The 72,089-nt window shown below is 42.5% G+C and overlaps 5 protein-coding genes across 5 annotated transcripts; all 5 read right to left on the reverse strand.

Moving 5' to 3' along the window:
• Window positions 1-5,046: 5,046 nt before the first annotated feature.
• LOC129845601 (dermatan-sulfate epimerase-like protein) lies at window positions 5,047-11,069 on the reverse strand. Its single transcript, XM_055913461.1, has one exon. It carries the CDS (start codon window positions 10,337-10,339, stop codon window positions 6,761-6,763), a length of 3,579 nt encoding a protein of 1,192 aa, XP_055769436.1. The 5' UTR covers window positions 10,340-11,069; the 3' UTR covers window positions 5,047-6,760.
• A 1,148-nt stretch (window positions 11,070-12,217) lies between these two features.
• On the reverse strand, window positions 12,218-32,219 carry LOC129845599 (protein disulfide-isomerase TMX3-like). Its single transcript, XM_055913458.1, has 16 exons — window positions 32,117-32,219; window positions 31,858-31,909; window positions 31,495-31,537; window positions 28,615-28,738; window positions 26,290-26,335; window positions 26,076-26,156; window positions 21,523-21,622; window positions 21,292-21,369; window positions 20,616-20,682; window positions 18,508-18,606; window positions 18,065-18,122; window positions 17,782-17,835; window positions 17,587-17,643; window positions 17,210-17,339; window positions 16,839-16,907; window positions 12,218-16,192 (listed from the first exon to the last, which is right to left on the reverse strand). Exons 1-16 carry the CDS (start codon window positions 32,151-32,153, stop codon window positions 15,965-15,967), a joined length of 1,323 nt encoding a protein of 440 aa, XP_055769433.1. The 5' UTR covers window positions 32,154-32,219; the 3' UTR covers window positions 12,218-15,964.
• A 486-nt stretch (window positions 32,220-32,705) lies between these two features.
• On the reverse strand, window positions 32,706-37,423 carry LOC129845600 (melanopsin-like). Its single transcript, XM_055913460.1, is given in 4 exon segments — window positions 32,706-35,138; window positions 35,140-35,453; window positions 36,402-37,334; window positions 37,337-37,423. Coding segments are annotated over 4 exon segments (1,530 nt in total). The 3' UTR covers window positions 32,706-34,942.
• A 7,570-nt stretch (window positions 37,424-44,993) lies between these two features.
• LOC129845597 (uncharacterized) lies at window positions 44,994-49,108 on the reverse strand. The gene is made up of 2 exons (XM_055913456.1): window positions 49,102-49,108; window positions 44,994-45,871 (listed from the first exon to the last, which is right to left on the reverse strand). Exons 1-2 carry the CDS (start codon window positions 49,106-49,108, stop codon window positions 44,994-44,996), a joined length of 885 nt encoding a protein of 294 aa, XP_055769431.1.
• Window positions 49,109-49,430: 322 nt separating this feature from the next.
• LOC129845598 (PX domain-containing protein 1-like) lies at window positions 49,431-56,087 on the reverse strand. Its single transcript, XM_055913457.1, has 5 exons — window positions 55,293-56,087; window positions 54,775-54,875; window positions 53,882-53,999; window positions 51,392-51,515; window positions 49,431-50,386 (listed from the first exon to the last, which is right to left on the reverse strand). Exons 1-5 carry the CDS (start codon window positions 55,540-55,542, stop codon window positions 50,242-50,244), a joined length of 738 nt encoding a protein of 245 aa, XP_055769432.1. The 5' UTR covers window positions 55,543-56,087; the 3' UTR covers window positions 49,431-50,241.
• Between the last annotated feature and the right edge of the window lie 16,002 nt (window positions 56,088-72,089).

A 72,089-nucleotide genomic window follows, 5' to 3' on the forward strand; every position in this document is an offset into this window, starting at 1 on the left:
CCCTTTACTCAGTACTTTGTTGAAGCACCTTTGGCAGCGATTACACCATCGAGTCTTCTTGGGCATGTTGCTACAAGCTTGGCACACCTGTATTTGTGGAGTTTCTCCCATTCTTCTCTGCAGATCCACTCAAGATCTGTCAGGTTGGATGGGGAGAGTTGCTGCACAGCTATTTTCAGGTCTCTCCAGAGATGTTCGATCGGGTTCAAGTCTGGACAGTGGGTGGGCCACTCAAGGGCATTTAGAGAATTTTCCTGCTTTGTCTTGGCTGTGTGCTTAGGGTCGTTGTCCTGTTGGAAGGTGAACCTTCGCCCCAGTCTGAGGTCCTGAGCAGTCTGAAGCAGGTTTTCATCAAGGATCTCTCTGTACTTTGCTCCGTTCCAAGTAGAACCCTTTTGGGTTCCAGGCAAAACCCTTTCCACAGTGTTCTACATGGATCCTATATGTGGTAGTATATTCAATACCACTGTATTGAATATATTAACACTGTATTGAATAAGCCACGGGATTCAATAGAGCAACATGTCTGTCTGTGCTCAGCCACACAGGGCTAGACATTAGAAAAAAGGGGAATTGAACACAGTTCGCTAGGTAATAGGTAAACTTTATTCATCAAAGTCAGTGGCGTAGGTAAATTAATCAAAGATAAGTTATTCTTTGCATGAATGCGAAAACCACAGCATAGTGGACATTGGACACTGCAAATGCAACACCCGACACAGAGAATACATCACGGGGAAATGGCTTCAGTTGAAACTGCTATTTCACATTTTTAAATTAAATTTTTAGCAGACGCTCTTATCCAGAGTAGTAGTTGCCATTTTCTAGAGAAGTAGTTTACATTTCATTTATCCTTTTGGATTTATATTTATTTTCACATTGGTCTAAATTAGTGATTAGGTCAAATTTGTTGGAACTGTTTCTAGAGTAAAATAGTTAAAAAGGCAGCTCTGAAATGACTATGGTTATTATTTTTCAGAGTAATTTTCAATTAAAGATCATAAAAAGGCACAAAGACAACGTACTGATGTACTGATGTGTGTTGATATTAGTTTTTTGCTTTATCTGTGGGTTCTCTTGTGTTGTGTCGCCATCTACTGGTACATGGAAACAACTGTACATTCAAAGCAGAAACAGTTACGTTATCGTGTACAGTATGTATGTATGTATGTATGTACAGTGCATTAGGAAAGTATTCAGACCCTTTCCTTTTTTCCACATTTTGTTACGTTACAGCCTTATTCAAAAATGTATTAATGTATTGTTTTCCTCATCAATCTACACAAAATGCCCAATAATGACAAAGCTAGAACAGGTTTTTAGAATTGTTTTGCAAATTTATATAAATAAAAAAGAATACCTTATTGACATAAGTATTCAGACCATTTGCTATGAGACTCAAAATTGAGGTCAGATGCATCCTGTTTCCATTGATCATCCTTGAGATGTTTCTACAACTTGATTGGAGTCCACCTGTGGTAAATTCAATTGATTGGACATGATTTGGAATGGCACACATATAAGGTCTCACAGTTGACAGCATGTCAGAGCAAAAACCAAGCCATGAGGTTGAAGCAATTATCCGTAAAGCTCCGAGACAGGATTCTGTCGAGGAACAGATCTGGGGAAGGGTACCAAAACATGTCTGTAGCATTGAAGGTCCCCAAAAACATAGTGGCCTCTATCATTCTTAAATGGAAGAAGTTTGGAACCACCAAGACTTGTCCTAGAGCTGGCCGCCCGACCAAACTGAGCAATTGGGGAGAAGAGCCTTGGTCAGGGGCGTGACCAATAACCTGACGGTCACTCTGACAGAGCTCCAGAGTTCCTCTGTGGAGATGGGAGAAACTTCCAGAAGGACAACCATCTCTGCAGCACTCCACCAATGAGACGTTTATGGTAGAGTGGCCAGACGGAAGCCACTCCTCAGTAAAAGGCACATGACAGCCCGCTTGGAGTTTGCCAAAAGTTACCTAAAGGACTCTCAGACCATGAGAAACAAGATTCTATGGTCTGATGAAACCCAGACTGAACTCTTTGGCCTGAACGCCAAGCGTCACGTCTGGAGGAAACCTGGCACCATCCCTACGGTGAAGCATGGTGGTGGTAGCATCATGCTCTGGGGATGTTTTTCAGCAGCAGGGACTGGGAGACTAGTCAGGATCGAGGGAAAGATGAATGGAGCAAAGTACAGAGAGATCCTTGATGAACACGCCCAAGAAGACTCAATGCTGTAATCGCTGCCACCATCGTGCTTCAACAAAGTACTGAGTAAAGGGTCTGAATACTTATGTAAATGTGAAATTTCCTTGTCTTTAATATATATATATATATATATATATATATATATATATATATATATATATATATATATATATATATATATATATATATAGATTTGCAAAATGTGTCATCATGGGGTATTTTGTGTAGAACGATGAGGTGGAAAAACTATTTATCCCATTTTAGAATAAGGCTGTAACGTAACAAAATGTGGAAAAAGTCAAGGGGTCTGAATACTTTCTGAGTGCACTGTATGCATTCATGCATGCATGTATGTATGTATGTATGTATGTATGTATGTATGTATGTATGTATGTATGTATGTATAGCATGTATGTTTGTGATTGTTATGATTGTTAGGTAGAATAGGGAATCGTGTTAGATTAGATAAGTACAACTCAACTTACATTATCATAAATAAATAAAAAAATAAAAAAACAAGGACATAAAATACTGCAATGTTTGTGAATAAGCATTTATAAATTGATAATAATGTATAAGGCATATTCAGGAGATTTGCTAAACTTGGTGCACTCAAGAGACTTTGTTAATAAACGCTGTATAGCTTCAAATCATGTTTTTGTTTTTCATAAGAAATGTTGCTCTCGTGGTGTCAATACAAATATAGAAGTGTTATTAAGAAATTAATTTGCTCTATCGTTTCCATTGTATTGGGTGCTCATTCACTGATGATATCAAATCATTGCATCCTTCAGCAACATTTACAAAACAATTGAGCATTTCAAGTAGGTGGCATGTGGACTTACGGTTAAGAGTGTTGGGCTAGTAATCAAGAGTGGCTGGTTTTAATCCCCGAGCCGACTTGGTGGGAAATCTGTCAATGTGCCCTTGAGCAAGGTCCTTAAACCTACTTGCTCCTCCTGTAAAGTTCCTCTGGAGAAGAATGACTGAAAATGTGTTTTTTATTTAAATGTGACACATGGAGCTTTGTACATATAGCAATTCATAATGTGTACACTAGATGGACATGTTGCTCTTTTCTAGAGTTATAACGTTTCAAGAATACTATAAGCAGCTGTTAACTTCCTAATACACTTTGCTGTCAATCACCCATTCTTCCAGAAACTCGTATCCAACTGCATGGCTGAATGTCCAGTTGTACCCTATATGTACAGTGTTAATATCATGACAGAGTTACCATACTGGTGACCTCGGAACAGCAAGCTGCAATAAACCACATGCGCAAACCTCCAGATCTTCGCTGGTTTTGTAATAATTTCCAGCTCTAAATTAAAGTGTCTTCCATCACGATTCCTTCTCGATGAGTTTGCTGGCAAACGCTCGACTTCTCCTACCCTCCTCCTGCTACAAGTTCCTGAGGCTTTTTTATTACGAAAACACATATACACTGCTTTATAAATAAGCCACTCCCCTCTTAAAGCTGCAATACATAACTATTTGGGCAAGCCGCAAATATACATAGAAATATGTGTAATAGATCTGTCATTCTCATTGAAAGCAAGTCTAAGAAGTGGCAGATCTGTTTTACGTGTGCTATTTCTATGCTTTCCGTTCTTAAGTTTCATTTTTGCCTCGTTTACTTTCGGTTTTGTACACAAGCTTCAAACAGCTGAAAAGACAAATATTTTGGGATATGGAAAATGTATTTCACAGCGGTTTAGATGGTACAATGATTCTCTACACTATACTTACTTGTTTTGTCACGTAAACTAAAATTAGGCAAACTATTCAAATTTTAGCAACCAGGAAATGGTGCAGAGATTTCTGCATAGTGCACCTTTAAGTTTAATGCTGCAAGATTTTACCTTTAATTGCTTTCTGCATTTGAACCCTTACGAAAAAAGATTGCTGTCAGAGTGAAGTATAACTGCATTTATAGTGCAGTATAACTGCTGTCAGAGTGAAGTATAACTGCAGTTAGAGTGCAGTATAACTGCAGTCAGAGTGAAGTATAACTGCAGTCAGAGTGAAGTATAACTGCAGTCAGAGTGAAGTATAACTGCAGTTAGAGTGAAGTATAACTGCAGTTAGAGTGAAGTATAACTGCAGTTAGAGTGAAGTATAACTGCAGTCAGAGTGAAGTATAACTGCAGTCAGAGTGAAGTATAACTGCAGTCAGAGTGAAGTATAACTGCAGTCAGAGTGAAGTATAACTGCAGTCAGAGTGAAGTATAACTGCAGTCAGAGTGCAGTATAACTGCAGTACGCTACAAATACTGCATCCAAAATAACCTTATTTTTTTTTACTGCAGTACTTTTGAGAGGTCACTGCAGTTATTCTGCAATTACTGCGTCCAGAATACCACAGTCGACTGCAGTTACTGTGCTTTTATTGCAATTTCCGAACTGCAATCATTTTTTTGTAAGGGACGAAGGCAGCAGGTGACGATACCGTAGATGCATTATGCATGTAGTTCCACATCAAGCTGCACTCAAGCTATGAGCCTACAGTACATCTACAGCTTTCAGAAAGACGTCTAAAGCACCTTAACAAACACAATCCAACACATTCTACAAAGTCATCCGCTTTCTGAAGAACTGTATTAGATTACTTTAAAAGTCTTGTTACTTTGTGATTATCCTCTTTTGAATTGTCGTGACATCATAGCATGAAGCACACACACAAATTGTATTGGAATAAAGTGACTTTTAAAATGTCTGATGAAGACAGTCTTCGGGAAAATTATATTTAATGTCCTATGCAGTGTTTCGGACATGACTTACATGACAGTAAAAAAAATATGTATATATATATAATTTCTCAATTTACACGATTGCGTATTTTGCATGTTTCAAAAAGTTTGCTATAACTGTATTCACATCCTGGCTGAGAAAATGTTTTTCTTCGACAAAATGCCCCAGAAGCCTGCTGGGTTGTTGTATACCCCAATGCTCTGACAAAAGTACTGCACTGAATTTACAAGCAGCGTTTTACCCCTTACCACTGGAAAATAAAACTGTTTTGCAATTAACTATAAATAAGAGTGGTGTTTGAAATCAAGTGATTGACAATAGTTTAAAAAAGCTTTATGATATACTGTAACAAAATATGTAAATAACACTGTTAAATCCAATCCACTATTCCAATTACTTTAAAGGGATATTTCACCCCCTAAAAATATACATGTTTTAAATTATTATCGACTGAATGCACTACTATTACAATTGTTAGTGTTTTTCTTGGTATTTTATCAGGATCCCCTTTAGTTGTTGCGATAGCAGCAGCTACTCTTCCTGGGGTCCCACACAAAACATGAAACATGATAGAGAACATTAATAGACAAGAACAGCTCAAGGACAGAACTGCATACATTTACAAGAAAAAATATAACTAGAAGGTTCTGTACTGACTCAATGCTGAGAAAAAATATAACTAAAAGGTTCTGTACTGACTCAATACTGAGAAAAATATAAATTAGAGACCTACTATTCTAAGCCTACATTTATCGTTTCAATGTTGATCATTTAAATGTACAGTCAGTGGCATCTATCAGTACATACACACAACATAATTAGGTCAAATAAGGGAGAGGCGTTCTGTGAGGTGTTGCTTTATCTGGGGGGGTTTCAAGCCAGGTTTGCTGCTCACTTGAGCTATTTGAGATGGAAGCGATCATGGTTCTATATAATAATGTATGTTTCCTTGAATTCGTTCTGGATTTGGGGACTGTGAAAAGACCCCTGGCGTCATGTCTGGTGGGGTAAGTGTGTGTGTCAGTGCTGTGTGTAAGTTGACCTAGCAAACAATTTGTAATTTTCAACACATTAATGTTTCTTAAAAAAAAAAAAAAAGAAGCGATGCAGTCAGTCTCTCCTCTATTTTTAGCCAAGAATGGCATGCAAAATATTGATATTAGCCCTCTGATTACAGTGAAGAGCAAGATGTGTCGCTCTGTTCTGGGCCAGCTGCAGTTTTTATAGGTCCTTAATTGCAGCACTTAACCATATACAATCATCAAGACAATATAAAACTAGAGCCTGCAGGACTTGCTTTGTGGAGTGTGGTGTCAAAAAAGCAGAGCAACTCTAAATGATTTGTACCAAATACAATGCTTTTAGTTTTAGAGATGTTCAGGACCAGTTTATTACTGGCCACCCATTCCAAAAACAAACTGCAACAGTTTGTTTAGGGTTGCAGAGATTTCAATAACTGTGGTTGCTGATTTGTTCCATGTTGAATCAACAATTCGTGTCCCCCTAGCATTGCTACATGCTCCAAAAATGCTAGCCAGGAGATTCTGGGCGTGGCTAAATAACCAGCCAACAAACTATAAAACTGTTTGGATGAAAAGACATTAGTCAGACAAATCATACACTTCAAAAAAGTGTTATGGAGCACATCACTCTGTTCTATTTTATACATCCCAGTCTATAAACAAGGCCTGGACAATTCAAAATAACATAATAGTGGAATGTGCAAAATATAGAACAACAAAGTATACATGTCAACAAACTAAAAGTACGGTGTCCATCGTAAGACATCATACACCAGCTATTAACTTAAGTACCTTGAGTACCCAAGTCTCTCCATAACCGTTAAGCATGTTTCCTCTATCATTCTGATCTCGTGGATGGGCATTTTTTCTCTCCACACATTGATGCTGACTGGCGATATGTCTCCCTCGTACACCAGGTTGTACAGGTTGGTGGAGGTGGCGAACATGAGCTGGTTGAGGGCAGCTGGGGCCACGGGAACCCCGAGAAACATGTGTATCTTTCCTGCTGTCTCCTCAGGATATTGCACAATGTCCTCAAATCTCACATGGAGGTAAGAGGCGGTGAGGTCGCCGTTGACCCGGAGTGCCGTGGTTGTGTGGGCCAGCCACAGATGGGCCAGTAGCAGCACCGGCTCCATCTCTGGATCAGAGAGGACGCTGTGCAATGTCAAGAATTCCTGGGTGAACCCTAGTGTACACTTGCTTCTCCCGCCGTTCCTCTCTTGCTTAAAAATTGCGGCGACATGTTTTTGCACATTCTTGCGAGAATAAAGGCTTGGCTCGCTGTTGTAGAGCATAAGGTAAATCCAAGCACGAGGATCTCGCACAACGTGCACCGCCCGAAATGAGTGACCGACCACCTCTCGGAAAAACGGGAGTTTCAGGGTCCAGCTCCCGCTGCTCAGGCTGAGGACAGGGCGGGCATTAGGGTACCTCTCCATGTGCCGCCTTAGCTCCCGAACATACTCGCCATCTCTATCTGAACTCCCCCTCGGTTTCGTAGACCCTGACTGCTTACGAATTGGCTTCCTCCTCTTGCCAGAAAGCTCCACCCCAATCTCATTCCAGCTGCCCTCGTTGTGCAACTGAATGTTCTGCAGGTGAAGTCTAGGGTTAGAGACCAAGGAATGGAACCAGCCCTGGATGGCCTTGTAGTGACCTCTTTCCGCATCTAGTCTGGACCACACGCAGGCGTCCACCAGGGGGTCAAAGTTGAACTCAGTGTCCGGGATGACTAAGTGCTCTGTGGGGACTTGGAGATAAACAAAGTCAGAGCTGTTATAGAAAAGGGGCTTGAGAACTTCAGCCCCAGACCCTGGCAGGGATGTAACCACAACTGTGGGGAGAGGGTTTGGGGGCAGATTGGACACTGATTGGACACAGACAAGCCAATCACAGCTATTGGAGACAAACAGAAACTCAACGACACACAGCAGGAGAACAAACGTTAAAGTATAGCGCATGATCTTGCGGAAGCAGAAATAAAACGTGCGTTGCAGGATTAAAAACCCAATGGCGAGACACAGTGTCAGCCCTCCCACTATATTAACCATAAACCCAAAGTCATAGACTGGATTCACAGTGTTTTGTTCAGACACTGTTTGAACTCCAAGACCAAAGTGGATTATCTGATGTCTGCTTTGCATCTTTGCATATCCCCCAAAGCCCAAGTAGCTATATCTGGCACCAATGTCATTGTAGTTTGTTACGATGGACACAATGGATTCTGTGCCGTTGACGACAACAGAGAGACGTACTCCATTTTTACTATTGTCGATGAATCTGCAGTTGGAGATTTTGACATTGGGACTGTGCATCAAATAGGCCACTCTGGTGACCGTGCCCTCCATTGGAAAGGTCACGTTGACAAACTGGGTCCATCGTTTCTTAAACTCAGCAGCCTGCTCTGCCTCCTGTATTCTCGCCACTGGACTAGTCCCCTGACTGTCAAACCAGAACATTTGGTAGTGAGCATCCCAAACGTCCATCAGTGCCCCATTGTACCTGTCTAAAGCCCTGTGAGGGACATATTTAAAATCAATGTCCAAGTTGTGAAAGAAAGCACTCAGAGCACTCAACGGAGACTCCTTGCTTTTTTCCACATGGTCGAACACCAGCAGAGTCTGAGAGTTGAGCAAGACAAGGGCACGATATACGCTCTTCAGCCCCATCACAGAGGAGTAGGCTGACACCGCTTCTCCGCTAACGAACAGAGAATCCCCGTGGGATGCAGCTACAATGACCTCACCGGCTGTGTTGCCGACCTCAGGCTCTGCCCACCGCAGCCATTTGCCGCACTCTCCAAGCTGGCCCTCCCAGGGCTGATTGCACTGGCTTGTGGGAGACGGGGCAAACGTCAAGACATTGTTGAGGTAGCTGTATTTGGGGCCATACAGTGCCTCTGAAACAAATACCTGTCCATTAGGGGCAAAGGTGAAGGAGTTTTGGTCTGGGTGCTCGTGGCCCGGATTGAAATTACTCCAGCCCTCCAGCCAGGAGTAGGGCTTGGAATGGACGATATCATACACCGCCCTACCGCCCAGCTTCCCCGATTTGAAGGAGACAAAAGTGCTGCCTTGACCGTATGACAAACCAGCCCCGTAAGTCACCACACCCCAGTTTGAGAACATGTGCAGTACTGCTTTGCCAAACCAGGCTGGTGGTTGCTTGGAGAGCTCACTGTCATACCACAGGAACTCAGTGTGTAAGGTGGCCCAGCGCTGGGCTGCCGACTGCTCCATGGGGCCATCTTTGGGACGATGTTTCCAGATCTGCTGGGCCAGCCAGTTTCCGGTGCCGTCCCGGAGCACAAATGCATCGAGGAACACCAGCTGACTCTCCGGTCCATAGAACCAGTTGTAGTTGGAGTCAGCGATGCCCACTGTCCTCTGGAAACCTGGCAGAAGTGTGGAGTGGTAGAACCAGAAGTGCGCCCGTAACCAGTTGTTCTGGGTGTTGTCGATGTCGAAGTGGCGACGCGCCAGGAAAACATACTGAGTGATGGACTTTGCGGTGTAGCTCCCATAGGCCACACCCTCGTCTAGCGAGCCATCCACTACGTGACTGAGGAGGAACATGGTCTTTTCCATGTAGTTAACGGCCACCTGCTTCCACATCATTGTCTCCGGGTCACTGTGTGCTCCAACCACGAGGGCGCCGGTCAGGATGGCTAAGATGTTGGTAGTCTGATGATTCTGTAAAAACTGCTTCCCCCATCCCCTGTGTTTGGAGAGTTCGTACAGCTCCTCTGTGGCGGCACGTATTTTCTTCATGTAGCGTGCCCTTCGCGGTGTGTCCAGGAGAGGGTAGATGAAGTCATAGGCTGTGGCAAATCCTGTGAGGGAGTGAGCCATGGGAACCTCGTCGTTGGGAGCGTTGGTCACCGTCCAGTTAGGGTACACTGCCATCTGGTCCATGTATCTCATTAGGAATTGATGGGCAGCTGTATCTTTGGGGCAGAGCAAACAGTACAGAGCGAGAGAGGGAAGATTGTTGCCGTAAATTTCATTCCATTTGCTGGAAAATTCCTCATGCTTCACCGGGGGTAGATAGAGTGCAGTATTGGCGAGCATAGTCCCAACAGCAAGCCGGATAACTTTAAAAATATGTCTGTGCGTTGTGGCAGATCTCTGCTGCAGTAAACGTATGTCCACCTGGTGAAAATACAGGTTAGGGTGAAGGTTCACCGGCCAGTTTTCCGGATGCTCGTTGATGCTTCCCTCTCCTTGAAATGTGATTTTCTCCAACTCATCATCAATATTATTTTTGCCTAAAACATCAGTAATTCCTGAGAAGGAAACTACAACGGCCAAGAGTGATATTAAAACCACAGACCGTCCTGCGCATTTTCCAGCCATGATTCAAAAACCAGATGTGTTTTTATTTTATTTTCCTTTTTTTAACTATTTTCTAAGTCTAATCTGAATCACTGTTTGTCTTTTCCAAGTTACTACTCCCCTGCTATCCGTCGCATCTCCGTTGCAGTTCATCTTGGGTTACATTCCATTCCTTCACTCTTTCCCATGTGTTCTGTTACTGGGGGGGAAAAGATAGTTTGTTCTTAGTTTTTGGGGATGAGAAATTCTGTCATAGTAACATCAACCGTAACGTGCGTCAGCTAACTTAGTAGACGAAAAGGGACATGAAGCTGATAGAGAGAAAGAAAGTCCGTTTGACTATTAAATCCACAGGAATGTAAAACAGTGCTTGATATTGCTTGGATGGAGAATCATTTGAACATAACTGCATGTGTCTCTTGAGCTATCAACACAGCTCTGTTACCGTCCTTCCCGTCATCATCAAGAAAGTACTACAGTACGTTATCCAGAGAGCCTTTATAAGAAATGATAAGTACTTCCATGATTGCAGTCCATCTCCAGACAGATTGATAAATCCAAGCTTTTGTTCTTCTTGCTTCAATGAAACACGTCTGCAAACTAAAGGATGTTGAAATGGAACCTGCAGCAGATGTGGCAGCAGATGTGCAATGTAGTCATGTATTGCTTGGAAACGATTCCTTCAACATAACTCCACATTTACGGCAATAATTTGGTCGAGAGAAGAGAACGTTTAAAAAAATGTGAGACAACGTGAGACAACCCTCCTGCACTGTGCTGAGCTCTGCTCTTAATTATTCACACAGATAAGATCACTTCAACTGAGCCAACAATTCTACATTCATCATCCATTAGCTAACTCACAAGATTGGAATGCTGGCATCTTTCCATGCTCCCCCAGACCCCAGAACGTCATGCCTAATGTGGTGTCATATTACAATGCAATGAAACTGCGAGACCTCATATTAACATTTCCCACAGAACTCTGAAGTTCAAAGGTGTACTGTCTGAGAGGTGGCAGGTCTCTGTTCATATCAGTACCCAGAACAGCAATGCTTCATGATAATCTCCAGTGGTGTAAAGTACTTAAGTAAACATACTTGAAACGTACTACTTAAGTCGTTTTTTGGGGGTATCTGTACTTGACTTTACTATTTATATTTTTGCCAACTTTTACTTCACTACATTCCTAAAGAAAATAATGTACTTTTTACTCCATACATTTTCCCTGACACCCAAAAGTACTCGTTACATTTTGAGTGCTTAGCAGGACAGGAAAATGGTCCAATTCACACACTTATCAAAAGAACATCCCTGGTCATCCCTACTGCCTCTGATCTGAAGGACTCTAAACACAAATGCTTCATTTGTAAATTATGTCTGAGTGTTTGAGTGTCCCCTGGCTATCTGTCAATAAAAATACAAAATTAAATTGTGCCATCTGGTTTGCTTAATATAAGGAATTTTAAATGGTTTATACTTTTACTTTTTCTACTTAAGTACATTTTAGCAATTTCAAATATTTTCAAAACCAAATACTTTTAGACTTTTACTCAAGTTGTATTTTACTGGGTGACTTTCCCTTTTACTTGAGTAATTATCTATTAAGGTATCTTTCCTTTTGATATTTCACTCTGATATTTCCTGTGGCCCCTGGTAGTTCGTTTTTGCATATTATCCCACAAGTAGTAGTACATATTTGAATGCAAAAGTACATGTCGTTTCTTAATTGAAAGTGTGACTGTTTTTAGCATCGTGAAGAATAATGTATAGCCATTTTCAGATATTTTGGTGAATTACCTTTTATTGTTTAAAGAAGTGAAGAAAGAGATTGGTGTTTTCACTAAGAAAACCTTTGATAATCTTTAGTGTGAAACGTGAAACAAAAACAGGCATCAGTGTAAAATAATCCCAGGAATCAGTAATGTTTTCTTTAAGTGTTTATTGCAACAAGATACATTCTGAGACATTATAAATTAGATCCCTTAGATCAGAGGAAAACACACTGAGGAGGTCCCTGTACAGTCAGTACATGAAGGGCCACATTCTGACCTGAGATACACAAACCACAACGTTCAATGAAAGAAGATGAAGTGGTTAAATGGAAGGATGAATGAATGTTGGATGGAAGGATGAGTGAATGTTGAATGGAAGGATGAACGAATGTTGGATGGAAAGATGAGTGAATGTTTGATGGAAGGATGAGTGAATGTTGGATGGAAGGATGAGTGAATGTTGGATGGAAGGATGAGTGAATGTTGGATGGAAGGATGAATGAATGTTGGTTGGAAGGATGAGTGAATGTTGGTTGGAAGGATGAGTGAATGTTGAATGGAAGGATGAATGAATGTTGAATGGAAGGATGAGTGAATGTTGAATAGAAGGATGAATGAATGTTGGATGGAAGGATGAGTGAATGTTGGATGGAAGGATGAATGACACTTTTAAAAACAAAAATTGTTTAAAAATTATCAAAGGTTCAATATCTCGTCAAATTCGTGTTCAGGGAATGTCGAGGTATAGAAAGTCAGAAGTGTTACTGCTGTAGATACATTCATACAGTGTTTCACAGCGCTTTAATGATGATCCTAAAACAATAACACCATAGTAGAACCAATAAGAACATTTCAACTGTAAACCCCTCCTGGTTGTAACTCGCTGTGAGGAAAATTCCAGTTTACATAAATACATACATACATCCCTACAAATTCTCTTCTACAAAACTGAATTGATATTAATAATATATATTTTTTTAAGAAAACATTTATAAGATATAAAATGAAACAAATAAAAGAGTTTGTAGTGAAGGGGCAAAACCCCAATAATTTATCAGAAAAGGATCCATGATGTAGAAATTAAAGAAGGGGCGCAACTTTGGTTTTAGAAGTGGGGGGGACATATATATATATAATTTAAAAAAAATATCCAGTCGGATAAACAGACTGGACAGCCTACCCGACCACTTGGAGGCATCCGCATGGTCCTGAAGTACACTGTTGCCTTGTTTTCTATCACATTCAAAATACTTTTTGTTGTAATTGATTTTTTAAATTTAAACAGGCAAGTCAGTTAAGAACACATCCTAATTTACAATGATGTCCTACCCTGGGCCAATTTTGCGCTGCACTATGGGACGTCTAGTCACGACCAGATGTGATGCAGCCTGGAATCAAACCAGGTATTGCAGTGACGCCTTTTGCACTGAGATGCAGTGCCTTAGACCGCTGCGCCACTTGGGTGGCCTGACACATATAGATAAAAAATAATAATAATAAAAAATAATAACAATAATAATAGATATATATACATTACTTGTGAAAAATTACTTGTGTCATGCACAAAGTAGATGTCCTAACCGACTTGCCAAAACTATAGTTTGTTAACAAGACATTTGTGGAGTGGTTTAAAAACTAGTTTTAATGACTCCAACCTAAATGTATGTAAACTTACGACTTCAACTGTATATAATGTTTCATTTCAGAATGTGGGGGGGACATGTCCCCCTGTCCCCAATGAAAGTTGCGCCCCTGAAATAAAGTACCGCTGAACATACTAAGGTAACCACTCAACCTGAATCACGAATTAACCTCCTCCCCTAGGCACTCCCTAGGCACACCACCCAGCCTATCAGAAGGCAATTCAAGTCATTACAATATTGCTTAAACCAGGGATGGGCAACTGGCAGCCCACGTGCCGCCCCTCTTTTGCATGTTACTGGATTTTATTTTTCTATTATTTATTTTTAGGGGGGGGGGGGGGTCTCAGTCAGGGTCTCAACTTCCTGTTGCGAGTTAGAATAGTATAATACACAAGGTGTAATTTCTAAATTTGGTTGTGCATCATCAGTTTTCAATCACTGATAGTCAATCAATTAGATTGCACAGTAAGTTACTTTAGCGGCCAGCTATCTAAAATTGTTACCATGGTTGAAATACCAGCTGTGGAGCCTCCGTTTATTTTGTTAGGATGTCTCACTCAGATATCATATTAAAAACTGAAAATATTTCTCTACACCCTATGGCAAAATGTGTAGAATTGCAGGAAATGAGCTGTAAAAAGCACATGTTCCTCTCCGCACCATGGCAAAATGAGTAGAATTGCATGGGATTTTTTTGAAAATTGCTAAATCTTCTTTCCGCCACATGGCAAAATGTGTAGAATTGTATAAAACTTGCTTTAAACTGCAACATTTTCTCTACACCCCATGGCAAAAGGTGTAGCATTGCTCAAATTGTACTCTAAAACGTAAATACATTATTTCCACTGTCAAGAGGGGGCCACTAAATTGTTTTGCTCGTAATGTGGGGGGTGGTACGCAAACCCGCAACCAACTGCGACCCCTCATGATGAGCTCAGATTTTTTTGTTGCCCCCACCCCCCATCAAAGTTGCCCATCCCTGGCTTAAACCTAGCCAATTCTCTTAGATCTACAAGGGCTATAACAGGGGTTCCTAAACGTTTTTGGGCCACAAACCCCATTTTGATATCTGAAAATTCTCACAACGCCAACCATGTGAAAACAATTCTGAATGAACAGCCAATGTTTACTTTCTTATTTGGAGTTATGACAGTCAATTAGAAAACATTCTAACAGTATTTCTGATTATCTTCTCAACTCACCATCACATCGTAGGCCTACTGTTAATGTGGGGCTATGACAGTCAATTGCAAATGACTCTGACATAATGTATCTTATCTCACCACCACTAATGAGATGGGTGTGTTTGATTGCATGTCTCGTCAGAGTTTCTCAAAGTCAGGGGGCGTGGTCGACAGTGCGCACCTCATCTCTGCTGTCACATCCAACCTGGATCGATATTTGGTTTTAATGTAGACGAGAGCACTGGACCTAGCTTCCCACAGCTATGAGCTGGCGAAAGGTGCCATGAGTTTTATGGTGCTTTCAAGACAACTGGGGAACTCTGAAAAATACGAGGTCAAATCATGACGTTAGTGATCTTTAGGTCGGAAAGTCAGAGCTTTAGAAAGAGGCCCGAGATCCCAAGTTGGAATTCCGAGTTGACTGACCGTTCAAAACTATTTTTTCCCCAGTCGGAGCTAGTTTTTTTTCATAAGTTCCCAGTTATCGTGAACGCACTGAAGTCGGAATTCTGAGATTTACGAGTTCCCAGGTGTTTTGAATGTGGCATTAATGCTCAGATGGAGACAGCAGGGTATTCCCTTTGAGTCAGGAACCAAAACTCCTCCGTAGTGACCTGTGCATGCGTTGTCTGCAGTATTCGGTCACATGACAGCTCGATCAGCTGTTCAATTTCACTTACTGACACGTCAACTGAGCCAGGATCACAGTTAAACAGATTGGGAAGTAGATCCCAAAGTGTTCTTCCAAGCGTTGGAGGTGACCAGTCATCACTCGTATCAGACAATTACTGATGCTATTTTTTGTTGGAAACAAGCACATCTGAGAGAAGGGGGAATAGTTCGCTTTTGAAAGAATTTCCGATAAGAATTCTTTCCTCTGAACCCACTGATTCGGTCACTCATCAGTAGAATACTTATTTAGATGTCATCTTTATTTATCCAGGAAGTCCCTTTCAGGTCAGAATACCTATTTTATTAGGGAAACCTGGCCAAGAGGGCAGCTCAATAGAAAAAGGTCAGAAGGTCAGCTGTCCGTTTTCATACTTAATCTAACTTCTTTTCTGCACTTTTTTTCATTTTCGTCTTCTTGTCTCTCCCGGAACCTTTGAGTTGCTTTGGTTCCTCCCTCTCTCCAGTGATTGGTTCCTCATCCTTCATTCCTGATCTCACCATATGGCAGGTCTTGTACAGGACGTAACAGAAGGTACTCCCCACAAAGCCAAAAACAAAGACGAGGAAGATGCCCAGAAGGGGTGCTTTGGTAAATATAATCTGAGGAGGAAGAGAGAGAGAGTGAGAGAGAGAGAGAGAGCGAGAGAGAGAGCGAGAGAGAGAGCGAGAGAGAGAGCGAGAGAGAGGTGAAATACCACAGTGTGCAATCCCAGCAGCAAGATTTGTGACCTTTTATTTGAACAATTTTTGTATTTTAACTATTTGCACACCGTTACAACACTGTGTATAGACATAATATGACATTTGAAATGTAACGTTTACTATTCATTTTTTATTGTTTATTTCACTTTTGATTATTATCTATTTCACTTGCTTTGGAAATGTAAACATATGTTTCTCATGTGAATAAAGCCCCTTGAATTGATTTGAGAGGGGGAGAGAGAGAGAGAGAGAGAGAGAGAGAGAGAGAGAGAGAGAGAGAGAGAGAGAGAGAGAGAGAGAGAGAGAGGGGGGGAGAGGGAGAGGGGGAGAGAGAGAGAGAGAGAGAGAGAGAGAGGGGGGGGGGGGGGGGGGGGGGGGGGCAAACCGAACATTGAATACTATACATTGGTCAGGGGCGAAGGCAAAGCCGTACTTTGAGATACAAAAAAATAAAAATAAATGCATTCCACAATAATAATGAAAAATAGTATGTTAAAGCAAAAGTGTAAGCATTTCTTGAGTGTCAACATGTTCTGTGACTTACCGTAACAGTCGTTTTGGTGTTGAACGCCATCCTTATAAAGCGGTAATAGAATCCATTCCCCCCCCGGGACTAATGAAACAAGATGAACGTTGGCTATTATAAAGCAAGACACGGACTCTTCAAGTGTTGTTAGGTGAAACACAATGTTTCACTGGACACTTACGCATTGCATCAGACGTATCATATATTTCTCTGGATTTGAAACCTTTGAATGTTTATTTCAGCCTCGCTAAAAAAACAATAACACGGGCCTGCTTTATTTGGAACTATTCCAATGGTTCTATTGTGCCAGGTAAATTATATTAAAAAAATATATTTCAAATACTATTTTAGCTCAGGTCAGAGTTAAGCTCAGGTTTAGTTAGACTGACCTTAATCCGGCCCTTCAACACGCCATCGATGAACTTCAACAGCTGGTCCTTTGTCTCTACTTTGTTGGGCGGCAAGAAATATCCATCGTTAGACAAGTTGAGCACGATGATAAAGGGCATGGACACTTCCCTGGCAACACACACACACACACATTGGGTTCTTAGGGTTAGTTGTCAACACGCCATGCGTACTGAAGGTACTACTAGGCTGGCCAGGTCCTGGAGAACCATATTTTTCGCCAGAAATAAAGATCCTATTTACACTTAACTCAACATTTGCGTATAATATTAATTGTACGCCAATTGCAGATTTGTGCCAAAACCTCTGGCTACTTCTAACAATTAAAGAAGGGGAGAATAGAGAAATGATCACTCACTCCATTATGAGGCCATTGATGTACTCGTTTCCTTCCATATGTCCAAAATGGAATTCTCTTGAGAACACCAGGATCATGTTCATTAGGGTACAACGTAGCAAAACATGTTACAAAAGAAAAAGAAAAATGAGAATTTCTTATTGGACAAGTTCAGATATTACCTGTACCGTTTCACTCTGTTTCAAACCAACTCACTTGCTATAGAAGTCCTTGTATTCACTGGCCACTCTTTTCACCATGGTCTTGTAACTGAGTAGGGTGGAGGATTTGATTAATAAGGATAGACTATTAGTATAATGTTTTGAGGACAATATTTGCCACAGGAACAACAGTTGATTTGTAAGTGTGAACTTGGCCATATACAAACTTGAGATCTACAGTAAATGTGTAACTTAAAATGTAGCACAGATATGAGGTAAATGTGTAATTCAGGTGAACTACCCCTAACATTATATTGGGTTAAAAGAGATACTCCTACCGGATACTCTCCTTAGTAGGGGTTTTCTCCTCCACTACAGCCAGAACCACCAGCTTGTCTATGGTGAGGAACGCACATAAAACACCAAACCATTTCCAGACACGGAGGAACACTCATTTAACATCACTTCATACACCTCATTCACAGACACTTTTATTTCAGCTTGACTCATTAAAGCCACACTCTGTAAGAATGTATTAGCAATGTAATTCACTAGTCATACACTCATACACATATTGGACACTGTTGCCTGCCACCTTGTGGTAGACAAGTAGACACACAGAGACATCTATTCTATAATACTTCTTATTCCTGAAAAGTTATTTACCAGTAAAGCACATCCTCTACCAAGTTCGTAGTGTGTGTGTCTGTGGCATGCGTGCGTGCGTGTGTGCGCGCGTGTCTGTGGCATACGTGCGTGTCCATGAGAGAGTGTAACAAACCTGTATCTCCCATTGCATACAAGGTGTAGCTGTCAATCTGGAGGTAATTGAGGAATCGTTCTCTATTGATCCACGACGTGAGGTCCCCACCCTGTTGTTCTAAAAGACAAGAGAAATAATACACAGTATAACAAAGAGTTTCTAGTCTGAGAAAACTAATTTAACTAGAGAGAGAATAAACAACATGAAAATACACGTTTAAAAAAACGCTATTTATTGATCAAACAACAGCCGAGGTATAGATAGCTTTCGTGACGTTGTCAGTCGAACCTATGTGCGCGCATCCATGGGGCAGAAGTCCATATGTTGTTGTGAATCTGGATGGCCAGATAGATACCAGCAATGACAAGAAACAGCCAGGTGAGGGAATCATGACTCGTTTCAGCTACTTTCATCTTGTTCATCTTGATACCATGTCCTGTTTTGAGGCGTTTTGACTGATTTCATGTCAACGCTAATATGGCAAATCTAGCTAAACAACAACTGTAACGATGTATTTGAGAGACAACAAGTGCTCATAAATATCGGAGACTAAATATAGTTTACATGTTGTCAACAATCTAAGCCAACCCCGTCTGTTTTGCCCTATAGTTGTGCACGTGTCGGTTTTGTTGCTAAGCAACCAACCGGTCTACAATGAACCATTTTATTTGTGAACAATCCCTTCAACAAAGTTGTAGATGACTATGTACTAGGGCTGCGGTCCAATTCTATACCCTTCTTACTCACACACTTTCCTTCATGGATTTAAAATGATTAGATTGAGGTAAGGAATATGGTGAAAACCCTCCGGCCATGGTTGCACCAATCCAATGCTTTTAAATGCATGAGGGGGGAGTGAATGAGTGGTCTGGGTGAAGGGAAAAGAATCACAAGCGAAAAACTAATTAATATATTATAAACTGGGTGGTTCGAGCCCTGAATGCTGATTGGCTGAACGCCGTGGTATACCACGGATATGACAAAATATTTATATTTACTGCTCTAATTACGTTGGTAACCAGCTTATAATAGCAATAAAGCACCTCTGGGGTTTGTGGTATATGGCCAATATACTCCGGGTTGCGTCGTGTGTAAGAACAGCCCTTAGCCGTGGTATATTGGCCATATACCACACCTCCTCGGGCCTTATTGCTTAAATATACTTCAAATACGAGGTGTACTTTTCCAGTATATCTTTAAGTATACTATACATATACTATAATTTCACTTAAATTTCATACGCTTTCACTGTAATCTTGTATATTCGTTCAAAATTAACTTGGAGTGGTTTTTAATTTGAAGCATACTTTTTTTCTGAAATTCTGTTCGTGATCAAGTACACTATAAGTATTCCCTGAGTGTACAAAACATTAAGAACACCTTGCTAATATTGAGTTATTTAATTGCATATTACACATTTTTCTTAAGCTAATTTATCACCGTAATGTAAACAACAAAAGTGTGAAATGACACTGGTGCACAGTTATCAATTATTTTAGTATGAAATTGCCACTCCAGCCACAACTACTTTGTGAGTGGCCTGTTGTAACCGTGGTTATGAGGATGTCTTGTTCAATCAATGTAACCTTAATGTTGCTAATTACAATAGCCAATGTGGTTACTGAATAAAAGTATACTTGTAACACATTAAAACTACACTTTCTTCATAACGAATATAGAAACAATATTTTCAAATACTATTTAATTGATCATGCCAGTATACTAATAATATAATGATGTTGATTGACCATCTACATCAATCTTACATTTATAGTGAATTATCATTTTTGTATATTACTAATTTATGAGAAATATACATAAAACATATCAAAAGTTTATTCAAATAATATTTGTTTTGCTCTGTATCAAATATACTAAGAATGTACTTAAGTACAAAAAAAGTGTCCCAATTGAGATAATTTAAAATACATTTAATATACTCAAATGCTAATAAAACACTTATAAGGTGTACATTAAACATATTAAATATATTTACATTTGTTCCAATTTAGATCATTTTAAATATACAAACAAATATGTATCACTGACATACTTCTATAAATTACAAATATATGAATAGAGTATTTTTTCCCGCTTGGGACTGTAATTCAACTATGGTCTCTTACCATCATAAAGGAAGTAAGTGCCATCCTTGAACACTGCCACAGCCGGGTATTCCTCGAGAGTAACCGTCTGAGAATGACCAGAAAAGAGAAACAATACCTCATTCTCTTTGGGAAGATATGATTAAAGCACAATGTCAAGGCACCTGGAGGCAGCGGTTCAATCCCCCATTCCACCACTCACTTTCTGCCTTGTATTGTTTATCTACCCATATTCTCCTATACCTGTCAATAAAACTACAAAATACCCTAATACAGGGTTTCCCAAACTCGGTCCTGGGGTCACGTATTGGAAACCCTGCCCTCGTGTATATATATATATATATATATATATATATATATACAGTACCAGTCAAAAGTTTGGACACATCTACTCATTCCAGGGTTCTTCTTTATGTTTTCTATTTTCTACATTGTAGAATAATAGTGAAGACATCAAAACTATGAAATAACACATGGAATCACATGGAATCATGTAGCAACCAAAAAAGTCTTAAACAAATCTAAATATATTTTATCTTTCAGATTCTTCAAAGTAGCCAGCCTTTGCCTCGCTGACAGCTTTGCACACTCTTGGCAATGTAGAAAATAGAAAAAATAAAAAGAACCTTGAATGAGTAGGTGTGTCCAAACTTTTGACTGGTACTGTATATGTATATACTTCCTTTCCAAAATGTACCTTGGGTAAAATGTTCCTTGCAGCAGAGAAGAAGTAAGTATGAACAATCATTTCCTTGGCTACAGATATGTACTTCTCCTAGGGGGGGGGGGGGGGGTAGAAAAGGAAGAAACCTCAGACAGGCTATATGACAAAGAAACCACAATAATAATTTGATGTGTGTCCGTGCGTTCGTGCGTGTGCCTGTGTCTGTGTGTGCTTGTGTGTTTAATGCGCAGGTGTACACATTACCTTCAAGTCCGACGGCCCACCAAAGTAGACAAAGAGAACGTCATGTCTACTCATAACATTCTGAAACACCTGCTGGCTTGGCAGTGATCTCACCAGAGGTCTGAAACAAAGCAGGGATAGGGAGAGAGATGGAGGGAGAAACTGATGGGCGCAGACAGTATATCATAAAGTAACTGTTCAGTATTTTTTTTAAAAGCTCATAATCTGTCAACTCATACCCAAATCATGTTTACAAACTTCTGGTCAGATTTACAAACGTTCAAGGGTAAGACGTTCAAGGGTTACACAAAGTGTAAATAAATACAATTTCATGGTGAACATACTTTTGGTTTCATTTCACCCTGAAAAGAATTGGTGCAAACTTTTCACATGCTTACATGCTGACCAGACCGGACACGTCGCGTGCGCGAGCAAAATAAATTTAGAAATCCATGCGAGCGTCTACGTTACCAAGGGCTAAAATAGGTTTATAGAAGCAGGTACCCACGTGCCATCTCCTCATTGGTTATACCCACGTGGGTGATTGAAAGATGAACTGTTTTGCCTGTAGTCGTGGTAATACTACGAAAGTTTAGATGTGATCACCATATAAGTTCAATGATGAAAAAGCCTGGAAGGAGGAGAGATGACTAGAAACGATTCGGTTGACCGTTTTATGTGTGGATTAATTGTCAGAGTAGAGGACATTGTGCAGTTCAGGTAAAATAACAACTCAATGTTTATATCCCAGGACAAATTAGCTAGCAACAGCAAGCTAGCTAAATAGGACAAATTAGCTAGCAAGTGCAAGCTAACTAGCTAAATTGCCATACATGTTTAATGCTTTTCGACCTTTCCCCAAATGAATGTCATTGGTTCAGAGTTTGTTTTGATATTTTAACCTGCGTGTAACGTTTCTCGTAGGCTGAAGGAAGAGTGGACCAAGGTGCAGCGTTTAAAGTGTTCATGATTTAATCCAAAAAAGCAAATCGAACAAAAACAACAAACAGGAGAACGAAAGCGAAACAGTTCTGTCTGGTGCAAACACAAAAACAGAAAACAACTACCCACAAAACACAGGTGGGAAAAGGATACCTAAGTATGGTTCTCAATCAGAGACAACGATAGACAGCTGCCTCTGATTGAGAACCACACCCGGCCAAACACAAAGAAATAGAAAGCATAGAAAAATGAACATAGAATGCCCACCCAAATCCCACCCTGACCAAACCAAAATGCGTGTCGTGATCACGTTTGGTGTAGGGGGACAAAATAAATGTATGCACGATAGCGCACGATGGCGCACGTGCGCAGCCGGTTTGGGTTCCGTGTTAGTCAATCCTGCCCTTACTGTTGACGCTCGGAACTCTGGAATTCCATGACGGTCATTCAGACCGTTGATTTCCATTTGTGTAAATATTCCATAATACATAATAAATTGCTTAATGAATGCATTTGTTATGTTAAAATAAGTCATATGAAATCTCAGGACACCAAATGTAAATTGTAATCAGTCAGAAAATGTAGGCTATTGATTTATCCAAAAGCCACCCAGCTAGCACAGTGGATCTGGGCCGATTCCGGCTGAGAGTCAGACTCGTACGATGTCATGTGGCCCGAGTCTGGGCCGCCTTCGGCAGTATTACTTATGGCTAGGATGCGGGGATTGAGCTCGGGCCGATTCCGGTGAGAGTTATCTGGCCCAAATGTATTACTTGGGACTCGGGCTGATTCTGGTAAGAGTTATCTGGCCCAAATGTATTACTTGGGGCTCGGGCTGATTCTGGTAAGAGTTATCTGGCCCAAATGTATTACTTGGGGCTCGGGCTGATTCTGGTGAGAGTTATCTGGCCCAAATGTATTACTTGGGGCTTTGGCCGATTGGGGCTGCTCTCTGGCAGATTATTACACGGGCTGCTTTGTATAATTAACATTTCGTTATAAATTTTTTCCATATTATCTTATTGTTTCTGTGATCAAAATATACAATTAACATTTAAATGAAATTCTTTAAGTGTCCTGTGTAGTATTTTAATATTTTGATACTGTGTGCAAGGCAATTGATAAGCATTGAAAACTTTGTGGATGGAGCCTCCCGAGTGGCGCAGCGGTCTAACATGCTGACCACATAGCTCGCATCGCAAAATAAATGTACACATCCATGTCATTGCACCCACACCGTTCGCGCGCGCCAACGAGCGTTAAAATAGAAGTCAGTTCTATTTGTGACGCTGAATGCGGGGCAAGTCCTCCCATCTCCTCATTGGTTTATAGAAGCAGATACTCACGTTCCATCTCCTCATTGGTTATACCCACGTGGGTTATTGAAAGATGAACTGAGGTCGGTCGGTCGTGGTAATACTATGAAAGTTAGATGCAAATCTCCATATAAAGTGCAAAGAAGAAAACGCCTGGAAGGAGGAGAGATGACTATATTGACTATAATTGTCGGAGTAGAGGACCTTGTGCATTTCAGGTAAAATAACAACTCAACATTTATATCCCAGGACAAATAAATAGGACAAATTATCTAGCAACTGTAAACTAGCTACCTAAATTGCCTTAAATGTTTAATGCTTTTCGACCTGTCCCCAAATTAATATAATTAGTTTAGAGTTTGTTTTGATATTTCAACCTGCGTGTCGTGATCGCGTCTGGTGTGGGGGGGCAAAATCAATTTGTGCACGATGGCTCACGATGGTGCACGTGCGGGTCCGGTCTGCATTGCTACAGATGCTGGTTTGAGACCCGTGCCGGCCGTGACCGGGAGACCCATGAGGTGACGCACAGTTGGCCCAGCGTCGTCCGAGTTAGGGAAGGGTTTGGCCGGCCGGGATGTCCTTGTCCAATCACCGTTGTAGCAACTCCTGTGGCGGGCCAATCGCATGCAAGCAGATACTCTATGATGCCATCCACAGTCTTACCCAGATACTCTATGATGCCATCCACAGTCTTACCCAGATACTCTATGATGCCATCCCCAGTCTTACCCAGATACTCTATGATGCCATCCACAGTCTTACCCAGATACTCTATGATGCCACCCCCAGTCTTACCCAGATACTCTATGATGCCATCCCCAGTCTTACCCAGATACTCTATGATGCCATCCCCAGTCTTACCCAGATACTCTATGATGCCATCCACAGTCTTACCCAGATACTGTATGATGCCATCCGCAGTCTTACCCAGATACTGTATGATGCCATCCACAGTCTTACCCAGATACTCTATGATGCCATCCACAGTCTTACCCAGATACTCTATGATGCCATCCCCAGTCTTACCCAGATACTCTATGATGCCATCCACAGTCTTACCCAGATACTCTATGATGCCACCCCCAGTCTTACCCAGATACTCTATGATGCCATCCCCAGTCTTACCCAGATACTCTATGATGCCATCCCCAGTCTTACCCAGATACTCTATGATGCCATCCACAGTCTTACCCAGATACTGTATGATGCCATCCGCAGTCTTACCCAGATACTGTATGATGCCATCCACAGTCTTACCCAGATACTGTATGATGCCATCCACAGTCTTACCCAGATACTCTATGATGCCATCCACAGTCTTACCCAGATACTGTATGATGCCATCCACAGTCTTACCCAGATACTCTATGATGCCATCCACAGTCTTACCCAGATACTGTATGATGCCATCCACAGTCTTACCCAGATACTCTATGATGCCATCCACAGTCTTACCCAGATACTCTATGATGCCATCCACAGTCTTACCCAGATACTCTATGATGCCATCCACAGTCTTACCCAGATACTCTATGATGCCATTCACAGTCTTACCCAGATACTCTATGATGCCATCCACAGTCTTACCCAGATACTCTATGATGCCATCCGCAGTCTTACCCAGATACTCTATGATGCCATCCACAGTCTTACCCAGATACTCTATGATGCCATCCCCAGTCTTACCCAGATACTCTATGATTCCATCCACAGTCTTACCCAGATACTCTATGATGTCATCCACAGTCTTACCCAGATACTCTATGATGCCATCCCCAGTCTTACCCAGATACTCTATGATGCCACCCCCAGTCTTACCCAGATACTCTATGATGCCATCCCCAGTCTTACCCAGATACTCTATGATGCCATCCCCAGTCTTACCCAGATACTCTATGATGCCATCCACAGTCTTACCCAGATACTGTATGATGCCATCCCCAGTCTTACCCAGATACTCTATGATGCCATCCGCAGTCTTACCCAGATACTGTATGATGCCATCCACAGTCTTACCCAGATACTCTATGATGCCATCCACAGTCTTACCCAGATACTGTATGATGCCATCCCCAGTCTTACCCAGATACTCTATGATGCCATCCGCAGTCTTACCCAGATACTGTATGATGCCATCCACAGTCTTACCCAGATACTCTATGATGCCACCCGCAGTCTTACCCAGATACTCTATGATGCCATCCACAGTCTTACCCAGATACTCTATGATGCCATCCACAGTCTTACCCAGATACTCTATGATGTCATCCTCAGTCTTACCCAGATACTCTATGATGCCATCCACAGTCTTACCCAGATACTCTGTCTGCAAACTCCAAGATGCCATCTTTGGTTCTAGGACCTCTGTAGGTGTATTTCAAGTCATCCTTCAACCTATCCAACAGAGATAGGTTTGTTATAATAACAAGAAGCACTGGTTTGTGTGTTCCGTAGGGCAAATTTCAGTTCCACATCTACATTTACCATCAATGTTTTAGAAAATACAGCAGAGAAGTACACAACTCACAACTTTATAGCGGGATAGTCAGTAACTCGAAACTCTTTTGCGAAACCTGAAACACAAATGTAAAAGATATGTCAAAAAATATTCCTGCTGTCAATTTCAGCACTGCTGAATGATCCAATGTAAATTCTGCTGTTATATCTTCCCAGATATACACTGAGCGTAAAAAACATTAAGAACACCTTCCTAATATTGACTTGCCCCCCCCCCCACTTTTGGGTGCTGGACCATTATCGATACACACAGGAAAATGTTGAGCGTGAAAAACCCTGCAGCGTTGCAGTTCTGGCACGTATTACCATACCCAGTTCAAAGGCACTTAAATCTTTTGTCTTACCCATTCACCCTCTGAATGGCACACATTCACAATCCATGTCTCAATTGTCTCAAGGCTTAAAAATGATTCTTTAAACTTTCTCCTCCCCTTCATCTACACTGATTGAAGTGGATTTAACAAGTGACATCAATAAGGGATCATAGCTTTCCCCTGGATTCACCTGGTCAGTCTATGTCATGGAAAGAGCAGGTGCTCTTAATGTTTTGTGCACTCAGTTTATGTCACATATACGCTATGAAAAGTGACGTGGCATTACGTCGTTCTTCCAGGGTCAGTTCCCTAATCTTTTGAACGGGCTTGACAATTATATCATCACGTTCATGAAAACGTGGTCATTTAAGATATAAAAATATATATTTGTGTTTGTGGATTAATTTACTTCTGACAGATGCCTTTTATGATGTTTTTGCATTATAGACTATTACACTATGTGTTTTTTCCCCCAATTGAAGATAATTTAAAAAGCTTATAAAAGTTTTTTTTAAACTAGGCTACATCATAGAAAATGCTGCATCACTTTCATGGCGTATTACAAATATGAGTTACCTGCCCATCTTCATAATGCCATCGTTGAGTTTTAAATGACTAAATAACTTAAACATTTTGATATAGTTAAGTCCATGTACAGGTAAGAGAAATGGCTGACCGGTTAAGGCCGACATGGTGGATGGAGAGATGATTCTTTAACATTTAATCCCTCTACTGAAAAGTAGCCTCAGAGAGAGAGAGAGAGAGAGAGAGAGAGAGAGAGAGAGAGAGAGAGAGAGAGAGAGAGAGAGAGAGAGAGAGAGAGAGAGAGACAGAGACAGAGACAGAGACAGAGACAGAGACAGAGAGAGAGAATAGCTAACTTGCCTACAGGACCAGATAATAGGGGATTTGAAGATGTAATAACTCACTATGCTGTTATCCCATCTGGTTGGTATGGCTTACCATATGTTGCACAAAACACACGTATCTACACACACACGCGCTGTGGAATTTGCTGCAGGGCTTTTAAATCTTCACTAAGCCTATTACTGCCGAACAGACTGGCCTAATTCTGGACCTGTGGGCCTAAGTTTGACTAGGCTGGTTGCCTTATTGCACATTTGGCAAAGCCTTACTCTATGACGAACATAAGAAGAAACCTTTTTCAGAGACCCTTTATATCATTGTATATAGTATGGGGCTAAGTGACAATGATGTGGGATTGCGGTTTATTTACCTCGGCCTTAAGAATAACTACACAGCCTATGAAGAAATGTGCTATACAGATTAGTATTCTATTCACTCAACCCAACTAGCTGGGTCAAAACAACCCAGTGTGTGTTCTGTCCAGTATTTACCCAGCGCTGGGTCTGTCCAGTATTTACCCAGCGCTGGGCCTGTCCAGTATTTACCCAGCGCCGGGTCTGTCCAGTATTTACCCAGCGCCGGGTCTGTCCAGTATTTACCCAGCGCTGGGTCTGTCCAGTATTTACCCAGCGCCGGGTCTGTCCAGTATTTACCCAGCGCCGGGTCTGTCCAGTATTTACCCAGCGCTTGGTCTGTCCAGTATTTACCCAGCGCCGGGTCTGTCCAGTATTTACCCAGCGCTGGGTCTGTCCAGTATTTACCCAGCGCCGGGTCTGTCCAGTATTTACCCAGCGCCGGGCCTGTCCAGTATTTACCCAGCGCTGGGTCTGTCCAGTATTTACTGGGTTAACAAAGAACTGAATTTTTTTTTTTTTTTTTTTTAACCCAGTATTATTTGGAGTGTAGTCCTCTATTTTTCAATACACTATTCCACTTCCTGTTTTAAAGCTTCTTTCTCATCAATATAATACTTATTATAATACCTGCTTCCACCAGGCAGTCATTGCTGTGAATCTGTTTGTGTTCACGTCATATTGACGTCGTACTATTTCTTTTTTTCTTTTTCTTTTTACTGTTATGTACTTTTGTTCCGTCTTATGTTTCGTCTTGTTCTATCTTTTAACTTAACGTGCCAATTAGATCTTTGGACTCACTGGTGTGGATGTCTGCGTCGACCTTGCCCACGTTGACTGGAGATCCTATATTTTTCAGCTCCGCCCCGATTTCATACCACACTGGGTCCAACTGCTTGCAATAGGTACACCAGGGTGCGTAGAACTGACACGAATCAAAATGGAGCATAATCACCGTAATGTAATGCATTTCTATCACAGCTCTCCAATATAACATACACTGCTCAAAAAAATAAAGGGAACACTTAAACAACACAATGTAACTCCAAGTCAATCACACTTCTGTGAAATCAAACTGTCCACTTAGGAAGCAACACTGATTGACAATAAATTTCACATGCTGTTGTGCAAATGGAATAGACAAAAGGTGGAAATTATAGGCAATTAGCAACACACCCCCAAAAAAGGAGTGATTCTGCAGGTGGTGACCACAGACCACTTCTCAGTTCCAATGCTTAGTGGCTGATGTTTTGGTCACTTTTGAATGCTGGCGGTGCTCTCACTCTAGTGGTAGCATGAGACGGAGTCTACAACCCACACAAGTGGCTCAGGTAGTGCAGTTCATCCAGGATGGCACATCAATGCGAGCTGTGGCAAAAAGGTTTGCTGTGTCTGTCAGCGTAGTGTCCAGAGCATGGAGGCGCTACCAGGAGACAGGCCAGTACATCAGGAGACGTGGAGGAGGCCGTAGGAGGGCAACAACCCAGCAGCAGGACCGCTACCTCCACCTTTGTGCAAGGAGGCGCACTGCCAGAGCCCTGCAAAATGACCTCCAGCAGGCCACAAATGTGCATGTGTCAGCATATGGTCTCACAAGGGGTCTGAGGATCTCATCTCGGTACCTAATGGCAGTCAGGCTACCTCTGGCGAGCACATGGAGGGCTGTGCGGCCCCACAAAGAAATGCCACCCCACACCATGACTGACCCATCGCCAAACCGGTCATGCTGGAGGATGTTGCAGGCAGCAGAACGTTCTCCACGGCGTCTCCAGACTCTGTCACGTCTGTCACATGTGCTCATGTGCTCAGTGTGAACCTGCTTTCATCTGTGAAGAGCACAGGGCGCCAGTGGCGAATTTGCCAATCTTGGTGTTCTCTGGCAAATGCCAAACGTCCTGCACGGTGTTGGGCTGTAAGCACAACCCCCACCTGTGGACGTCGGGCCCTCATACCACCCTCATGGAGTCTGTTTCTGACCGTTTGAGCAGACACATGCACATTTGTGGCCTGCTGGAGGTCATTTTGCAGGGCGCTGGCAGTGCACCTCCTTGCACAAAGGCGGAGGTAGCGGTCCTGCTGCTGGGTTGTTGCCACCTCCTCCACGTCTCCTGATGTACTGGCCTGTCTCCTGGTAGCGCCTCCATGCTCTGGACACTACGCTGACAGACACAGCAAACCTTTTTGCCACAGCTCGCATTGATGTGCCATCCTGGATGAACTGCACTACCTGAGCCACTTGTGTGGGTTGTAGACTCCGTCTCATGCTACCACTAGAGTGAGAGCACCGCCAGCATTCAAAAGTGACCAAAACATCAGCCAGGAAGGATAGGAACTGAGAAGTGGTCTGTGGTCACCACCTGCAGAATCACTCCTTTTTTGGGGATGTTTTGCTAATTGCCTGTAATTTCCACCTTTTGTCTATTCCATTTGCACAACAGCATGTGAAATGTTTTGTCAATCAATGTTGCTTCCTAAGTGGACAGTTTGATTTCACAGAAGTGTCATTGACTTGGAGTTACATTGTGTTGTTTAAGTGTTCCCTTTATTTTTTTGAGCAGTGTATTTGAAACAAAAACACACACACTATACAAGATAAAAGGTCACATTAACTATGAAAACCAATATGTGATGCTACACATCAAAATTTCACTAGGCTGGTGTTCCAGTCTGTTTGTGCTTTAGCCCAGGGTTTCCCAAACTCGGTTCTCGAAGCCAGCAGAACTCGGTTCTGGGCCTGGCAGAACTCGATTCTGGGGCCAGCGGAACTCGGTCATTGGCCCAGCGGAACTCTGTCCTGGGCCCAGCAGAACTCGATCCTTGGGCCAGCGGAACTCGGTCATGGGGCCAGCGGAACTCGGTCATGGGGCCAGCAGAACTCGATCCTTGGGCCAGCAGAACTCGGTCCTGGGGCCAGCAGAACTCGGTCCTGGGGCCAGCAGAACTCGGCCCTGGGGCCAGCAGAACTCGATCCTTGGGCCAGCGGAACTCGGTCATGGGGCCAGCAGAACTCGGTCATGGGACCAGCAGAACTCGGTCCTGGGGCCAGCAGAACTCGGTCATGGGGCCAGCAGAACTCGGTCATGGGGCCAGCAGAACTCGGTCCTGGGGCCAGCGGAACTCGGTCATGGGGCCAGCAGAACTCGGTCCTGGGGCCAGCAGAACTCGGTCCTGGGGCCAGCAGAACTCGGTCATGGGGCCAGCAGGACTCTGTCATGGGGCCAGCAGAACTCGGTCCTGGGGCCAGCGGAACTCGGTCATGGGGCCAGCAGAACTCGGTCCTGGGGCCAGCAGAACTCGGTCCTGGGGCCAGCAGAACTCGGTCCTGGGGACCACACATTTAGTTTTTTGACCTAGCATTACTCAGCTGATTGTGTGTGTGTGTGTGTGTGTGTGTGTGTGTGTGTGTGTGTGTGTGTGTGTGTGTGTGTGTGTGTGTGTGTGTGTGTGTGTGTGTGTGTGGTGTGTGGTGTGTGTGGTGTGTGTGTGTGTGTGTGTGTGTGTGTGTGTGTGTGTGTGTGTGTGTGTGTGTGTGTGTGCGTGCCTGCGTGACACCACACTAGAGTGATGAACATGTATTTAAATTTGCTCTCTTGCATTCTCTTGATGTAGGCCTAAATTACACATTGCTTCTTCACACAATCATTATAAAGGCTTTTCTTATAAAATCACATACATACTTACTCCTATCAACCATATCTCGTCAGGCTTTCTTGTGTGTTTAAACCTGCAAATTAGTAAGAGAAATCAACAACCATTAGTAAATCTATACAATGGAAATGTATTTTATTTGGAACTTTTCACAATCCTTAATAGGTTGCCTACTGGTATGTCATGAAAATGGATGGACAGAAGATGGCAGTAGTTATTAAGGTTGTGTGGAATGAAAGGGTCTATTTTGGTATTCCGTTAATCCGTGGATTTTGTGCTGTTGTTTTGTTTTATGGCATTCACAGGCTTAATATGCAAAATGTACAGTAGCCTTTCAGTAGTATTATCAAAGCAATTAATCTAGCGAAGTCTTTCGAATGAATAGAAATAACTTACGTGTCATCGAGCTCTTCAACGAAGGCTGATACCGTAGCTAAACTAAACAAAACTGTCAGAGAAAGTAGAGGCATACAAAGGAAACATGAGTATAAGGACGCAACTGACACAATCAAAGTGGACACATTAAAACAGACTATTATTGCTCGTTAAAGAACATTAAACTATTTACCGGACCAACATGAGAAATTCGAGTTCAAATTACACTATAATCAACAGTGCCATCAAAAATTTGTATTGACCTTATTTAATAGTCTACCTGTGCACACGACAATGAACTTTTTCTTCGCCATCATTTTCCCTCAATGATTTATCCAATAGTCAATCTATCCGCCAATTCACGCGTGTGACGCTGCTCTAAATCGGTGTTTCTCGGTTTCTATGCAGCAGCTAAGAACTTTAAGCAATAAGACCACGAGGTTTTCAAAGTAAAAGCCATAGAGATCTTATTAATGAAGGTTAATGTTCATTCTAATATTATATTTATAATTCTATGATAAATTATCCCTTTTCAAATAGAAAGTTATTGGATGAGGGAATCGAACTCGAATGTATAAGACCTGTGTATCGGGTATGACATGACATAAGCTGCAAGAATGGAATTTTAGGCTATGGTAGATGTTAACATTTGTATCATTGGGTCCACTCATGCATGGTAAACCGGCTTAGAGAGCGGCAATGGCTTTCGCACCAAGACTTACTTGTAATGTGATGTAGGCCTACAGTAAGTGGGTGCAAAAATGAACTGTTGTACAACCTTGCCCACCCTGCTGCATTTGGATATGGAGCTGTGACACAAAGAATGATACGTTTTCTCTCTTTATTGAAATGTAGGCATTGTAATTTATTTGAAATAGCTTTCTGAAAACTACCATTGAAATAAAACTAAACATATTTAAAAGAACACATACTTTTTCAATAAATATTTAGATTGAAAACATTTTATAGCAGTCTAATGTTCACCACACAATTACAGAAAAAAATATACATTTGACATGCGCTCTAAATCACCGGCTCCGTCATCCTCATGTTGTGCATCATGGGTAACGCTCTGGTCATCTACGCCTTCTGGCACAGCCATATTTGCTTTAAATATACTTAAATATCAAAAGTAAATGTAATTGCTAAAATATACTTAAGTATCAAAAGTATAAATAATTTAAAATAAATATTATTAAGCAAACCAGATGGCACAATTATTATTATTATTATTATATATATTTTTTCATGTATTGATAGCCAGGGGCGCATTCCAATTTACAAATGAAGCACGTGTGTTTAGTGAGTCCCCAGATCAGAGGCAGTAAAGATGACCAGGGATGTTCTGCTAAGCATTCAAAATGTAAGGAGGACTTTTGGGTGTCAGGGAAAATGTATGGAGTAAAAAGTATATTATTTTGTTTAGGAATGTAGTGAAGTAAAAGTACAAATTGTCAAAAATAAAAATAGTAAAGTACAGATACCTCCCAAAAAACGACTTAAGTAGTACGACTTAAGTAGTTAAAGTATTTTTACTTAAGTACTTTACACCATAGAATTTAGGCTTGAGTTTAATGACAAAACTAGCAATGATAAAATATGCAAATTGTTAAGAAAACACCTAAAAATACAATTTATTTCACAATAATCATTCTGGATGTTTGTTATATTTGAAATACAGTCCATGGGCCTATAAGAAATACAGAATAATTTAGTTAAACCTGTGGTAAAATATAGTATTTATTTATTTAACCTTTATTTAAATCAGGAAGTCCCTTGAGAGGAATACTCTCTTTCAATGGAGACCTTGCCAAGACAGCAGCTTTACAAATGCCTAAAAGTGACATATTAAAAACAGGCAATAAACAAGCAATATATATATATATATATATCTACACAATACATAATGCAAATGCTATATTGTATATAGTATGGGGCTAAGTGACAATGATGTGGGATTGCGGTTTATTTACCTCGGCCTTAAGAATAACTACACAGCCTATGAAAAAATGTGCTATACAGATTATTATACTATTCACTCAACCCAACTAGCTGGGTCAAAACTTGAAAATGCTTGAAAATCAGCATGTATGAATCTCAGTAAACATTTCTTCAGGTTAGAGCCTGCACGTGGGCAGGTGAGTGAATAAGAACAAAGGCTCACCTGGCCACGTGATCTGCCCCCTCCTCATTCCCTTCCCTTGATTTGGGAAAGACTTGACAGGGGAAAACAATATACTGGAAGATCCTCATTGTCTGGCTTTTATCCGAAACAGTTCTTTCAGATCAATACAATGAGAGGAGGTGAGGAGAAGATAAACTTGTTAGACAATTGAAAAAGAGCCTAAATTCAGTTACCAGGAAGCAGGACATCTTTACCATCAGATTGAAAACGAGCCGATGATCAGTTAACACGGAGCAGGAGTGTACCGAGTAGTCGGACAAAACGAGTATCGTAACGAATATGGGCAATTTTCTGGAAACGATTATGAGCCGAGTATTTTTTGTAATTAACCATGATCGGGAAAAAAAAACATTTTCGGGCGTCGGGACGGATATTTTTCATGTCAATGAGTCAAAAGAAGTGCTACATGGTCTAAATAACTCAACTGGCTAGTTTGCCTGTCTATCAAGGGAAGGGCGGGTTGTACTTTGATCCTGCTACTCTGATTGGATAGAGTGAAGCTGTATTTCTCTGTCCACTCGCTTCAGAATTTCACCCGATCACTTTCACTTCTATTTTTTCGGTCTGCTGCTGCCTCCTGTTAGCCTGCTACTATGATAAATTAAATGCTAAGGACGTTTGCTATCAATCTATCAATGTGCATAATATCTAACAAGTTGGGGCGACAATATTGAAAAATATGAAACGTCGACGAGAATTCTGACTGATAGCAAACTTATCTGCCCGCTGCAAATTGAAGACAGACACAGGTCAAACACAGACACACTCCTCTGCAGCTCATAGTCTGACGCTTGTATGGTCTATGAATGTGCAGGGAGATATTTTGTCAACATCTATTTAGGCATAAACGATTACTAATACGAGTATGGCCATGTCGGCACACCCCTAATCTTTACCATCAGATTGAAAAAGAGCCTAAATTCAGTTGCCAGGGAGCAGGAGATCTTTACCATCAGATGGGCCTGCATCGGGCACATCTCCTGCAAACACCATTAAGGTGCTTGAAATGCTGCTAACCCTGAGGCTGTCAGACAACACTCTCACTTTCTGCCCGGCGACCACGCCTGCTGACTGCTGATTGGCGATGGCCGTATCTGTGGAGATCTCCGTGGAGATAGGGCAGTGAGTTAACGCTGGAGCTGTCGGCCTTGCTCTCCATCCAGCACGAGTCAGTGTCGGAGGCCGACGAGAGGCGGCTCTTGCCCCAGTGTTCGTTGGCACATGCCGCAACAACCATGCCCGTTCCCGCACCCACACCCATGGCTAGGGAGCACTGTCTGGTGAAGGTGGGCCATCGAGAGCCAAGGGAAGCACCACTGATGGAGCTGAAGGATGAAAGCAGGTCCTTGTCACCCACACGCAGCAGCGAGCATAGCATGGGCACGTAGCTGGCGATTGCAATGCGGTACTTGGGGTGCGTGATGGCGTAGATCAATCAATCAATCAATTTTATTTTATATAGCCCTTCGTACATCAGCTAATATCTCGAAGTGCTGTACAGAAACCCAGCCTAAAACCCCAAACAGCTAGTAATGCAGGTGTAGAAGCACGGTGGCTAGGAAAAACTCCCTAGAAAGGCCAAAACCTAGGAAGAAACCTAGAGAGGAACCAGGCTATGAGGGGTGGCCAGTCCTCTTCTGGCTGTGCCGGGTGGAGATTATAACAGAACTATGCCAAGATGTTCAAAAATGTTCATAAGTGACAAGCATGGTCAAATAATAATCATGAATAATTTTCAGTTGGCTTTTCATAGCTGATCATTAAGAGTTGAAAAACAACAGGTCTGGGACAGGTGGCGGTTCCATAACCGCAGGCAGAACAGCTGAAACTGGAATAGCAGCAAGGCCAGGCAGACTGGGGACAGCAAGGAGTCACCACGGGCGGCAGTCCCGACGCATGGTCCCAGGGCCCAGGTCCTCCGAGAGAAAGAAAGAGAGAAGGAGAAAATTAGAGAGAGCCAAGATTTTCAAAATGTTCATAAATGACAAGCATGGTCAAATAATAATCAGGAATAAATCTCAGTTGGCTTTTCATAGCCGATCATTAAGAGTTGAAAACAGCAGGTCTGGGACAGGTAGGGGTTCCATAACCGCAGGCAGAAAAGTTGAAACTGGAATAGCAGCAAGGCCAGGCGGACTGGGGACAGCAAGGAGTCACCACGGCCGGTAGTCCCGACGTATGGTCCTAGGGCTCAGGTCCTCCGAGAGAAAGAAAGAGAGAAGGAGAAAATTAGAGAGAGCCAAGATTTTCAAAATGTTCATAAATGACAAGCATGGTCAAATAATAATCAGGCATAAATCTCAGTTGGCTTTTCATAGCCGATCATTAAGAGTTGAAAACAGCAGGTCTGGGACAGGTAGAGGTTTCGTAACCGCAGGATGATGGGGTTGTGGATGGCCGAGGCCTTGGTGATGACGGCGGGCACTGAGTTCATGTAGGGCGTCAGCAGGTGGGCATAGCCTGCCATGGCGACCAGCGCCACCAGTGAGTAGGGTGACCAAGACACGACGAAGAGTAGGATGACCACCAGTGCCACTTTGGACATGCGCCACTCACCGCGAAGCCGCTCGTACACCTTGTACTTCTTGCCGCAGTCCAGCCACCGCACATCTCGGCCTGCCCGGCAGATGGTGCGGAAGATGGCTATGTAGCAGCCGCCAATCACCCCCAGTGGGATGAAGAAGACGAAGGTGATGAGGATGATGGTGTAGGCACGCACCGATGGGTTGAAGGTGGTGTAGTCCCAGCTGTATGACGTCTGCAGGACCTCGGGCACATAGGCGCTCCAGCCAAAGAACGGCGGCAGGCTCCACCCCAGGCTCCAGACCCAACAGGCTATCAACATGACTATGGCCCGCCGCCGGCTCATGCTGGCCAGCGAGGCCAGCGATCGGATGATGGCCAGGCAGCGGTCAACGGCGATGGCTGTCAGCGTCATCATGGAGCACATGCCGAAGAGGGCGCCACAGAACGCGTAGAGCTCACAGGCGCGCTCGCCAAACACCCAGCGGCGGTGCAGCGAGGCCACAAAGAAGACGGGGGACTGGGTAAGCGACATGAGGAAGTCAGCCACGGCCAGGTTGACCACAAACAGGTTGCCCGGTGTATGGAGGGTGCGGCTGCGACAGAAGACATAGATGACCAGAGCATTACCCAGCACGCCCATGTTGCACACCATGAGGATGACCGAGCCGATGATGTAGTGCGCGTGGTCAGGAACATCCACGGTGGGGAAGGGATGCGGTGGCACCGGGTGGAAGGGCCGGTGGGTTGGCCCGTGGCCGAGCACATGATCAAGTTTATAGTTCCTGGAAGGGTTGAGAGGTGCTCCTTAAAAACCCTTGTGCAGTTGAGCTCCCCCGGTGAGCAAAAGGCCCCTTTTCTGGTCGAATGATTTTCCATCTCCAGACTTTTTCAGTGAACTATCCCAATAAAAGTTTCCTGCCTTTATCTGAAAAGGGTAGACAAAGTAGACAATGCAAAACAGTGATGACGATGTCCTTCCTGGACAAACAGTTTAGTTCAGTTTAGAGCAGTTTATCTCAATTAATTCAATTCAACCTCAAAGGGAATAAAATCATAAGTAAAGTCCTGCAGCTCATTTCTCAGTGATTCCTCTTCCCTCCGCCTACTGCATACAGTACGGTCCCCAAACCCACATCAGCTCTATATATACTGATGGGAGATTTTCTAGACTGTTATTGACCAGACTCCAGACTGCTCTATTTTCATACTCTGGTTGGCACTGGTTGTCTCGGTTGTATTGTGTTGGTGGTGGCGATTCATCAATGAAAGAAAAACCTCATTGACATATTTAAAGGTATAGTTTACCCACATTACAAAATGACACATTACATTTCAAAAACCGATGCATAGTTGTGTTCTCTCCTTGTCCATGTTCTGCTTACAGGGTAAGAAAACAAATATGTAATTTGGGTGGACCATCCCTAATAAATGCAATATAACCCCATTCACACACAGCCGTGGTCTGTTATGTACTGGCTTTTCTTCTAGTGATTGGTCAGTAGGCTTTTCCATTCCATTCATAAAGAAAAAGGAATGGTTGAGATACTGCATGAGATTAGATTTTTAAAAAATTGTATATGCATGATCTAATGCAAAAAAAAAATACACAAATAATACAGTATCTGATGAAATTGCTTAAGAAAGGGGCACAAGACAGGGATGTCCTCTCTCCCCCCTCATATTTGAACTGGCAATTGAACCGCTTGCAGAAAGAATTAGACAGGACCCAAACGTAACAGGTATCAGTATTGGTAAACATGAATATAAGCTAAACTTATTCGCAGATGATCTCCTGATATACCTGACCAATACTGAAAACTCGCACCCCCATTGCTAAAAATAATTTCGGAATATTTTCACATGTGCTCCCACTCCCTGCCTCTAGGTCACCAGGCTGCTCATTATGGCACACACCTGTCACCATCGTTACACACACCTGAGCGTCATCAGACTCAGCTGGACTCCATCACTTCCTTGATTACCTGCCCTATATTTGTCACTCCCTTTGGTTCCTTCCACAGGCGACATTGTTTATGTTTTCGTGTCATGGCTGTGTGTTGTTCACGTTTTCTTGTTTGTATTGAGTTACGTTTATTTATTAAAACACTCAGTCCCTGAACTTGCTTCCCGACTCTCAGCGCACTCGTTACTGAATACCCTAAAATTTTGAGGAGAAAAAAATCAAATCATGACAATAGGAAAAAGAAAAAGAATAACTCATGATCTACAGCAATCCTTTAAGTGGACCACGAACATATAAAATACTTAGGATGCTTAATAAGTGACAACAAAAAACAAATATATATAGATACTTTTATCCCATTACTCAACAATATGAAAGCAGATTTAATCAAATGGAACAATCTTCCCATGAATCTTACAGGTAGAATAAACAAACCTCTTCAGAATGGCATGGCTCCGAAGGTTTTTATATTTATTCTGGGTAATACCAATTACCCCATCCGAAGACATACTGTAAAAAAGTACACTCGGTCATAACAGACTTTATATGGGCAAATAAAACTCATAGAATAAAAAGGAAAGTTTTACATCTCCCTAAGTCTGAGGGGGGTTTTAACCTTCCAGACATGGAATTGTATCAACTCACCACTCAAGGCTTTTACTCGAGACATATAGTTAAATGCACTAAAGAGGAACAATGGATACATATTTGAAGATGCGAGTGCTTATCCTGAGAATCTTTTCACGTGTCTATTTTCAAAGGATAGCGCTAAGAACATTAATATACTCAGCAAAAAAAGAAACGTCCTCTCACTGTCAACTGCGTTTATTTTCAGCAAACTTAACTTGTGGAAATATTTGTATGAACATAACAAGATTCAACAACTGAGACATAAACTGAACAATTCCACAGACATGTGACTAACAGAAATTGAATAATGTGTCCCTGAACAAAGGGGGGTCAAAATCAAAAGTAACAGTCAGTATCTGGTGTGGCCACCAGCTGCATTAAGTACTGCAATGCATCTCCTCCTCATGGACTGCATCAGATTTGCCAGTTCTTGCTAAGAGATGTTACCCCACTCTTCCACCAAGGCACCTGCAAGTTCCTGGACATTTCTGGGAGGAATGGCCCTAGCCCTCGCCCTCATCCAACAGGTCCCGGACGTGCTCAATGGGATTGAGATCCGGGCTCTTCGCTGGCCATGGCAGAACACTGATATTCCTGTCTTGCAGGAAATCAGACACAGAATGAGCAGTATGGCTGGTGGCTTGTCATGCTGGAGGGTCATGTCAGGATGCGCCTGCAAGAAGGGTACCACATGAGGATGGCTTCCCTGTAACGCACAGCATTGAGATTGCCTGCAATGACAACAAGCTCAGTCCGATGATGCTGTGACACAGAGCCCCAGACCATGACGGACCATCCACCTACAAATCGATCCCGCTCCAGAGTACAGGCCTCGGTGTTACGCTCATTCCTTTGACGATAAATGCGAATCAGACCATCACTCCTGGTGAGACAAAACCACGACTCGTCAGTGAAGAGCACTTTTTGCCAGTCCTGTCTGGTCCAGCAATGGTGGGTTTGTGCCCATAGGCAACGTTGTTGCTGGTGATGTCTGGTGAGGACCTGCCTTACAACAGGCCTACAAGCCCTCAGTCCAGCCTCTCTCAGCCTAAGTCTGAGTACTAATGGAGGGATTGTGCGTTCCTGGTATAAAGGCAGTTGTTGTTGCCATTCTGTACCTGTCCCGCAGGTGTGATGTTTAGATATACCGATCCTGCGAGGACATTGCAATTTATTGCCCTGGTCACATCTGCAGTCCTCATGGCTCCTTGCTGCATGCCTAAGGCACGTTCTCGCAGATGAGCAGGGACCCTGGGCATCTTTCTTTTGGTATTTTTCAGAGTCAGTAGAAAGACCTCTTTAGTGTCCTACGTTTTCATAACTGTGACCTTAATTGCCTACCGTCTGTAAGCTGTTAGTGTCTTAGCGACCGTTCCACAGGTGCATGTTCATTCATTGTTTATGGTTCATTGAACAAGCATGGGAAACATGTTGACACCCTTTACAATGCAGATCTGTGAATTTATTTGGATTTTTACGAATTATCTTTGAAAGACAGGGTCCTGAAAAAGGGACATTTATTTTTTTGCTGAGTTTATATTCATAGTTAAGAACACTAACACTGTGGAAGACAATGAAATATATTTTACAATAATCAATTTCACTCCCTAAAAACACGACACTATGGAACAATCCTTGGACAGCTTTTCAGAATTCACAGATGAATTGGTCCACATGGAAAACTAAAGGCATAGAAACAAAAGGCATTTTCATTACAGAGTTCAAAAGCAATTTTGGACTGACCAATGTAAATGAGATATTTTCAACTTCAAATTAAAAGTTTCATATCAAGAAATGTTGATTTTGAAATATTTTGGACATCAGAGCAATCTTGAGGGAATTCTACTTGAGTCAGAAAAGGATGTTCATATGATAGGTAAGATGCAGTGCATTTGGAAAGTATTCAGACCCCTTGACTTTTTCCACATTTTGTTACGTTACAGAATTATTCTAAAATTGATTAAATATTTTTTTCCCCTCATCAATCTACACACAATACCCCATAATGACATCACAATACCGCATAATGACATCACAATATCGTATAATGACAAAGGAAAAACAGCTTTTTAGAAATGTTTGAAAATGTATACAAATTTTAAAACTGAAATTTTCACAGTTTCTTAAGTATTCAGACTCTTTAATCAGTACTTTGTTGAATCACCTTTGGCACCAATTACAGCCTCAAGTCTTTTTGGGTATGATGCTACAAGCTTGACACAACTGTATTTGGGGAGTTTCTCCCATTCCTCTCTGCAGATCCTCTCAAGCTCTGTCAGGTTGGATGGGGAGTGTTGCTGCACAGCTATTTTCAGGTCTCTCCAGAGATGTTACTTCGGGTTCAAGTCCAGTCTCTGGCTGGGCCACTAAGGGACATTCAGAGACTTGTCCCAAAGCCACTCCTGCGTTGTCTTGGCTGTATGCTTAGGGTCGTTGTCCTGCTGGAAAGTGAACCTTTCCCCCAGTCTGAGGTCCTGAGCAGGTTTTCATCAAGGACCGTTCTGTACTTTGCTCCGTTCATCTTTGCTCCATTCTATCCTGACTAATCTCCCAGTCCCTGCCACTGAAAAACATCCCCACAACATGATGCTGCCACCACCATGCTTTACCGTAGGGATGGTGCCAGGTTTCCTCAGACGTAACACTTGGCATTCAGGTCAAAGAGTTCAATCTTGGCTTCATCAAATCAGAGGATATTGTTTCTCATGGTCTGAGAGTCTTTAGGTGTCTTTTGGCAAACTCCAAGCTAGCTGTCATGTGGTAGAGTGTCTGGCCAGTGTTATGGTAGAGTGTCTGGCCACTCTACCATAAAGGCTTGATTGGTGGAGTGCTGCAGGGAAGGTGGTCCTTCTGGAATGTTCTCTCACCTCCACAGAGGAACTCGGGAGCTCTGTAAGAGTGACCATCAGGTTCTTGGTCACCTCCCTGACCAAGGTCCTTCTCCTACGATTGCTCAGTTCGGTCTAGCAGCCAACTCTAAGAAGAGTCTTGGTGGTTCCAAACTTCAGGCCACTGTGTTCTTGAGGACCTTCAATGCTACAGAATTGTTTTGTACCCTTCCCCAGATCTGTGCCTCGACACAATCCTGTCTCGGGGTTATCTGGCTATTCATTCAACATCATGGCTTGGTTTTTGATCTGACATGCAATGTCAACTATGGGACCTTATATAGACAGGTGTGTGCCTTTCCAAATCATGTCAATTCAATTGAATTTACCACAGGTGGACTCCAATTAAGTTGTAGAATAGAAACAATAGATCAATAGAAACAGGATGCACCTGAGCTCAATTTCGAGTCTCATAGCAAAGGGTCTGAATACTTATGTAAATAAGGTATTTCTGTTTTTGTTTTTTTATACATTTGCAAAAACTTCTAAAAGCCAGTTCTCGCTTTGTCATAATGAGGTATTATGTGTAGATTGCTATGACAAAAATAATATTTTGTTCAATTTAGAATAGGGCTTTAACGTAACAACATTCGGAAAAAGTCAAAGGGTCTGAATATTTTCCGAAGGCACTGTACACACAACTTTGCAGAGACCATATCCAACTGACAATTCTTAGAAAAAATATATAAACTATTGGAACCAAGACTTAAAAATAACTGATATTGGCATAAGATGGAAGGAATGATGGAACATAACTAACTAAATTACAGTTAATGAAAATGTACGATTAATCCAGTATAAACAAATGTATAGAATGTATTACACAAGAGACAAAATTCACAAATTCAGCAGAGTCATGTCTTAAGTGTAAAATGAACTATGGTTAAACAATCCATGCCTTCTGGGAATTTACTTTTGATCTGTCCATTTTCATATTTTTATTTTACTAGGCAAGTCAGTTAAGAACAAATTCTTATTTACAATGACATCCTACCGGGAAACAGTGGGTTAACTGCTATGTTCAGGGGCAGAACAAGATATTTTTTCATCTTGGCAGCTCAGGGATTGGCACCAGCAACTTTTCGGTTACTGGCCCAACACGCTAACCACTAGGCTACCTGCCGCCCCTGTGCTGTGCTCTATATGAGTAGTAGCAGTGAGATACCCGATGAGTTGGACGATACTTTTCTCGTCAATCATCTTGAGAAAACGTACAGAGCCTTCAGAATGTATTCATACCCCTTGACTTATTCCACATTTTGTTGTTTACAGCCCAAATTCAAAATGGATGAAGTATATTATTTTGTGTTTTAGGTTATTGTCCTACTGAAAGGTGAATTCAATTTTTAAATATTTTTTTTATTTCACCTTTATTTAACCAGGTAGGCTAGTTGAGAACAAGTTCTCATTTACAACTGCGACCTGGTCAAGATAAAGCAAAGCAGTGCGACACAAACAACAACACAGAGTTACACATGGAATAAACAAGCGTTCAGTCAATAACACAATAGAAAAAAGAAAGTCTATATACAGTGTGTGCAAATGGCGTGAGGAGGTAAGGCAATAAATAGGCCATAGTAGCGAAGTGATTACAATTTAGCAAATTAACACTGGAGTGATAGATGTGCAGATGATGATGTGCAAGTAGAAATACTGGTGTGCAAAAGAGCAGAAAGGTAAATAAGAGGTAGGTAGATTGGATGGGCTATTTACAGATGGACTATGTACAGCTGCAGCGATCGGTTAGCAGCTCAGATAGCTGATGTTTGAAGTTAGTGAGGGAAATATAAGTCTCCAGCTTCAGCGATGTTTGCAATTCGTTCCAGTCATTGGCAGCAGAGAACTGGAAGGAAAGGCGGCCAAAGTAGGTGTTGGACCTTACATATAATTGTCATCTCCCGTTGTCTGGTGGAAAGCAGACGAAACCAGGTTTTCCTCTAGGATTTTGCCTGTGCTTAGCTCTATTTGTATCCAAATAAACTCCCCAGTCCATAACGATTACAAGTATACACATAACATGATGCAGCCAACATTATGCTTGAAAATATTGAGAGTGGCACGCTGTAATGTGTTGTATTGGATTTGCCCCAAACATAACACTTTGTATTCAGGACAAAAAGTGAATAGCTTTCATGCAGTATTACTTTAATGTTTTGGAATATTTGTATTCTGTACGGGCTTCCTTCAATTCACTCTCATTTAGGTTAGTATTGTGGAGTAACTACAATGTTGTTGATCCATCCTCAGTTTCCTCCTATCACAGACATTGGCCTCACGGTGAAATCCCTGAGCGATTTCCTTCCTCTCCAGCAACTGAGTTAGGAATTACGCCTGTATATTTGTCGTGGGTAGGTGCATTGATGCACCATCCAAAGTGTAATTAATAACTTCACCATGGTCAAACAGATATTCATTGTCTGTTTAAAAAAAAAAACATTAACCAATAGGTGCCCTTGTTTGAGAGGCATTGGAAAACCTCCCTGGTCTTTGTGGTTGAATCTGTGTTTGAAATGCATTGCTTGGTTGGGGGACCTTACAGATAATTGTATGTGTGGGGTACAGAGATGAGGTAGTCATTAAAAATCATGTTAAACACTATTATTGCACATAGAGAGAGTCCATGTTACTTATTATCTGACTTGTTAAGCAAATATTTTACTCCTGAACTTATTTACAGTAGGCTTGCCATAAGAAATGGGGTTGAATACTTATTGACTCAAGACATTTCAGCTTTTAATTTTGAATGAATTTGTTTAAAAACAGATGAAAAAACATCATTCCACTTTGACATTATGGGGTATTGTGTGCAGGCCATTTTAAATGCAGGCTGTAACACAACAAAAGAAAATGGGGGAAAATGAGGTGGTGTGAATACATTCTGAAGTATATACTTAAAAACTAGAAATCAACCAAACCCCCACTGTTAACACAATGGAAAAATAACATGCTTTACTATCTAAATGTTCTAGTTGCGTGGGCGACAGAGAGAAACAACATGGTGCAGTGATTCGGGCGATGGAGATGGGGGTGTGAGCAGGTGGGTCTGGGCAGGGGAGATGTTGTGGATGGAGATGGGGGAGTGAGCAGGTGGGTCTGGGCAGGGGAGATGTTGTGGATGGAGGTGGGGGTGTGAACAGGTGGGTCTGGGCAGGGGAGATGTTGTGGATGGAGATGGGGGTGTGAGCAGGTGGGTCTGGGCAGGGGAGATGTTGTGGATGGAGATGGGGGTGTGAGCAGGTGGGTCTGGGCAGGGGAGATGTTGTGGATGGAGATGGGTGTGTGAGCAGGTGGGTCTGGGCAGGGGAGATGTTGTGGATGGAGATGGGGGGCTGAGCAGGTGGGTCTGGGCAGGGGAGATGTTGTGGATGGAGATGGGGGTGTGAGCAGGTGGGTCTGGGCAGGGGAGATGTTGTGGATGGAGATGGGGGGGTGAGCAGGTGGGTCTGGGCAGGGGAGATGTTGTGGATGGAGATGGGGGTGTGAGCAGGTGGGTCTGGGCAGGGGAGATGTTGTGGATGGAGATGGGGGTGTGAGCAGGTGGGTCTGGGCAGGGGAGATGTTGTGGATGGAGATGGGGGGGTGAGCAGGTGGGTCTGGGCAGGGGAGATGTTGTGGATGGAGATGGGTGTGTGAGCAGGTGGGTCTGGGCAGGGGAGATGTTGTGGATGGAGATGGGTGTGTGAGCAGGTGGGTCTGGGCAGGGGAGATGTTGTGGATGGAGATGGGTGTGTGAGCAGGTGGGTCTGGGCAGGGGAGATGTTGTGGATGGAGATGGGGGTGTGAGCAGGTGGGTCTGGGCAGGGGAGATGTTGTGGATGGAGATGGGGGTGTGAGCAGGTGGGTCTGGGCAGGGGAGATGTTGTGGATGTTTGTATGCTGTCGTTTGTATGTGTAGGTTATTGTATTGTAAAAAAATTAAATAAAGAAACCTTACAAAAATAACAAAAAAAACTCTATAGGGTCATTACAATTGTAAATTGTAACAACATGTCACTGGTCTGCGTTTCTGGGGTCTTTCGAAGGCTCTGAGAGGAAAGCTACTTTTTTTTTGTCCTCAAAATCCCAGCAATGGATCGGTTGAGTGCTTGTAATGTGTCTAATCAATACGGAAGCAGGCTACAATTTAGAACAGGGTGTTCATTTTCCGACCGCTGTGTATAAACAGGTCTATTAGCTCTCCCTTCCCAGCAACGTTTACTGACCTGAACTCTTAACATTTTAATCTTTATTTTCAGTAGATTATACAACATTAACATTAAAAGCCAAGATCAGATCAGGTTAAAAAACAAACATTTAACGACTACTTTATTTTTATTTTTTTACTACCTTCCCATCATTAAGGATAGACACATTTGGCAATACTTTATAGAAACAATTTTTAAATACTACTATACTAATAGGCCACAGAGCATATTGCACTTTCACAAAATGCTCATCTGTTGAACTTTAAGCTCTTTACTTTAGGATTGTTCAAATAGGCCTGTTATTTTTTTCTTCTTCTATGTACTAGTTGAATGATTTATGAATGTATCCTATAGCTAGTTCACAGTGAGGACACTTCCATACTGATCTTCGATGAAGAACCTTTGAATATTTTCTTTGGTATCATTGAGATAAGTATTAGCCCTTCATAAACAATAGTGTATTTGTTAATATATGCCTTGAGGTATCTACACAGGGGTACTTGGCACTTTTTAAAGTCAATTGAGACTTACATTAGTGATTTACCTCAATAGTTCATGATTTAACTACAGCTTCATGTAGCTGATGAGTCAAAGGCCTGACCCCCTTGACCACTTCATTCCACACCGTGAACATACGGAAGTAAATTCAAGCCATTACATTACACTCTTTATTTTTAGTGGATTATAAAACATTTACATTATTTATTTATTTTATTTATTTAACCTTTATTTAACCAGGTAGGCAAATTGAGAACACGTTCTCATTTACAATTGCGACCTGGCCAAGATAAAGCAAAGCAGTTCGACACATACAACAACACATAGTTACACATGGAGTAAAACAAACATATAGTCAATAATACAGTGAGAAAAAAAATAAAAAAATAAGTCTATATACAATGTGAGCAAGTGAGGTGAGATAAGGGAGGTGAAGGCAAACAGATATATGTATAGATAAATAAAAATATAAAAAGGCCATGGAGGCGAAGTGAGTACAACACAGTAAGTAAAATAAAAGCTGAAAAAAAAACACTGGAATGGTTGGTTTGCAGTGGAAGAAAGTGCAAAGTAGAGACAGAAATAATGGGGTGCAAAGGAGCAAAATAAATTAATAAATAAATACAGTAGGTAAAGAGGTAGTTGTTTGGGCTAAATTGTAGATGGGTTATGTACAGGTGCAGTAATCTATGAGCTGCTCTGACAGCTGGTGCTTAAAGCTAGTGAGGGAGATAGGTGTTTCCAGTTTCAGAGATTTTTGTAGTTCGTTCCAGTCATTGGCAGCAGAGAACTGGAAGGAGAGGCGTCCAAAGGAAGAATTGGTTTTGGGGGTGGCTAGAGAGATATACCTGCTGGAGCGCGTGCTACAGGTAGGTGCTGCTATGGTGACCAGCGAGCTGAGATAAGGGGGGACTTTACCTAGCAGGGTCTTGTAGATGACCTGGAAACAGTGGGTTTGGCGACGAGTATGAAGCGAGGGCCAGCCAACGAGAGTGTACAGGTCGCAGTGGTGGGTAGTATCTTTTAATGTTAAAAGCCAACAAAACATCCGGTCAATAAATGAATACCAGTTCCTTGTTTACCTTTTCCATCATTGACGATCGAGACATTAGGGCCAATCTTTTCATAACTCTTAAACCAAAATACTGCACTTTTACTCTAATAAAGGAATTAGATGGTATGATATTAACTCAATTGCAAAATGATCAGGAAACCAACGGATGCAAGATGAAAATCAACTCATTTTGATATTGATTATTGTACTGCAATGTTGAGTGAGCTAGCATACAAGTATTTCACTGCACCTTTTACACTTGCTGTAAATGGTGTATGTGACAAATACAATGACATTTGATTTGAATAGTCTAAAATGTCTTTCTCTACTTTTCTTCATTTACACTGGTGTAAAATAACTGTATTGGACTGGTCGTAAATAACTATTGGACTGGCACAAAGAACTGGATTGGATTTACGTAAATAACTAGATTGGATTTACTTAAAGAACTAGATTGGATTTATGTAACGAACTGGATTGGACTTTGTAATGAACTGGATTGGACTAGCTGGCGTAAAGAACTGGATTGGATTAGGTAATGAACTGGATTGGACTAGCTGGCGTAAAGAACTGGATTGGACTAGCTGGCGTAAAGAACTGGTTTGGACTAGCTGGCGTAATGAACTGGATTGGACTAGCTGGCGTAAAGAACTGGATTGGACTAGCTGGCGTAAAGAACTGGATTGGACTAGGTAAAGAACTGGATTGGACTAGCTGTCGTAAAGAACTGGATGTGACTAGCTGTCATAAAGAACTGGATTGGACTGAATAAAAATTTGGATTGGACTAGCTGTTGAAAAAGAACTGGAATGGACTAGATAAATAATTGGATTGGACTAGCTGTTGTAAAGAACTGGATTGGACTGGGTAAAGAACTGGATTGGACTGGGTAAAGAACTGGATTGGACTAGGTAAAGAACTGGATTGGACTAGGTAAAGAACTGGATTGGACCAGGAAAAGAACTGGATTGGACTAGGTTTGGACTGGGTAAAGAACTGGATTGGACTGGGTAAAGAACTGGATTGGACTAGGTAAAGAACTGGATTGGACCTAGTATAGGCTTCACTATGTTCCTTTCACCAGTTTGTTACAGATCAAAACTCTAGACCACCAGATCAACGCAGATGAAGGAGAGGAGACGAGGAGAAAGACACTATCGAGATGCACCCAAAGAACTGCACCATATCTGGAATGTGCTTTATCCTTATTGGCCAATAGATGGCAGTGTTGTGCAGCTTACATTCTAGACTGTGGAACCAATTCCAATGTGGGCCCCATTCAGGCACGAGGTACACAATTTACTTACTTATTCTCTTTTATGTACTCTTTTTCTCACTGTGCATTATGACGTCAGATTTAATCCTACGGCAATGTGGGCTCCAACAAGATATGCGATAGGGGTAGAGATCCATGGAAATGTGGTGGGGTCTGGTCTGGTGGTAGTGCTGCCGCCCACAGACTACACATTGCCCCACCACTCACTTTCTGTGCTATATCCCTCTGATCCATCCCCAACCAGTATTTATCAACAAAACTTTAACATGGCAAATTCCAGGATGTGAAACCCTAGAATAAGTTGAGCGAACCTTTTCCCTGCATGTGGGAAAACACATCTAGTGATTTAACCTGGAAGAGAATGACACCAGTTCTCACTGCAATGCAATATATTTTGTATTGATTTATTTTATTTAAACTAGGCAAGTCAGTTAATATCTTGTTAAGAGTTAGTATAATTGGTTAGTAAGTTTGAAGAACGAGTATTTTTACTCTATCATCGTGGCACGAATGTGAAACCATTTGAATCTAGTAGCAACAGTCTGTAACCTACATAATGTAGACCGAATCAGTGAGTCTAGCAGCATCAGTCTGTAACCAGGGGTTGGGTAGGTTACTTTCTAAATGTAATCTGTTACAGTTACTAGTTACACTATATGGCCAAAATTACTGTACCTGTCCAAAATTGTTATCAGTAACGTAACCTTTGGATTACTCAAACTCATTAATGTAATCTGATTACTTTCAGTTACTTTCCTCTTATTAAGAGGCATTAGAAGACAAAAAGGATTCATCAAACACATTGGTGAGTCGTCATAGTGGTCTTGTGGTCAAACTCACTCAGGTGGAACAAACTTAAACTTGCACCTTTTTTATGCTGAATTGAATGTCATTGAGAAAACAGAAAGGTCTCACAATGTATTTTTTTGCAAACATCATTTCTGAATTTAAAAGTAATCATGTAGTTTTTCCGAAAATATATGTAATCCGATTACAATATTTTTGCTGGTAACGTAACTTGTTACAGGTACAGTTTTTTTTTTTTTTTTTGGGGGGGGGGGGGGGTAATCAGATTACACATAACAGACTACTGTAATCAGTTACTCCCCAACCCTGTCTGTAACCTACATCATTTGGACCGGACCAGTGAAAGTGTAGGTGAAAACAAGTGAGAACCAAACAATATGTCTACCACTGTGGTTCATTCCAGAATATCAGTCTCGTAGGTCAGCAGTTGGTAGTACGTCAGATTAGGGAAAGACGTTTCTTGGTCTTCGGCACTGCCATCCGTTGATGCTGTCTCAACGATGTCCAGGGTCTCCTTAAACCCAGATTGGGTATCGTACCTGAAAAACGATGGAAAAATATGAAAATACTCCAAAGACAAGGCATTGGAAAATGTAGTGTAAGAAAGTTGCAGGCATGTTGATGGCTGGTGACTTGTTCTATGTGAGACAAAGAAACAGAAAATAGTAAAAAAGACAAAGGGAAGAGTGAAAAACGATAATACGTATTTTTTTTTCCTTTTTCATTCGTCCACTGTTGATACCGAAATGTTTTGCATGTCAACAGTCAAGTTTTCAAGATATTGGACTTTAAAGAAGCAAAGTGTCACCGGCCACATCATCATGATAATGAAAAATGCAGTGCAATCTGCCTTTCATTAAAGAGGAAGTTCACCTTAAACGTAGACATTTCTTTACGACTTTGGATGAACCACCTGACAGTTGTAAAGTCATTTCAACAGTTTTTTTTTTTAGCAATGTCCAGCATCCCAAGACTAGAATATTTGAAGCAAAGCAACGTTAATGGAAACGGATAGACCCCGCTATCGGTGTACTCATAAGCATGGGGAAAGACATGTGGAGCGAGGGAAAGTGGATGCTCTTTCCCCGTGCTTTTGAGTGTACCGCTACCTGAGTCCATCCATTTCCATTAGCATTGATACATGCTCTGAAAATGCTAACCAGGAAATGCTGGACGTTATTAGCTAAATAATGACCCAGTGAGCCGAAGACATTAAAAACCAAAAAGATTACCTTTTCAACCAAAAAAATGTGTATTTTCAATGTCTTTTGCTCATAGGGCAACTGTCTAAAAGAATTGAGTCAAAAAAAGATAACTTTATTTTAAGTGAACTAACGCTTTAAAGAGAACATGATATATGTATCATCATTTTCTAAACCACAACCAAGACTATGTCATCACAATGGATAGTAGCATGAGGTAAAATACGAGGTAAGATACAATAAACATGACTGTCCACTAGGGAAAATTTCAGAGTGATTTACACACAGTATGAAATAAAATGAGTAAGTTGAATGACGAAAGAAAGGACGCTGAAAACTCACCCAAAACCCGCAGACTCTGTACATGTGGACACTGACAGGGCTCTATGTCTATCCTGTGGTGCACTGTAGTCATAGAAAATGGTCTCTGTGTTAGCCAGACAAAATCCATTGCACCTCATGATATCTGTAAAGCAAAAAGGCACAAGTTTGATAATATTCTGATAATGTACAGTACTGGGTCATGTTCAGTAGGGTACACCGCAGCGAAGCGCTTTGCAACAAACGACTAAAATCTTTGTTGTAGCATTTCCTGTGGCACCTCCTTCGTTTCAAAAGGTTCTCTTTTGTTTTGTGCCTACTGAACAAGACCCAGGTGTTATCACAGTAATGTTTTTGCAGAGGGGTGCACGAGTCACTCAGACCCGTGCCAAGTCCCCTCGCTCCGAGGGTTAGCCCTTCCAAGTGCTCAGGGGGGCTGCTTCTTCATCGGGGGTTCACGCAAACCCCGTTTCCTTCACTCCCTTAAGCATGCTAGCCAATAGCACGGTCTGTTAAGAATAACCAAGCGACTTAATGATACGTATCCTAAATGAGAGAGCTACAAGAAACTCCACCGTGGTGACGCAAAAATAGCTAGTAATAGCTAGCTCGCCTTGGCTAGTAATAGCTAGCTCGTTTAGCTAGCCCGGTCTCGAAAGTTCATGTAGGACCAGATCACAGATGTGGGACCGGACCCCTCATCAACAAGTCTGGCAAGAGAGGCAGCCGAGGTACCGGCATCCGGGATAGGAAAGTAGCCATCGGTAATTCCAAGCTTCCTCAAGGATGCTACACGTCTTTCCAGAGAGTTTGTACGCAATACATGGCAATGCACACACGGACTGGTTCGAGTCGATAGGGCCGCCTGAGCGTGTTCCAAACCAAGACAAACTAGATGGTGAGGACACGGACTGGTTCGAGTCGAGGGCCGCCTGAGCGTGTTACAAACCAAGACAAACTAGATGGTGAGGATCTTTCAGAGAAAAGCTATAACTGTATGACCTGGGGGCATGATCTCAACCCCGAACCCGGCTTAGCCATAACCGTTTGACCTGGGGGCATGATCTCAACCCCGAACCCGGCTTAGCCATAAATGTATGACCTGGGGGCATGATCTCAACCCCGAACCCGGCTTAGCCATAAACGTATGACCTGGGGGCATGATCTCAACCCCCGAACCTGGCTTAGCCAAAACCGTTTCAGTTGTTTTCTTAGCCATCTAAAACATTGCAAATTGAAGAATAACTAATTGTTTGTGATTAGGACCAAGTACAACCTTCAGCACATAATGTCCAGGGGGTGAGTACGCTTTACCACTATGGGACAGTTTAGTTTGGCGCAACATAAGAAAGTCTCATTTTCCAGTTGTTTGTTTTCAGTAGCGCGTATCGTTCCCATTCACACCTAGGTGAAGAATGGAATAATTGAAGAATATTAATCTCAGCCTCACACGTATCACCTGTGCAAGGCGGGGCTTCCAGATAGACATGGATTTCATTGGCTTTGTCAGGCTTGATTGTAGATATTTCAACTGAAGTCGCGAGAGTGCAGCTCCTCATAGTAAGTTGTCAATTAAACTACACTGAACAAAAATATAAAATGCAAGATGTAAAGTCCCATGTTTCATGAGCTACAAAGAAAATATCCCCAGAAATGTTCCATATGCAGAAAAAGCTTGTTTCTCTCAAATTTTGTTCACAAATTTGTTTACATCCTTGTTAAGTGAGCATTTTTCCTTTGCCAAGATAATCCATCCACCTGACAGGTGTAACATATCAAGAAGCTGATTAAACAGCATGATCATTACACAGGTGCACCTTGTACTGGGGACAATAAAAGGCCACTTTTAAAATGTAATGTTTTTTACACAACACAATGCCACGTCTCACGTCTCGAGGGAGTGTGCAATTGGAATTCTGACTGCAGGAATGTCCACCAGAGCTGTTGCCGGATAATTTAATGTTCATTTCTCTAACATAAGCTGCCTCCAACGTTGTTTTAGAGAATTTGGCAGTACATCCAACCGGCTTCACAACCGCAGACCACGTGTAACCACGTCAGGACCTCCACATCCGACTTCTTCACCAGCGGGATCGTCTGAGGAGGGGTGCTGAGGAGTATTTCTGTCTGTAATGAAGCCTATTTGTGGTTAAAAACTAATTTTGATTGGCTGGGCCTGGCTGCCAAGTGGGTGGGCCTATGCCCTCCAAGGCCCACCCTTGACTACAACCCTGCCCAGTCATGTGAAATCCATAGATTACGGCCTAATGTATTTCTTTTAATTGACTGATTTCCTTTTTTAGAACTTTAACTCAGTAAAATCTTTGAAATTGTTGCATGTTGCATTTATATTTTTTCCTCGGTGCACTTGATGTTGCTTTAATTACGCAGCACATTCGTTTTGCCCTCCAGAAACTGGAATGTGGACTGTGAAATTAGCTAAACAATAAAAACAGACACTTGTTTGCAGTGAAACATGGTCATTGAATAAATTGGTAGATACATTCAGACCTGATATTGTTACTGGACTCTGGTAGTACGGCTCCATGTTGTTGATGTTGTTTTCTCTTATCATCAGGTCCAGCGGAGATTGCTCAAAGAACGTGAGCACTGCTTCTGACCGTGAATACTGTTGACCAAAAGGTTGAAGATGAGAGTGGAACACAACTACCTCGGGTGAATCTCAAAAAAGTATTTTCCTCGATTGCTTGTTTCCTCTCTCCTCGTCACCTTCTCTAAGGAAAGGAGGAGAGTGTTGGAAGAAAATAACCCAGGAGAAAATCTCCTCCAATGCTCTCCTAGCTTCTCTCTGAAGTTTTGAGGAGGCGAGGAGAGAGGATGTAAGGAATCACCCCAGCTTCACCCCGTCTAGGTGAAACATTTTCAGGGAATTCAGCCCAAGTACATTGGGTGACCCTTTCAAGGCCAAGAAATAAATGACTTCATAAGCAATATTATTCAACCTCAGAAGGGATAAGTATAAGATACAGTACCAGTCAAAATTGTGGACACACCTACTCATTCTTTATTTTTACTATTTTCTACATTGTAGAATAATGGTGAGGACATCAAAACTATGAAATAACACATACAGAATCATGTAGTTACCAAAAAAAAGTGTTAAATAAATCTAAATATATTTGAGATTTGAGATTCTTCAAAGTAGCCACCCTTTGCCTTGATGACAGCTTTGCACACTATTGGCATTCTCTCAACCAGCTTCACTTGGAATGCTTTTCCAACAGTCTTGAAGGAGACACATAAATTGTCATATGGGTCGACACTGTAATATTTAATACCACGTCAACTAGTGGCCTGTTGAAATAGCCAGAGAGCTATTATGAAGAGTCATAACTGTATATTGATATGCATTGCTAGATGTAAATAACTATAGGCCACTCTACCTTAATTGGCAAGATTACGACCCTCCTGAGTAGTTTTTCCACCTCCTGCAATCGAATCTCAATATCATTGGCCTCTGCAGCGTTTCTTATTCGCACAAGTCCTTGTGGGGAAAAACATAGACAGGAACTATTTCAATACAAGTCGTATTTTAAAGTATTTCAGAATATAAATACAGTCAAGTTATTTTAAATACTGTATTTATACTGTAGACTATAGGTTTACAATTTGTATAGGCTTTCAATTATGCATTTGTAATATGTTTTTGCAAGAGTTTGTCCATGTAAGAACGACATGTCATATTGGTGTTTTTATATAAACTAGGTTTGTACACCTTCACATGACAGTATCCATCAATGTAGTCTGTACTTTTAATTATTATTGTGGGCCTGTACATTTTAGGCTTATTTCCACATGAAATGGCCTATTCAACATTTCATCCACATAAGACATAGAATAATGTAGTTCTGATTCTGTGAGTTGTTTAACATGGGTCATGTATTTATAACGGGCTACCTACCATCTAGGAGCGCTGACTGTGTAGGAGTTGCTCTATCCTCTGGGAAAGCATCCATGAGTCTCTTTAGAAGGCTTCCAAGATCGCGGTCCGTTCTGTGCAAATAGAGAATGCTCCTGTCCGACAATTCGGTCCGGACTTCAATGAATTCTTCCTCTCCGCGGTGACTGATTATTCGCTGTGTGCCAACAACCCAACAGTTTTGTACAAACATGTTCATGAGCGAAGTTCCCTCAAAAGCAACAGTTGCCATTTTCACTGCTTTATTCCCATTCGATGACAGGCTATAATTGTTAGTTTGACTTCGGGGCGCCTAAATATCTGCAATTTGATTCCTTTCCCCAATCTTCATCATGCATCGGCAAATGGTCGGGGAAAGTTGTTTTTTTTCTCAAACGAATATAACAAAAATATATAGTGTTGTTTCGATTATCCTAAATGGCTTGTATGATGTCCAGTTGGATCAAAATTCCACAAGTACCATACCCGCTGATGGAAGCGACTTCTCTCTCACCGGCAGAAGTGAAGAAGGTTGCCAGGTTGGAAGTTTTGCTGATCATTTATGCTCCACTCCTGCGCACCACTTGATGCTATGCAGCCGGGGATGCCCAAACCCCAAACCACACGAACGACGCAATATATAGCATGACTACCAAACCATCTGCAACAGCAAGTTTTGCAAACCTAGAAAACTATTTAGGAGCTAAGAAAACCAGTGATTTCTTCAAATAAATGTTGATGCACTGGCAATTAAATGACTGGCATTTAGTTGATGGTCCTTTCAGACTTGTGGATGCTAGCGGAACTGGTGCTATATTTATTTTTAACAACAAAGGTGGGATAATCCAATCGGGGGATTGAGAGGTGGGATTTGCTTCACAGCACGGTGTTTATTTACTATGTAATGCTATGTCAACTGAGGCACAGGTTAATCTTGTAGGCTAGGGTTAGCCTAGTACAGTATTTAAACAATAACCCATGTATGTTCAGTACACAGCACATCCAACCTGGGTTAAACAAATTTTTTAAAATATTTAACTACAGTGAAGTTATAACAAATTCTTATTTACAATGACAGCCTAGGAACAGTGGGTTAACTGCCGTGTTCAGGGGTAAAATGAAAGATTTTTACCTTGTCAGCTTGGGGATTTGATCTAGCAACCTTCTGGTTACTTGCCCAAAACTCTAACCACTAGGCTACCTGCCAAGTCCCACTCAAGAAGGGGACTAAAGATTTAAAACAATATGTGCTATCTAGCTAAATCTGGTGCAATTGCATGTTGTTCATGGTCCCTGAAAAATAAACAAACAACAACAAAAAACTATGTGCAATCTATCAAATACTTTGAGCATTTGCCTGCCTAAAGTTCCAGGTGGGTGTTGTTTGCGGGTGCGGATTGGCCATCTGGCAGTTCTGGCAAATGCCAGATGGGCTGGACCATTTTCTTGTTGGGTGGGTTGGTCAAAATTGACATACACAAAAATAAAAATGGTAAAAAAAATAAAAATAAACAATGAAAAAGATGACATGGCCGGTGGCCCATTGGCCTGTTAATTTCTCTGTTATTCTAGTCTATAATGATCCTTTAGCTGATCAGTGGACAACGCCGACCTGGTTTTCGAGGTCACGCAAACTCACATTCAAAGTCATACGCTGAATCAGCAAAGAGTCCTGCTCTGACTCTCACTCTGTCATCAGTTAGATTGTAAAACAATGGAAATGGTGCCTACAAACAAGTGAAGTGCTCATGATTCCTGAAATTAAAGTGTCTGCCTTGCCCCTGTGCCTGTGCCCTCGCTGGGGCCTGCTGCTGTGATGAGTGAGCCACTCTCCTCTCCACCCATGCGCTCAAAGGGAAAAATGTGTTCTCATTGTATAACATTTCAAAATGCAATTGTGTAAAAAAACACAGCTTTGGAAGCTTCGTCCCCTTGTCCCTGTCGAGGAGAGGAGGGTCTCAGCATTTTGTAGGTATAATATATATTTGATATGGCTTTGAGATATTGAGCGGCGCGCACGCAAAATGCACACCAGCTATTGTGAGGGCAAAGGCCTAGGGCTGGGCAATATATCAAATTAATTAGATTAATTTGAATTCACTTCTTTGCACAATGATCCAAAAGCCTGTATCGCAAGAATCAAGGTTTTTATTTTTGTTCAGTTTTTGAGCGTTTGTGTCTTTTTGGTCTCGTCTCCTTCCCACTCCAGACACTAAGCTCCTCCTCCTTCTGTGCTGTGTGCACTGTGCACCTTCCCACTCCAGACACTAAGCTCCTCCTCCTTCTGTGCTGTGTGCACTGTGCACCTTCCCACTCCAGACACTAAGCTCCTCCTCCTTCTGTGCTGTGTGCACTGTGCACCTTCCCACTCTAGACACTAAGCTCCTCCTCCTTCTGTGCTGTGTGCACTGTGCACCTTCCCACTCCAGACACTAAGCTCCTCCTCCTTCTGTGCTGTGTGCACTGTGCACCTTCCCACTCCAGACACTAAGCTCCTCCTCCTTCTGTACTGTGTGCACTGTGCACCTTCCCACTCCACAGACACTAAGCTCCTCCTCCTTCTGTGCTGTGTGCACTGTGCACCTTCCCACTCCAGACACTAAGCTCCTCCTCCTTCTGTGCTGTGTGCACTGTGCACCTTCCCACTCCACAGACACCAAGCCCTTCCCCCTGCCACTCACAACTACAAAGAGACGAAAGATCACATCTTCCTCATTGACAACAAGCAGTTTCAAATCGCTATTTGCTGTTGAGGTTTGGTCCGACGTAAACATGTCATATGGACACCGAAACACATTGAAACATTATTTTACTGTAATAGAGAACTTAACCTTTGTAACGATACCCTTTTTATGTCTCAACTCACAAAATGTAGAACAGAGCAGACCCTACTCAGACGGGAGTATCAATGAACATGATTGTGGAAAATTCATGCTCCATCTCTGTCACAGTTATAGCGGTGAGTTGTATCTCCAGAGGAACAGTTATAGCGGTGAGTTGTATCTCCAGAGGAACAGTTATAGTGGTGAGTTGTATCTCCAGACAGAGGAACAGTTATAGTGGTGAGTTGTATCTCCAGAGGAACAGTTATAGTGGTGAGTTGTATCTCCAGACAGAGGACCAGTTATAGTGGTGAGTTGTATCTCCAGAGGAACAGTTATAGTGGTGAGTTGTATCTCCAGGGGAACAGTTATAGTGGTGAGGTGTATCTCCAGACAGAGGAACAGTTATAGTGGTGAGTTGTATCTCCAGAGGAACAGTTATAGTGGTGAGTTGTATCTCCAGAGGAACAGTTATAGTGGTGAGTTGTATCTCCAGAGGAACAGTTATAGTGGTGAGTTGTATCTCCAGAGGAACAGTTATAGTGGTGAGTTGTATCTCCAGACAGAGGAACAGTTATAGTGGTGAGTTGTATCTCCAGACAGAGGAACAGTTATAGTGGTGAGTTGTATCTCCAGACAGAGGAACAGTTATAGTGGTGAGTTGTATCTCCAAACAGAGGAACAGTTATAGTGGTGAGTTGTATCTCCAGAGGAACAGTTATAGTGGTGAGTTGTATCTCCAGACAGAGGAACAGTTATAGTGGTGAGTTGTATCTCCAGAGGGACAGTTATAGTGGTGAGTTGTATCACCAGAGGAACAGTTATAGTGGTGAGTTGTATCACCAGAGGAACAGTTATAGTGGTGAGTTGTATCACCAGAGGAACAGTTATAGTGGTGAGTTGTATCTCCAGAGGAACAGTTATAGTGGTGAGTTGTATCTCCAGAGGAACAGTTATAGTGGTGAGTTGTATCTCCAGGGGAACAGTTATAGTGGTGAGTTGTATCTCCAGAGGAACAGTTATAGTGGTGAGTTGTATCTCCAGACAGAGGAACAGTTATAGTGGTGAGTTGTATCTCCAGAGGAACAGTTATAGTGGTGAGTTGTATCTCCAGAGGAACAGTTATAGTGGTGAGTTGTATCTCCAGACAGAGGAACAGTTATAGCGGTGAGTTGTATCTCCAGACAGAGGAACAGTTATAGTGGTGAGTTGTATCTCCAGAGGAACAGTTATAGTGGTGAGTTGTATCTCCAGGGGAACAGTTATAGTGGTGAGTTGTATCTCCAGACAGAGGAACAGTTATAGTGGTGAGTTGTATCTCCAGAGGAACAGTTATAGTGGTGAGTTGTATCTCCAGAGGAACAGTTATAGTGGTGAGTTGTATCTCCAGACAGAGGAACAGTTATAGTGGTGAGTTGTATCTCCAGACAGAGGAAAAGTTATAGTGGTGAGTTGTATCTCCAGACAGAGGGACAGTTATAGTGGTGAGTTGTATCTCCAGACAGAGGAACAGTTATAGTGGTGAGTTGTATCTCCAGAGGAACAGTTATAGTGGTGAGTTGTATCTCCAGAGGAACAGTTATAGTGGTGAGTTGTATCTCCAGGGGAACAGTTATAGTGGTGAGTTGTATCTCCAGACAGAGGAACAGTTATAGTGGTGAGTTGTATCTCCAGGGGAACAGTTATAGTGGTTAGTTGTATCTCCAGGGGAACAGTTATAGTGGTGAGTTGTATCTCCAGACAGAGGAACAGTTATAGTGGTGAGTTGTATCTCCAGAGGAACAGTTATAGTGGTGAGTTGTATCTCCAGAGGAACAGTTATAGTGGTGAGTTGTATCTCCAGAGGAACAGTTATAGTGGTGAGTTGTATCTCCAGACAGAGGAACAGTTATAGTGGTGAGTTGTATCTCCAGACAGAGGAACAGTTATAGTGGTGAGTTGTATCTCCAGACAGAGGAACAGTTATAGTAGTGAGTTGTATCTCCAGGGGAACAGTTATAGTGGTGAGTTGTATCTCCAGAGGAACAGTTATAGTGGTGAGTTGTATCTCCAGAGGAACAGTTATAGTGGTGAGTTGTATCTCCAGAGGAACAGTTATAGTGGTGAGTTGTATCTCCAGAGGAACAGTTATAGTGGTGAGTTGTATCTCCAGAGGAACAGTTATAGTGGTGAGTTGTATCTCCAGAAGAACAGTTATAGTGGTGAGTTGTATCTCCAGAGGAACAGTTATAGTGGTGAGTTGTATCTCCAGACAGAGGAACAGTTATAGTGGTGAGTTGTATCTCCAGACAGAGGAACAGTTATAGTGGTGAGTTGTATCTCCAGACAGAGGAACAGTTATAGTGGTGAGTTGTATCTCCAGACAGAGGAACAGTTATAGTGGTGAGTTGTATCTCCAGAGGAACAGTTATAGTGGTGAGTTGTATCTCCAGAGGAACAGTTATAGTGGTGAGTTTTATCTCCAGAGGAACAGTTATAGTGGTGAGTTTTATCTCCAGAGGAACAGTTATAGTGGTGAGTTGTATCTCCAGGGGAACAGTTATAGTGGTGAGTTGTATCTCCAGACAGAGGAACAGTTATAGTGGTGAGTTGTATCTCCAGAGGAACAGTTATAGTGGTGAGTTGTATCTCCAGAGGAACAGTAATAGTGGTGAGTTGTATCTCCAGAGGAACAGTAATAGTGGTGAGTTGTATCTCCAGAGGAACAGTTATAGTGGTGAGTTGTATCTCCAGAGGAACAGTCATAGTGGTGAGTTGTATCTCCAGACAGAGGAACAGTTATAGTGGTGAGTTGTATCTCCAGACAGAGGAACAGTTATAGTGGTGAGTTGTATCTCCAGAGGAACAGTTATAGTGGTGAGTTGTATCTCCAGAGGAACAGTTATAGTGGTGAGTTTTATCTCCAGAGGAACAGTTATAGTGGTGAGTTGTATCTCCAGAGGAACAGTCATAGTGGTGAGTTGTATCTCCAGACAGAGGAACAGTTATAGTGGTGAGTTGTATCTCCAGACAGAGGAACAGTTATAGTGGTGAGTTGTATCTCCAGAGGAACAGTTATAGTGGTGAGTTGTATCTCCAGAGGAACAGTTATAGTGGTGAGTTGTATCTCCAGACAGAGGAACAGTTATAGTGGTGAGTTGTATCTCCAGACAGAGGAACAGTTATAGTGGTGAGTTGTATCTCCAGAGGAACAGTTATAGTGGTGAGTTGTATCTCCAGAGGAACAGTTATAGTGGTGAGTTTTATCTCCAGAGGAACAGTTATAGTGGTGAGTTGTATCTCCAGAGGAACAGTCATAGTGGTGAGTTGTATCTCCAGACAGAGGAACAGTTATAGTGGTGAGTTGTATCTCCAGACAGAGGAACAGTTATAGTGGTGAGTTGTATCTCCAGAGGAACAGTTATAGTGGTGAGTTGTATCTCCAGAGGAACAGTTATAGTGGTGAGTTGTATCTCCAGACAGAGGAACAGTTATAGTGGTGAGTTGTATCTCCAGACAGAGACACAGTTATAGTGGTGAGTTGTATCTCCAGACAGAGACACAGTTATAGTGGTGAGTTGTATCTCCAGAGGAACAGTTATAGTGGTGAGTTGTATCTCCAGAGGAACAGTTATAGTGGTGAGTTGTATCTCCAGACAGAGGAACAGTTATAGTGGTGAGTTGTATCTCCAGAGGAACAGTTATAGTGGTGAGTTGTATCTCCAGAGGAACAGTTATAGTGGTGAGTTGTATCTCCAGACAGAGGAACAGTTATAGTGGTGAGTTGTATCTCCAGAGGAACAGTTATAGTGGTGAGTTGTATCTCCAGAGGAACAGTAATAGTGGTGAGTTGTATCTCCAGAGGAACAGTAATAGTGGTGAGTTGTATCTCCAGAGGAACAGTTATAGTGGTGAGTTGTATCTCCAGAGGAACAGTCATAGTGGTGAGTTGTATCTCCAGACAGAGGAACAGTTATAGTGGTGAGTTGTATCTCCAGACAGAGGAACAGTTATAGTGGTGAGTTGTATCTCCAGAGGAACAGTTATAGTGGTGAGTTGTATCTCCAGACAGAGGAACAGTTATAGTGGTGAGTTGTATCTCCAGACAGAGACACAGTTATAGTGGTGAGTTGTATCTCCAGACAGAGACACAGTTATAGTGGTGAGTTGTATCTCCAGAGGAACAGTTATAGTGGTGAGTTGTATCTCCATAGGGACAGTTATAGTGGTGAGTTGTATCTCCAGAGGAACAGTTATAGTGGTGAGTTGTATCTCCAGAGGAACAGTTATAGTGGTGAGTTGTATCTCCAGACAGAGGAACAGTTATAGTGGTGAGTTGTATCTCCAGACAGAGGAACAGTTATAGTGGTGAGTTGTATCTCCAGAGGAACAGTTATAGTGGTGAGTTGTATCTCCAGAGGAACAGTTATAGTGGTGAGTTTTATCTCCAGAGGAACAGTTATAGTGGTGAGTTGTATCTCCAGAGGAACAGTCATAGTGGTGAGTTGTATCTCCAGACAGAGGAACAGTTATAGTGGTGAGTTGTATCTCCAGACAGAGGAACAGTTATAGTGGTGAGTTGTATCTCCAGAGGAACAGTTATAGTGGTGAGTTGTATCTCCAGAGGAACAGTTATAGTGGTGAGTTGTATCTCCAGACAGAGGAACAGTTATAGTGGTGAGTTGTATCTCCAGACAGAGACACAGTTATAGTGGTGAGTTGTATCTCCAGACAGAGACACAGTTATAGTGGTGAGTTGTATCTCCAGAGGAACAGTTATAGTGGTGAGTTGTATCTCCAGAGGAACAGTTATAGTGGTGAGTTGTATCTCCAGACAGAGGAACAGTTATAGTGGTGAGTTGTATCTCCAGAGGAACAGTTATAGTGGTGAGTTGTATCTCCAGAGGAACAGTTATAGTGGTGAGTTGTATCTCCAGACAGAGGAACAGTTATAGTGGTGAGTTGTATCTCCAGAGGAACAGTTATAGTGGTGAGTTGTATCTCCAGAGGAACAGTAATAGTGGTGAGTTGTATCTCCAGAGGAACAGTAATAGTGGTGAGTTGTATCTCCAGAGGAACAGTTATAGTGGTGAGTTGTATCTCCAGAGGAACAGTCATAGTGGTGAGTTGTATCTCCAGACAGAGGAACAGTTATAGTGGTGAGTTGTATCTCCAGACAGAGGAACAGTTATAGTGGTGAGTTGTATCTCCAGAGGAACAGTTATAGTGGTGAGTTGTATCTCCAGACAGAGGAACAGTTATAGTGGTGAGTTGTATCTCCAGACAGAGACACAGTTATAGTGGTGAGTTGTATCTCCAGACAGAGACACAGTTATAGTGGTGAGTTATATCTCCAGAGGAACAGTTATAGTGGTGAGTTGTATCTCCAGAGGGACAGTTATAGTGGTGAGTTGTATCTCCAGAGGAACAGTTATAGTGGTGAGTTGTATCTCCAGAGGAACAGTTATAGTGGTGAGTTGTATCTCCAGACAGAGGAACAGTTATAGTGGTGAGTTTTATCTCCAGACAGAGGAACAGTTATAGTGGTGAGTTGTATCTCCAGAGGAACAGTTATAGTGGTGAGTTGTATCTCCAGACAGAGGAACAGTTTCTGTAGAGTGGTGTTAGCACTACTGCCTGTGTCTAAGTAGGGTATGTGTGGGGGTGAGTTGGCCTCTCGCACAGTGATATGGGCTGGTGTGGGTAAAATTCCAGGGCCGAATTCTTGTCCCAGTCCCTCCCCTGGTTGTTTGCACTTTGGGACTTTTCTATTGGTTCCATTGCAACATTCAAGCATAACTAAAGACAGCATTTGACATGATCTACACAGACAGACAACCATTCCCTATGCTGTGCTGTTGCTGAGGTATAAATAACAGTGGTTAAAGAGAAACTTATGGGATGGGGGGAAAATTCCAGCCACAGTCAGTCCCTCAACCCCACATTATTATGTAACACGACCAGCGTCCCCTTGGATACTAGCTCTAATGAGAGAGTGCGTTGGAATCGTTTCCAAATCATTTTGGCAATGGCAGCATTTCTCTCTGTTAGAAGAAGCACAGCAAACTATGGGGTAAATATTTGGTCCTCCGTGTTATTGGTTGTTTGCCATCGTTATACCAACAGTATACTATAAAACCACAGAACGGTTTTGGGTACTGGTAAATCCTACCACTACTAGTACTACCACAGTACCTGGTAAACTACTGTAGTAGTACTACCACAGTATCTGGTAAAATACTACTAGTACTACCACAGTACCTGATAAACTACTACTACTACTAGTGCTACCACAGTACCTAGTAAACTACTACTACTAGTACTACCACAGTACCTGATAAACTACTACTATTACTAGTACTACCACAGTTCCTGGTAAACTACTATTACTAGTACTACCACAGTCCCTGGTAAACTACTACTACTAGTAGTAACTGGTAAACTGGTAAACTACTACTACTAGTAGTACTACCACAGTACCTGATAAACTACCACTACTACTAGTGTTACCACGGTACCTAGTAAACTACTACTACTACTATTACTAGTACTACCACAGTACCTGGTAAACTACTACTACTAGTACTACCACAGTACCTGGTAAACTACTACTACTAGTACTACCACAGTACCTGGTAAACTACTACTACTAGTACTACCACAGTACCTGGTAAACTACTACTACTAGTACTACCACAGTACCTGGTAAACTACTACTACTAGTACTACCACAGTACCTGGTAAACTACTACTACTAGTACTACCACAGTACCTGGTAAACTACTACTACTAGTACTACCACAGTACCTGGTAAACTACTACTACTAGTACTACCACAGTACCTGGTAAACTACTACTACTAGTGCTACCACAGTACCTGGTAAACTACTACTACTAGTACTACCACAGTACCTGGTAAACTACTACTACTAGTGCTACCACAGTACCTGGTAAACTACTACTACTAGTACTACCACAGTACCTGGTAAACTACTACTACTAGTGCTACCACAGTACCTGGTAAACTACTACTACTAGTACTACCACAGCACCTGATAAAGTCGCTCTCTTCAGGTAGAGGCTTAGAGTTTTCAGAGAAAAGTATGCACACACAGGGCAGTCATAAAAAAAAGGTATGCATTTTCTAATATTTTGAATTCTGTTCATAATGTCAAAGGTACTGCTCATCTCTCTTGTAACTGTAAGCAGGCGTGTGGTGGAATGTATACACAGTTATACACCTTATAGCTACTCTTTTGATGGGCATTGGGTATACTCACTTCTTAATCCCCACGATGCATATCAAAGTAGTTGTAAGGCCTGGGTGTCAGAGTGTGGAGTCAACACGCAGGAAACAGCAGGTGCCAAATCCAAAATGTTCTTTAATGAACACGGACCATCTAGTCCACCCTATTAACACACTGGGTGTACAATATAACCAACCCCAGACACGGGGTAAAAGAACTCAGGCCAGAAACATGTAGCACACAATCAACACCACTACTTACAAGCAAACAATCCCGCACAAAGAAACATGAATGCCGGCTGATTAAATAAGCCCAACTAATTACACCCTAATACAAAACAGGTGCGCCCAATAACCACATAGGGAGGGGGAGAAAAGGATCAGTGGCAGCTAATAGGTGACGACGACCACCGAACACCACCCGAACGGGAAGGAGAGCCTGCCTCGGTCGAAGTCGTGACAGTAGTGTAGTAGAGTTAGGCGATACGCTATATCAATTAATGAGGCTGATGGAACAGATCAGAGTGTTTAGCATAAAACGTTGATCAAATTTGAGGGAAAACACCATTCTAAAATGTGCGCTACACATGCGAACGGTTTTCATGGACAGAGATGGAAATATCCATTAGGGAATTTAGATGCAACCTAAAGATGCAACAACTATCATGGGTTGCTATTATGACTAGGATACTAGGATACTAGGATACTAGGATACTAGGATACTAGGATACTAGGATACTAGCTTTGGCTGGTGGCAATGAAAGAGTTCCTTTGAAAAACAATAGAAAATAATTGCCTCCACGTTTCTATGGCGGGATTTTGTCAAAGGGCTACTTTGAAGCTAGCAAGACATGCCTCATATTATGAACTGTGTATTATATCTACATAGTCACTTTAACTATACATTCGTGTACATACTACCTCAAATAGCCCGACTAACCGGTGTCTGTCTATAGCCTCCCTACTGTATATAGCCTCTCTACTGTTATAGCCTCTCTACTGTCTATAGCCTCCCTACTGTATATAGCCTCGCTACTGTATATAGCCTCACTACTGTTATAGCCTCCCTACTGTATATAGCCTCACTACTGTATATAGCCTCGCTACTGTATATAGCCTCGCTACTGTTATAGCCTCCCTACTGTATATAGCCTCCCTACTGTATATAGCCTCGCTACTGTATATAGCCTCGCTACTGTTATAGCCTCCCTACTGTATATAGCCTCACTACTGTTATTTTTCACTGTCTTTTTACTGTTGTTTTTATTTTTTTTACTTATCTATTGTTCACCTAATACCTATTTTTTACTTAAAACTTGCACTGTTGGTTAGAGCCTGTAAGTAAGCATTTCACTGTAAGGTCTACTACACCTGTTGTATTCGGCACACGTGACAAATAAACTTTAATTTGATTTGATAAAAACGTCCAGGATTCAAACAATTAAGGAACAGGAAAAAATATAGCGATGCTAATGACTGGCCTAACCTTCTACTGGTAGATGGAAAGGCTTTCGCAAAAACCTGTCTCAATTAAACGTTAACTACAACGTAACCTATATGCCTACCTGGCAGAAGGATATTATGATTATTTGCATCAATCCAATGGCCATTTGTTTTGCAGACTCCATCTCATGTGCTCTACAGCAACACACGAAACCAAACAGTGCTAAGTGCCGGACCAGTATAATTAAAGGGTAACTACACAACAAAACAATCTAAATTTCTTAGATTTTTCTCAGACCTCAAAAGTGGTCTCCTGATGTGGTTTGTAGACTTTCAACTTCCAGTTTAGTTTTTTGTTTATTTATTTAAAAAAATGTCACTTTCGAAAGCGAAAACAAGATTTCTTTGACTCAGTTGACTCGTTTATCTGTTTCAATAGTAGGGCCTACTATTAGCCTACTTGCACAGTACAGCTTGGGTTGGCCTGACTGCGAAAGACCAATATGGGATTGATTATTTTAGGTCATTCAGAGTGTATGTCACTGTTTGTCATAGAATTTTTCGCCGCGGAGGCAGTAAAAATTTTTTGGGGGGCGGCAAAATTAGATTATACGCACTTCTCCATCCATACACAACCATACCACTGAAGACAAAGACAGAGTAAATGTGGAATGATGCAATTGGTAACTACCAATGATTTACTCCTATGTAACTACCTGGTACCAAATGTTACTTACTGGTGCCTGCTTTGATTTAATGAATCTGAAAGAACCTTCATAGAAAATGAATAGGTTAATACTGTGTAATGACCAATTTTACCATGTCATTTCTTATTAAAAGTAGTATCAAGTAGTATGTGGTGTTGTAAAATAAATGTGCTTGGTTTAATAAGATTCATTACATATTTACATACAAGACCAGGGTCATGTTCATTGGGCCACACAACAGAAAAGGAAAATAAGCGTTTCTTATTGGACACGTCCAGGTAGTCCCGCCCTTACATCAGTCAATTTTCTTTGGTTTGGTGCCTACTGAAAACAGCTCAAAGAAAGGCCTTTGTCAGGATTGCTGGGCCCTTCCTGCCAAGGTAGAGGATTTGGAGCATTTGGGTGTCCTTGGTCCTAATACGGGGGACGATTTAGAGTGGTGGTGCATTGCGCACGTGGCGTAGCAGCTGGTGGTCCGGCGTAGCGTACGGACAGAGGTGGCAGGGGAAAGACTCGCCTTTGAGGTGGCGCCGTGCGTGGAGGTCCAAGCTCTTTTTCTGAATGCTACAGAAAGAGAGAGCGCAAGAGAGAGGAAGAGAGAGAGAGATGGCGAGAGAGAGCGCTGGAGGGAGAGAGAGAGCTTTCTTACAGTGAGCTAGTGTGTGGGAGACTGGTGAGGTAGACAGAGGCTGCCATTGAGGAGTAGAGAGACTTTGCAAACGATTAACATGAACTCTAAAGAGCTATTTGTGTGTGTGTGTGTGTGTGTGTGTGTGTGTGTGTGTGTGTGTGTGTGTGTGTGTGTGTGTGTGTGTGTGTGTGTGTGTGTGTGTGTGTGTGTGTGTGTGTGTGTGTGTTTGTGTGTATGTGTGTTAACCTGCTGTAGGGACGTTACTGGCAAGTAGAGCCTCTCGTGTGTGTGTGTGTGTGTGTGTGTGTGTGTGTGTGTGTGTGTGTGTGTGTGTGTGTGTGTGTGTGTGTGTGTGTGTGTGTGTGTGTGTGTGTGTGTGTGTGTGTGTGTGTGTTTACCTGTGTGTAGTTTACCTGTTGTAGTACACGGCCAAGATGTTCAAACGTTCATAGATGACCAGCAGGGTCAAATAATAATAATCACTGTGGTTGTCGAGGGTGCAACAGAGGGTGCAACAGGTCAACACCTCAGGAGTAAATGTCAGTTGGCTTTTCATAGCCGAGCATTCAGAGTTCAAGACAACAGGTCCGGTAGAGAGAGAGAGTCGAAGACAACAGGTCTGGTAGAGAGAGAGAGTCGAAGACAACAGGTCTGGTAGAGAGAGAGAGTCGAAGACAACAGGTCTGGTAGAGAGAGAAAGTCGAAAACAGCAGGTCCGGTAGAGAGAGAGAGTCGAAGACAACAGGTCCGGTAGAGAGAGAGAGTCGAAGACAACAGGTCTGGTAGAGAGAGAAAGTCGAAGACAACAGGTCCGGTAGAGAGAGAGAGTCGAAGACAACAGGTCCGGTAGAGAGAGAGAGTCGAAGACAACAGGTCTGGTAGAGAGAGAGTCGAAGACAACAGGTCTGGTAGAGAGAGAAAGTCGAAGACAACAGGTCCGGTAGAGAGAGAGAGTCGAAGACAACAGGTCCGGTAGAGAGAGAGAGTCGAAGACAACAGGTCCGGTAGAGAGAGAGAGCCGAAGACAACAGGTCCGGTAGAGAGAGAGAGTCGAAGACAACAGGTCTGGTAGAGAGAGAGTCGAAGACAACAGGTCCGGTAGAGAGAGAAAGTCGAAGACAACAGGTCCGGTAGAGAGAGAAAGTCGAAGACAACAGGTCCGGTAGAGAGAGAGAGTCGAAGACAACAGGTCCGGTAGAGAGAGAGAGTCGAAGACAACAGGTCCGGTAGAGAGAGAGAGTCGAAGACAACAGGTCCGGTAGAGAGAGAGAGTCGAAGACAACAGGTCTGGTAGAGAGAGAGTCGAAGACAACAGGTCTGGTAGAGAGAGAAAGTCGAAGACAACAGGTCCGGTAGAGAGAGAAAGTCGAAGACAACAGGTCCGGTAGAGAGAGAGAGTCGAAGACAACAGGTCCGGTAGAGAGAGCGAGTCGAAGACAACAGGTCTGGTAGAGAGAGAGAGTTGAAGACAACAGGTCCGGTAGAGAGAGAGAGAGTCGAAGACAACAGGTCTGGTAGAGAGAGAGAGTCGAAGACAACAGGTCCGGTAGAGAGAGAGTCGAAGACAACAGGTCTGGTAGAGAGAGAGAGTCGAAGACAACAGGTCCGGTAGAGAGAGCGAGTCGAAGACAACAGGTCTGGTAGAGAGAGAGAGTTGAAGACAACAGGTCCGGTAGAGAGAGAGAGTCGAAGACAACAGGTCCGGTAGAGAGAGAGAGTCGAAGACAACAGGTCCGGTAGAGAGAGAGAGTCGAAGACAACAGGTCCGGTAGAGAGAGAGAGTCGAAGACAACAGGTCTGGTAGAGAGAGAGTCGAAGACAACAGGTCTGGTAGAGAGAGAAAGTCGAAGACAACAGGTCCGGTAGAGAGAGAAAGTCGAAGACAACAGGTCCGGTAGAGAGAGAGAGTCGAAGACAACAGGTCCGGTAGAGAGAGCGAGTCGAAGACAACAGGTCTGGTAGAGAGAGAGAGTTGAAGACAACAGGTCTGGTAGAGAGAGAGAGTTGAAGACAACAGGTCCGGTAGAGAGAGAGAGAGTCGAAGACAACAGGTCTGGTAGAGAGAGAGAGTCGAAGACAACAGGTCTGGTAGAGAGAGAGAGAATCGAATACAACAGGTCCGGTAGAGAGAGAGAGTTGAAGACAACAGGTCCGGTAGAGAGAGAGAGAGTCGAAGACAACAGGTCTGGTAGAGAGAGAGAGTCGAAGACAACAGGTCTGGTAGAGAGAGAGAGAGTCGAAGACAACAGGTCTGGTAGAGAGAGAAAGTCGAAAACAGCAGGTCCGGTAGAGAGAGAGAGTCGAAGACAACAGGTCCGGTAGAGAGAGAGAGTCGAAGACAACAGGTCTGGTAGAGAGAGAGAGTCGAAGACAACAGGTCCGGTAGAGAGAGAGAGTCGAAGACAACAGGTCCGGTAGAGAGAGAGAGTCGAAGACAACAGGTCCGGTAGAGAGAGAGAGTCGAAGACAACAGGTCCGGTAGAGAGAGAGAGTCGAAGACAACAGGTCCGGTAGAGAGAGAGAGAGTCGAAGACAACAGGTCCGGTAGAGAGAGAGAGTCGAAGACAACAGGTCCGGTAGAGAGAGAGAGTCGAAGACAACAGGTCTGGTAGAGAGAGAGTCGAAGACAACAGGTCTGGTAGAGAGAGAAAGTCGAAGACAACAGGTCTGGTAGAGAGAGAGAGTCGAAGACAACAGGTCTGGTAGAGAGAGAGAGTCGAAGACAACAGGTCCGGTAGAGAGAGAGAGTCGAAGACAACAGGTCCGGTAGAGAGAGAGAGTCGAAGACAACAGGTCCGGTAGAGAGAGAGAGAGTTGAAGACAACAGGTCCGGTAGAGAGAGAAAGTCGAAAACAGCAGGTCCGGTAGAGAGAGAGAGTCGAAGACAACAGGTCCGGTAGAGAGAGAGAGTCGAAGACAACAGGTCTGGTAGAGAGAGAGAGTCGAAGACAACAGGTCCGGTAGAGAGAGAGAGTCGAAGACAACAGGTCCGGTAGAGAGAGAGAGTCGAAGACAACAGGTCCGGTAGAGAGAGAGAGTCGAAGACAACAGGTCCGGTAGAGAGAGAGAGTCGAAGACAACAGGTCCGGTAGAGAGAGAGAGAGTCGAAGACAACAGGTCCGGTAGAGAGAGAGAGTCGAAGACAACAGGTCCGGTAGAGAGAGAGAGTCGAAGACAACAGGTCTGGTAGAGAGAGAGTCGAAGACAACAGGTCTGGTAGAGAGAGAAAGTCGAAGACAACAGGTCTGGTAGAGAGAGAGAGTCGAAGACAACAGGTCTGGTAGAGAGAGAGAGTCGAAGACAACAGGTCCGGTAGAGAGAGAGAGTCGAAGACAACAGGTCCGGTAGAGAGAGAGAGTCGAAGACAACAGGTCCGGTAGAGAGAGAGAGAGTTGAAGACAACAGGTCCGGTAGAGAGAGAGAGTCGAAAACAGCAAGTCCGGGACAAGGTACAGTAGCACGTCCGGTGAACAGGTCAGGTTTCCATAGCCGCGGGCAGAACAGTTGAACATGTTAATTTTTTACTAGTCTCTATAGGGGGTCTTTCAAAGCCAAGTACAACAATGTGACTGTGGCCCTCAAGGACGGTTTGGGAACTCTGCACTCCTGGAATAGTAGGAAAACACTTTTTAAACCCAAAGCTACTGTCGATAACTTTTTGATTTGGCCAGAGTAGGTAGCTACATAATAATGGGGTTTCAATGCCAGATTTGGCTGCTCCCGAGTGGCGCAGCAGTCTAAAGCACTGCATATCAGTGCTAGAGGCGTCACTACAGACACCCTGGTTCGAATCCAGGCTGCATCACAACTAGCCGTGATTGGGAGTCCCATAGGGTGGCACACAATTGGCCCAGCATCGTTTGGGTAGGCCGTCATTGTAAATAACAATTAGTTCTTAATTGACTTGCCTGGTTAAATAAATAACATAAAAATGCTGCTATGACCCTCTTGGTCACATGATAAGTAGTGTAT

The sequence above is a fragment of the Salvelinus fontinalis genome, unplaced genomic scaffold, assembly GCF_029448725.1.
Source record: "Salvelinus fontinalis isolate EN_2023a unplaced genomic scaffold, ASM2944872v1 scaffold_0327, whole genome shotgun sequence".
Classification (NCBI taxonomy): Eukaryota; Metazoa; Chordata; class Actinopteri; order Salmoniformes; family Salmonidae; genus Salvelinus; species Salvelinus fontinalis.

Bases quoted from the DNA above. Each gene is read 5' to 3' on its own strand.
- LOC129845598 (XM_055913457.1), bottom strand. From the start codon at position 55,542: ATGGCAACTGTTGCTTTTGAGGGAACTTCGCTCATGAACATGTTTGTA. The intron at 54,000-54,774 runs GTAGAGTGGCCT...TTTGGTCAACAG, and splicing joins TCGTAATCTTGCCAATTAAG to TATTCACGGTCAGAAGCAGT. The intron at 50,387-51,391 runs GTGAGTTTTCAG...ATCGTTTTTCAG, and splicing joins ACAGAGTCTGCGGGTTTTGG to GTACGATACCCAATCTGGGT.
- LOC129845599 (XM_055913458.1), bottom strand. From the start codon at position 32,153: ATGATGGCGAAGAAAAAGTTCATTGTCGTGTGCACAG. The intron at 26,157-26,289 runs GTGAGTTGTGTA...TCTGTTGGATAG, and splicing joins GACTATCCCGCTATAAAGTT to GTTGAAGGATGACTTGAAAT. The intron at 17,836-18,064 runs GTAGGAGTATCT...CACCCTACTCAG, and splicing joins CCTACTAAGGAGAGTATCCG to TTACAAGACCATGGTGAAAA.
- LOC129845601 (XM_055913461.1), bottom strand. From the start codon at position 10,339: ATGGCTGGAAAATGCGCAGGACGGTCTGTGGTTTTAATATCACTCTTG.